Raw genomic sequence first — 61,698 nt, 5'->3', positions numbered from 1 at the left:
AAGTCACTCTTCTGGCTGCTTCGTCATGGATTGTTAACGCATCGTTACTGAGTTTTTCCTCTTGTAATGACGTGTCACCCTCATCTGAACTCCTCAAGCTATGAACTGTAACGTCTTAGCCTTGGTTTCCCCACAAAGCAGAGCTAAGCTCTTGCATACAGGTAGTTTGTTTTATTAGAAATGGATCCCAAGGAGGAAGAGTGGGACCTAGGAGGAGTGAACTAGAAGGAAGGCCAACCCAACGTTACTGAGCTGATCAGCAGTGTGGGTAACAGCAGCTGTATTCCACTGGGATCCCGAGGAGCTGTGTAGAATGGGCCTCAGAATTCTCTGCCCACAGGACAGAAATAGGAGCATTTATCCACTGGCTCCGTCCCTCACTGGTCAAGGTTTGCCCCATGGGGTGTTAGCTCCCTCCCTCTTCCAAGTGTGTGCATGTGTCAGAATCATTGAGCAGATTTCTGCAACCTTAGGGCAGAAAGCGAGAGACTCTCCACGCTGTCCAGGCAAGGTGCTGCCAGGTCGCACCTGGGCACCAGCATGGCCGGTTGCTGTAACGATGGCTGGAATACAAAATGGGGCACCAGGGGAGGTGAGGCAGCCTGGTAGAGGCGTCCAGTACGTATACTGTATATTTTCCTTTGCCCAGTGCAGTAAGTTGTATATGCTGAGAAGCAGTGGTTAAGAGGGCAGCTGTTGGTACCAGACTGCCCAGGTTTTGATCCCGGTTCTACTCCTCACTGATTGCGTAATCTCAGGCAACCTATTTAGGCCTCTGTTCTTCATTCTCTCCTCTCTGGAGTGGGGATAATACTACTTACCGCAAAGGCTGCTGTGAGGTACAAAGTGCTTAGAAAAGGGCCCATGTTACATGCTCAGCCAGTGTTTGCTACTGATAGGTACTTAGTAAATACTAAAGGATTTTTAACAGTGGGCTTTTTTAAGTCAATGCTTCTGTCTTTGTTTATTTTTTAATGTCTTAATAAACATATTTAATAAAGTACTCCTTTCCAAAGGAGTATTGAAATACCGAAATACCTTAACAAATAAAAAGCATTAAATAAATCTTTTTCATTAGAAATAGAAAAATAAGAAAATAGAAAATAAGAAAGAAAAAGACACAAAACATCAAATTCTACGATTGAGTATAACATTAACCTCTGAGCTTCCTGGCACCCAAGAAAACAAGGGGAACAAGATGAGCTGCATAGTTCTCATTATCTGATAAAAGAAGACATATTATTTCTTCCAGAAAAACAAACTTTTTTCTCTCAAATTAAATTCTAAAGGGGATTTAAAGGAATTTACTAAGGAGCCTTGAGCAACAAAACCAGAAGGATGTAAATAGCCTGGAAAGAGAGACTTCATCTGTTGTGAGTCTGACTAGTGCTTGCTATATGTGGGTACTCAATGAATGAATGAAAAATGGGAATGAAAAATGGGCATATTTTCCTCAGAGCTGGCATCCTGCCTCTGATGACAGGTGTAAAAGCGTGACTCTAATGGTAAGGTTCGGAGCCAGCGTGGAGGACAGAGGTGAGTGGGTCGGCCCTTGGGGGTGTGTTTGGGGGACTGGGGAGCAGGCGGTAGGTCTATCAGCTGCCTGCTTGCTCAGAATGCTGGCCTGACCCTGCCGGCCTCTACTGCTTCCTCTTTCCAGATCTCCTTCCTTGGTCCCCTATCTCAGGCTTACTGAGCAGACTCTTTCTGCATCTTCCCCAAGGGTCAGGTGAAGACCGCCTTGCTGTGGTCCTCCCAGCACGAGGTTTGCCCTGCTGGGGTGGCCCTGGGCTGTCCCAGTCAGGCAGGCACCTCAGGGGACTCTGCCTTTATTTCTCCTGCTGAGTTGCATCTCCGAGACCCCATACAGGCCACTCGCCCTCTTGAGTACATTTGCGTCTCAGGGTCTCTGTTAACATACAGTTTCTCCGACAGTCTGAAGGCCTCAGTTAAAATATTATGATCTACCTCCCTGAGCGCATGGAAATCTCATTATAAATAAAGTAATCTCATTTGCGGTTATGTTCTATAACGCACAGGCTTGGAAATGTACGGATTCAGTATGCCTGGGAAGTCGGGCTGTCAGATAATACATTGTGTGAAAATTGGGGCCGGAGGTCACCAGTCTCCTGATACACAAATCTCCCTCTGAAAATCTCATTTCATTCAGACTATCAGTTAGATTAGAAATACCCTAATTATCTCACCGAAGCTAAATTACTTTATGTTAGGGTGATATAATGAACAACCATAAAGAGGATATATACAACCAATCATCTTGTTAGTCACAGCAAGACCAGATCATACACTAAACGGACCTTGCTGACTACTGTAGCTAGTCCCTGTCTCACAAAAAAAGGGCGAGGGAAAGAGGAAAATGAGAGAGGTTACCGGTTGTTCTTGTGGTGTGGGTTCCTGCTGCATTCCTCCACTGAGTTGCTAGAAGTTTCTCTGCAGAGGCACTGCCTCTGGTCATTAGGGGTGAGAGAGCTATGAAGGATCCACTGTGCTCTTGACTTATTAACCCCCATGACACTGTGAGGCCTCATGACTTACAAGATAGGACCAGGCGTCCACTGCCCTTCATTTTATTCCAGAAATCTTCCCAGCACCTGCCAAGTGATATGGCTCTGTTGCTAGGGTACACTTGTCCTCCTAGAAGACTGACCTCTACCAGTTGCACTTGTTAAAGTAAATAACGCTAGCTGCTGTAATGAATTGCCTCCAAATCTCAGTGACTTAACACAACAAAAGTTTATTTCTTGTTTAAATCACTGTCAAATGGAGGTCAGTGTGTGTGTGTGTGTGTGTGTGTGTGTGTGTGTGTGTGTGTGTGTGTGTGTGATGTTCTGTTCATGCAGTTACTCAAGAACCTACCTTGTGGCTTCGAGCCCCTGTAGATCAGATTTCTCAATAGCGGGACTATTGACATTTTGGGGCTGGGTAATTCTTTGTTCTGGAGGACTGTCCTGTGCGTTGTAGGCTGTTTAGCTGCATCTCTGGCTAAACAGTTAGATGCCAGTTGGACATCCTCCCAGGGTGACAACCAAAAATGCCTCTACACGTTGCCAAATGTCCTCAGGGGAGGGGGACAAAATTGCCCCGCTTGAGAATCACTAAATAGACAGTGAGTGAAGGTTAAGTTTTTAAATTATTACCATTTTAAAGAGCATACACTTGAACTTCTCTCTTAGGCAGAGGATATATACATAGAGTTGGGAAGAGATCACCATGTGTGTGCCGATAACCCATCATTGGACTTGGTACCTTAGTGCTGGTTATGGTCAGTGTTGCTGTCCGTGTCAATGGGTAGTTTCGCAGAGAGGTGAAGGAATGTGCTGTCTGCCCAGGTGACAACATCACACCTTAAAATTGTGCTACTAGGTGATTCTGTAGTGGGAAGAGTTTTGGGGTTGCACACTGTGGTCCTGAATTTCTGAGTTGGCTGTGCCGTTGCCCTTGTGCTTGTGGGGGACTCAAGTCACTGCCAGGATAGGTGAGACTCTGAGCACCTACTTTCCTTGATGGGAAACTCCACCCACCCCCCATCGCTTCTAATATGGCCACCATGCTGCAGCCAGAGAGACGTTTTCTAATGGCCCTCATCCCCATTACAACTTTTCCATGGCATCCAATTTGCATTTCAAATAAAGACAAAACTCCTCTGCATGTCCTGAAAAGCCCTGCAGGGTCTCCCCTTTTTCAGGCTCCTTTGGTGCCTTGTTCCCCTCGCTCACCAAGCTTAATATATACTGGCCTTTTTTTCCAGTTCTCATCAAGCTCCTGACCTTATTGGGCTTTGCCTCTGCTGTGCCCTCTGCCTTGAGGGTTTCCCTTCTCTCTTCTCTTGGCTCTTTCTGACCTTTCAGTTCTCAGCTGAAAGGTCACTTTCTCAGGGGTGTCTTCCGGATGACCTGACCAGGTCTAATTCCCCTCTCCTGGGCTCTCTCTCAGGACCGCCCACAGTATCACATTGTCAGTGTTGCAGTTTTACATTCGTTGGAACAACTGTTTGAACGTGTCCTGTCTCTGTCATTTGTAATCACCACGAGAGCCATGACTTATCATAGTTGTATCCCAGGGCCTGGCATAGTGCCTAGCACATAGTAGGTGCTAATACCTTTTTCTTGCGTGAATGAATCAGAGATTTGGGCTGTCTGGAAATATTGATCAATCAGGCTTGACACTGAAATGCAACCTGTTTGATTCACTGTAGAGCTGCTGACAATTAGGAAATATGATTCCTACATTAACCTCAAGGGGTATCCCCAAGAAAGCTAAGGTGGTTGGTGAAAATGGTGTGGCATTTGGTATAGCTTTGTCAGCCTGACTTAATCATTTCTACCGGAAATCTCATTAGAGCTCAGAAACCCCACAGACTTCCACAGCCTTTTACTTAAAATGTGTGTACCTGGGCAATGCATAGCCAGCTAGCAACCCCTAGGAGCCTGACGGTGGTAGAAAGCACAGTTTGCGGGTAAATAGCCTGGTTAGGGGGAGGGAAAGACTACTAATCATGTAGCAGTGACTCCAGCGCTCTCGGTTCACTAATTCCCTTTCCAGGTTAAGGGATGGGGAGAGTAGTCTGTGTCTAGATGTCGAAGTCAGTCGGAGGAAGGTTCGGCAGCCCCACCAGAGCCTGAGTCTCTTACGATTCACAGCATGCGGCCACCTCTCAGCTCTGAACAGAGTGAGGTATGAAGTCATTTGCAAAGCAGTGTCTATGAAATTCCGTTACACGGTGCTTTTCGATTTAAGGGGAAAGACCTTTGCGGAAACTAATTTGCAGTTGCTTTAATCATGAAGCTCAGAGATGGCGCCCTTTCCCCATCACTGCAGCTAAAAAGGCTCACACTGGTTTGCAGATTTGGTGTCCCTTTCCCCACCCCACCTCAGCTCCTGGATTCCATCTGTGGTTGTTGTACATCCCCTAATTTTTGCAATGTTTTAGACAAAAAGGAAGCCATTGTACTTAGTCTTCCTGGTGAATGTAAATATTTTGGAATCAGAACCCATTTGAAAACACTCAGAGTCAAATCAAAGCAAATGGGATGTGCGCTAGGAAGGGGATCATCCCGGGGTTGTTTCCTCTCCCCTGCCAACCTCTCCTGCCTCCCAGAGGACTGCCTCTTGGGTTTCTTTGGTCCCTTATTCACTCACAGCCCTGGGGTTGTTCAAGACCTGGAGAAGGGCAGCCAGGAGTTATAGAAAGTGAAAAGCACCTGATAGGAGTCAGGAACTCTGGGTCCAGTCTCAGCTTTGCTGTTTAACAGATTTAGTGCCTTGGGAAATTCATTTAACCTTTCTGGGTATCTCATTTATCAAATGAAGATAATTATACTTACCCTGAAGATCATATGAGGTCTGGGGGGAAGATCGGGTAACATCAAACATAAGCATGTGGGTCTGCTCACGGGGAGTTGGTGATACTGATTTATTCCAGGTTACTTACTGAGGAGTGGTTGCCTCAGTCAGAAGACCTCCTTGCTGACCAGAGCCTCTCCAAGGTAAATTTAACAGCTGCTTTAAATCCCTTTGGGCTGAACCTTTATGGCCCCTGGAATCTCGTAGGGAAAATAGGAAGATTCCGGAAAGAATCAGGCACTAACTAACCCATTTTCAGTCATCAGCACTTAGCACAGATTTGTTTATCAGATAGGCATTGGCTTCTTGGGGAGAAGAATAAAGAGACTGGGATGTGGAGACAGGTGGGTGTTACAGGTGGGAAGTTTTATGGGGTTTTGGGGTCACGTGGGGTGGTTGTGAATGTCTTTACAACACAGCGTTCTGATACTGTGCTCAACCCAGACTTGGATAAGATAGGGTATAAGAGTCACAGGGAACACATCAGGTACTGGTTTATTTCATTTGTTAGTGAATATTAGTCATTCTTTTTGGCTGTTAGCAACTGAACACATTTCCTATAACTGCAGAAAACTCCCCTCTCCCAACACACACATTTAGAAGCTGAAAATGCCAGTTACGTATTCTCCCAGCCTCCTTTGCACCTAAGATGCTGGCATAGGACCCAGGCTTTGTCAATGCACCTGCCTCAGGCTGTGGACCAGCAGCTACCGATGCGTTGATGTAGAGACTGCAGAATTCATTCTGGCCAAGATGGGGGACCGATAACAGCTACATCCCGCTTGAGATGGGAGCCATGACAGTGACCCTGTGTCAGCGTCCAGAGTGTGTCTGGGGATAGTGGCCGTGGCAGAGTTTTCTTCGGGGACTCGTTCTGGGATGTGATTTCAGGTGTTGTTCCTGGCAACATAAGCTTTAGATCCATTCTCCAGTCCTTCTGGAGCTCTGTGGGCTCTCCAAAATCCTTTCAATAAATCCCTTTTCTTCCTAAATTCACCAGACTTCATTTCTATAGGTTGCAATGAAAAATCCGGATTAACATACATATATAATATACTTCAATCCTCACAACCACCCTATGAGGTAATCTACCTATTGCTTGCATTTTATGAAAACGAGACTCAAGTGCAAGGGTGGGGGTCAGGCAAGCCTGAGTTGCAGAGTAGATATTTCAAAGTAGGAGCATTGAACTTCAGCATCCAGGCTCTTTTCCCAGGGCAAGGTTAAGTGTGAGGATGCTGAGAAGACCTCACTGCTTTACCTGCTGGGGGGACTGGAGCGTGGCCTGACTGAACTGGTCAGGAGAAAGGAGCACTAGGAGACGCGCCCCTGTGTCACCTCTGCTGATATACGAAGTTCACTGTAAACTACATGGGGGCTATCGAAATGTATGGTACCACAAGAGCAGTAACTACAGCCATGATGATGACGATGGTGTCTGGCTAGGGGCAGTGAAGGCCTGGGTGATTCCATGGCACATTCCACGAGTGCTGTGAAGCAGCCAGTCATTTCTGAGTCCTCTCCAGCTATATTTTGCAAGAGAACTCAATTCAGTCCCTACTACTGCAGTGGAAATGTCTGCCCCTTTCGTCTTCAGCCCAACAGCAAGAGGTAAGAAGCACCGGCTCCCTGGTTTGCTGAGGTGCCCAGTGGGGAAAAACAACTTTGATTCAAGGCACAGGATGGGTTTGTGTTACTCTAGAAGACTTGAAGAACTGCCTCTGTAGCTTGGCTTACCAAAACAGTTTTCTTATTTTTGAAGATTTTGGAGGTGATTGTAGCTAATGCTGCAAGGTCTCCCTCTCTCCCTCCAGATCTTCCCAAATCCCCCCAAAACTTTGGAATTAAACACACACTTGTTAAACTTTATGACCGTGTGATAAAAGATTACAAAGCAGAGTTATAAGAAAGTAAACAGGGGACTGCCAACCTCACCTGCAGCCTCACCAGTCTGCAACCACAGCAGGGAGGAACTCTACGCATGAACTTGGTAGGGTAGGAATGGTTCATTCTATTTGCTCATGAGCTTCGGAAGTAAAATATTTTTCTTGAACTTTTTCAGTAAACGGATTCGGGGAAGGTATTTGTCTTGGAGTGTGTGTCCTTTTAAAATAATTCACAGTCAGAAAACATGCTTCTCCCTCACTTTCCATTAGGAATTGAATTTCATTCCACCATTAGCTCATAGGGTTTATTTCAAAAGAAGTGTCCACTCAGTGGCTTAATGTAAAAGCCTGGTTGACATCAGTGTAATACACGTGCCAAGCCCTCAGCTGGGCATTTAGGCTGATGGGAGGGTTCACAGCCTGCTGGCCAGTCAGGTGGTATGGACCCTTGGTCACACTTCCTCCCCCTGTGCCTGTGACCGTGCTCCTTAATTGCTTAGAAGGATAAGAGATACAAGAATAAAATAGTTAAGGGGCCACCTTGGGAAGAACGGCTCCTATGGCAAAAGAAAATTACTAAAAGAAATATACTGGTTATCTCCTGCTTCTGTAGCTCTTTTTCTTAGTCCTGCTGTTACTGGCAAAGGAAGCCCAATGGATTAAAAGTGGTGAAGGTTTGCTGCATGTCTAACATGCTTTGGAAGTTTTGTAATTGTGAGGAAGGAGTCCTGTAAGGATGAGAAACCCTGGGAAATGGGAAGATCCTTATTCTTGTTCGTATGTCGGGGGATGATTTACAAGTGCAAGTTCTGGAGCAGGAGGCTGGGGTGGAACTGTGGCATTTTGTAAAAAGGCCTTAGCCTCCCCTTTCCTCACCTGAAAATGAGGGTAATAATGGTACCAACCTTAGGGGATTCCTATGCACAGCACTGAGAAGAATCCCTAGTGCATACATAGTCAGCGATAAAAAAGTGGTAGCTGTTGTTGTTACTATTAACATCATCACTGTTGTGCTCTGCAAATAGTGCCAGCTGCCTGCTGGTGCCCTTTGAATGGCTCCAAACCTCTCCCCTTCCCAGTCACACAGTCCTCTCCTCCTCTCGCTGGTTTTAGAGCTTCTCCAATGAAATCCCATCTCTGTGTGAGAGGGGCCCCTTTCCCAGCTGTTCCTAGCTGACTCCTCAAGGGGATGGAGAAGCACCTGGGTTTGGGGAAAGGGAGCAGCTGGTCAGAGAAGGAGTGGCTGATGCCACCACCTGACCTAAGCCAATTTGCTCTGAGGATCAGAGTTTGGGATCCTCTCCTCCCTCCAGGTGTCTCCATCAAGGTGTCTCCATCAAGGTGGGAGCAGGAATTAATCTCTTTAGCGTTACTGAAGATTCCCTAAGTTTATCTTTCCTGTTGCTTCTCTTTGCATTTGAGTGGTGTGTTCCATTTGTCAAAGATCCTTCACTTTATGATATCAGTTGAGCCTCACGAAGGCCCTGTAGGGTGAGAAGGCAGATATTATCATTCCCTTTGAGGTAATTGAGGCCCAGAGAGGTTAAGTGGTGTCCAGGGTCACAGATAATTAACTGTAGAACCTAAACCAGAATTCAAGTCTCTTTCCACTCTGCCACTTGGGTTTCCAAAGGATGGGGCCCACTGCCCTGTATTGAAGTGACCCTCCAGTGTGGTCACATGTTCCTCTGAGTTCTGACTATGTTGATTGTGAACAAGCTCAGCCTGTGAATGGGCAAAACGCCCCTGCTAAAGAGTTTGCCGCTTACTTACATGCTAACCTTCACTTTGTAGGGAAAGAAATAATCAAGTATTTTCATAATCAGCAGGCTTCAAGCTCTTTGAGTCTAAAAAATAATGTCACATGGAGGTTCAGAACACTGATTCTGGTGTCAGGGGTCTGGGTTCCTATCCTAGATTGGCCAATCAGCTGTGTCACTTTGGGAAATTTATTTACCATCTCTAGGTTTCCATTTCTTTATCTCTAGAATAGGGATAGGAATAGTCCTACATCATAGGTTCATTCTGAGAATTAGATGAGATAGGGATTATAAGAGAGATGGGAACAAAATCAGGAGGGAGTGGTGTCACAAGGACAGTTTCAAGGAGGGAATGAGAACAGGGTGAACACTGCTGCGAAGCCAAGAAGGATGAGGATTGGATTTCTCGACATAAGGTCATTGGAGACATTAATTAGGACTCTTAGTGCAGTGCTGGGACATTAACTCCTATCGGGTGGCAGGGGGTGCGGTTTGCAGAGGAAATGCCAACTGAAGAGATAGAGACAGAACGCACAAACAACTCTTTTAAAAAATGTTACTGTGAAGTGGTTAAGGCTTTGAGAGTTAGGGGTGGTGTGTGGTCAAGAGAAGGCTTAGTATTTTTTTTGTATTATTAAGATGAGAAAATCATGAACATGTTTACTGCTGTGGGCACAGTTGAGAGGGGGAGGTTGAATTATAAAAAAGAGAAGGGAAGACAAAATGAGAGTTCCCTGAGGAACAGGAGGGGATGGGACTCAAAGCCCTGATAAAAATCCTGGCCAGGATGGGAGGAGGGACCTTCCCATGGAGTCACAGGCTGGGTACAGATGTCACCTAAAGTGGTTAGGTAGTGAAAGCTGAGAGAGTGCTCGTGTGCTGGCTTCCTTTCTTTCTGAAATAGAAGATCAAGTCGTCTGCTGAGAGTGTGGGGTTGAGTGGGCAGGGCAGGTCAGAGATTTGAGGAGAGTGAAGGAAGTTTAAACGTCAAGGTCAGAGACCACGAGTATGAGTTAATATTGGCTAGGCTGCTATAACAGGAGACCCTCCCCCGCCAAATGCTGGGCTGAAACAAGAGAGGGGTTTATTTCTCTCTTACCAGCAGTCCAGGTTGGGGGTCTGACGGGGAGCTCAGCAGTGTTGAGGGGAGAGCCAGCCAGATCATGCAGGGCTTTGTTGGCCAAGGGAAAAACTTTGGATTTTATTCTAAGTGTGATTAAAGATACTGGGAGGGATGCAGAAGGCAGTGGGTGGATATTGGGGAGGGCACCAGGGAACCCATGTCTTACTAATGCCTAGAAAGCTGAGAAAGTCTGGCAAAGTGGAAAAAGGCAGGGGGTCTGTCCACCTCTGCCCTATGAGCATAGAGGAGCTGTGGGCTCCACCTGCATACCCCCAAATGTGTGGACCTGTTAGTGGAGAGAGGATAAGGTTTGACTTCACTCTGTCCTGAAGTCCTTCTTGCTTCTTGGACGTTCAGTTGCCCAGGGTGCTTTGCATTTATGTTCGATCATCTCACATACACACACACACACACACACACACACAAACACACTCAGATACACATACACTCATGCACTCCCACACCCGTATACATTGATTGGGCACAGGCTCTGGAATCAGGTAGATTTGGATTTAAACCCCAGCAATTGCACTTGCTAGCTGGGTGTCCTTTGAGCAGTGAATTAACCTTTTGGAGACGCCATTTCCTCCTCTATAAGATGGTGATATGACTAGAATACTCTTCATACACTTGTTGTGAAGAGCATATTAGAGAAAGCATGTTAAGCATAGTTCCTGGCATATGCTAAGTGCTCAATAAATTACAGCTACCATTATTAAGCTTAATAAGTAGTAGCTGTCATCATCATTTACTTTTTTCTAAGAAATTTCCTTTATCTATTAAAACAAAATGCCAAAATAACTCCAAAGGTACATTTCCACTTCAAAAGATCTCTGTATCTTGAGCCAGCATTTCTCTTGCTCTCTGGGCCCGACCAGGCAGCCTGGAGTCTGGAGAGGAAGTTATGGGTGATGCTTTTCGATGGGAAACCACCTGTCCACCCTTTTCCGTTCTCCTCAGAGAAATCTGTTGTCCCAGGAAATCTTTTCTTTGGATGGCAATTTGGCTGCTAAAATGAAGTCGGGCTTTTTTGTGTCTGCGCGCAGACTGGTTCCAGGGCTCTGCTGGGGATGGAACAGCTTGTCATTAGCAGGTGATGGTGGAGCGTCCTGCTGGCGGCCCCTCCTCCTCACAGAGCCACGTGAAACCCTGCTGTCTGCTGGTGAGCACTTCCGTGTGCGCGTGCGCATGCCCGCGTGTGGTGTTCCTATAGACTCTCCCAAGGATCTGATCTTCGTCTCGTCTGCCACCTTGAGAGGCTGTGTGTCTGTGTGTCACGGATACAGCACTACCTGTTGTCTGAACCGCCCTCCAAGAGGTCAGGACATTCCTCTTCTCCCTGAGGAGGATGTGAGTAGCTCCAGGTGAGCCATTCCAGAGACTCAGTGACTCAGCCCTGCAAGGCGTGGGGACCCTGGCCTGGGAGGCTGTTTTAGTGTGGAGAATAAATGTTTGAGTTTCTGAATCACACACTGTCAGGCCTGAAGCCCAGCTCTAACCCTTAGTAGTTGTGTAATTTTGGACAACTCATCTCCCTGAGCCCCAGCTTCTTGCTCTGTGAAATAAATTCCTGGCACATAGTAAGTGCTCAACAAGCAGTAAGTCATTGATAAGATCTGGGTCCCAGTCTTGGCCAGTAACTAGCTCAGTAGCCTGGCCTGTCGTTTCACCTTGATGTTCTGACGGGTAGACGTGTGGGGAACTCAGAAGTCTCTTCAGGCTCTGAGGTTCTGTGATGCTACCAGTGGCTCCTAGTCTACAGGTCTTGGTTCCTTTGGCCATTGCCTGTGCCTCCTGAATTACCCCTCTCTCCCGCTCCAGAGGATCATTCTTGCCAGTGTAGACACATGGTCCACTATCTCCCATCTTTAATACCTTTTTCCATCACCCTTAATCAATTATGTATCTTACCCAATAAACATCCTTAATGCTTTATTTCCTCAATTTCATAGGGGCGGGGATTCTGGGGAAACCAAAAAAGTGATGTGAAGGATAAAAGCTGCACAGCAGTCTTACTTCCTCCAGGTCCTGGCTCAGGAGATGCTCTGAGAAGACACCAGCTTTGTCAGTCCTCCTTGCTTGCTAATGATTGTTAATTTTATGTGTGATCATGGCTGGGCCACAGTGCCCAGATATCTGGTCAAACATTATTCTGAATGTTTCTGTGAGGGTGTTTTGGATGAGATTTACATTTAAATTGGTGGACTTTGAGTAAAGCAGATTGCCCTCCATAATGTGGGTGGGCATCATCCAATCAGGTGAAAGTTTGAATAGATGAAAAGACTGACCTCCCCTGAGAAAGAGGGGATTCTGCTGCAGATGGCCTTCAAACTTGAACTATGACATCAGCTCTTCCTGAATCTACAGCCTGACTTCCTTTGGATTTGAACTGCAGCTCTTTCCTGAGTCTCCAACCAGATTTTGGACTCACCAAGCCTCTACAATTGATTGTTGATTGAGCCATTATCTTAAAATAAATTATCTATCTATCTATCTATCTACATCTATATCTGTATCCTGTTGGTTCTGTTTCTCTGGAAAACTCTGACCAATATACTATTCAACCTCAGCCTGGTAGTGTATGTCCTTCTCCCTGGTTCTGGGTTTCTTCTCTTCTCATAGAACTTTTATCCTGACAGCTGCATAATTCAGGAGAAAAGTGACCCAGTAAACTCTGTCATACCAAGGCATTAGAGACAGATGTGTCCCCTCCCATGCGGGGCTCAACTGTAGAAGAGGAAGAGGGCAATGCTCAATACAAACATCACCAAGAATGGGCACTCAGGCATCAGTGGGGATGTCACCTCACATGTCCAGAAAACTAGGTCTGGTAACAGTGTAGCACTAAAGAAGAGCCACCTGCAATGAGAAAAAGATGAAAACCTTACCCACCTGGTCCAGCTGAGTGATGAAAAGGAAAAGGGGTTGGGGTCTTAAACCTTTGGCTTAAATCTTGGCCTTAAATCTTTCTTGTGTGTCTTTGGGCAAATTCCTTAACGTCTCCAAGCCTTAATTTCCTCATCTGTAAATTGATGCCTTAATAGGGCATAGGATAGCTATGAAAATCAAGTGAATAAACACATGTAACCTGCCTCGCACATGGCAGGAGCTAAACCAATGCTAGCTTCTTTATCCTCTTTAGAGAGAGATTTATTTGGGGGTAGGCAGGGACAGTGAGAGTTAAACCTACATGAGAAGTCGCAGCAACTGTGGGATAGAGTGCATCTTTCCGTGGTGACTTCCCTGTGTTCTGGGTTTGCAGATGTGCATTTAACTGCAGGAGCAGCAGACCTGTGACAAGCCATTCACCTTTGCAAAGTGGCCTGGGAGAGCTTCCCCTTGCACTCTCCTTCTGCGGTTGTTTCAGGGCACGGATAGGAGCAGGATTGCCATGCCTCGTAGCCTTTGAGGGAGACTCTTTCTTCTTTTGTCCCACCATGCGTCTCTGAGCCCACCTGGGTCATACCTGCATTGATCAGAGTAAGGCCGAATCCAAGGTGCTCTTCCTCCTGTGGTCCCCTGGGGGAAATGGCATAGACATCATGAGAATGAAGATGCAACAAAAGCCTCAAGAACAAAGAAAAAAGGTGACACACCTTGCCCTTCTGCTCGACTGGAAGACATTCAGTTTATATCTGTTGTCCTAATGAGTAGCTTTTGAGAAATTTCATTTTGCTCTGGGCTAATCTTTCTAATTCAAAACTATCAGTCCATATTTTCAAAAGGAAATGCCCTTTTTGCAAATATCTGGGAAAACCTAAAAATTTCCAACCATGTATTCTTCCTGGTTTGTCATTCTTCATAAAGCCTACCTTGATTTGGGAATGGAGAAACTAGCCTTATCTCAGATCTGCTTTTTTCAGCACAGGGGGCTAATAGAAAATGACATTGCCTGGTGTAGGTTCCCTGTACTGACTTGCATCTCACATGGGATTCACAAAGTGATTGATGTACATTTAGTGAGGGGCTGCTGTGTTCCCTGATGGTGCTGGGTACTGTGGGGACACATGGAAGGAAAGAAGAGTAAGTCATGGCAACCAGCTCTCAAGGAGTGGCGAGGGGAGCTTATAATTTTGAGGAAGCTTGCTAATCTCACTATATCTACCTTTCACCCCATGGCACCCTATGATCAGGTGGCCATATAAGTTATCATCTGTTATGGGATACTTTCAAAGTGAAAGTAGATGCTATTAATAAGTGTATCAGGGCAACAGATGTAACACACTCTACTTAATATTAAGAGCTATCTAGGTGCTTATTAAGTCTGAATAGGGTAAGTGAATGAAGACCTGATTTTTTTTTTTTTTTACTGAAGTATAGTTGATTTACAATGTTGTGTTAATTTCTGCTGTACAGCAAAGTGATTCAGTTATAAATATGTATACATTCTTTTTTCATATTCTTTTCCATTATGGTTTATCACAGGATATTGAATATAGTTCCCTGTACTATATAGTAGGACCTTGTTCTTAAGACCTGATTTCTTTCTCTCTCTTTCTCTTAAGTATTTAGAGTTTGCTCTAATTTCACCAGTTAGAGAAGTGGGGGTCGAGTGGGGTGGCCAGGACTTGATCTTAACGTTGGGTGAACTAGAGTCACAGATGGACAGACTCCAGACAATACCTATCATAACATGATGCATTTTGGGCTGAGTCAGCCAGATAGCAGCACAACTGGAATAAATGCCCTCCCCCTCAACCTCACAATGCTCTGGCCTTAGAACAGTGGGCTTAGAAGGAGGACGACTGGAAAGAGAAGTGAACTTTTGTTGAGCTAAATAAGAAACTTTTTGTGCCCGTAAGTTCTAGAAGCATTGGCCCTTAGGACCCCACTCCAAAGTCAACCAGCCAAAAAGCTCCAAGAAGTCTGATGATGCTGTAAGCGCAAGGCAAGTGTGACGAGTGGCTGAGCATTTCTCTCCCGGTTCTGGGTAACGGTTTTTGCAAGTGACATTTTGTTTCGAAGTCTTGTCCATCCATCAATCCTCGTCCATCCTTCTGTTGCCTTCCCAAGTCAGCAGTGCCTCTTCCCAGCCCACCTGGCACCAGATGTTCTGTCAGCCACCACCGTGTGTCCCGTGTCCTCCGAGTGGCAGAATGCGAAATCTCAGGTGACATTCACCTGGAAGCGCTTAGCCCTCAACAGCTGCAGCCCCTTGATTACCTTGCCCGCCTCGGCAGCTCGGTGCCGCCACCGTATCAATTGCTTGTCAATTCGGTTTAGCCATGACTTTGACTGACTGGATTGAGGGGAGTGAAAGTGGGGTGTAGGCGAATGGTTAAAATTAATTGCTACATAAGAAAAAATTGAAAGATAATTATTCCTGCTTTCCTGTCAGTGCTCGAGGGTAGATGACCTCATTAACTTGCAGCTTGTACACAATTCAATTACTAGGAGATGGAAAATACATTTTTAATTACCTCGGTGGCCTGCGTACCATTTATCTCCATTTGCATGGCCTTTTTTTTAGACTGTTGTGCTCTGAAGAGGTAACACCATCTTAGGAAGGTTGTCATGAAAGCTGCTTCCTGGCTCCTATAATTCCTGTTTAAGGTGGGGTATTAAATGTGTGAGATTAACCCCTAGATGCCAGGTGAGTTGCAAGGCAACCCTTGCAGTAGTAATGTGTTTTTAATTAGCTTCTTGTGTCAGAAAATTCCCAACTTCTAGTGAGAGAGAATTAAGGAGGATAAAATTCTGTATTTGGTTTCCAGTCATTGAAAGGAAAAATTAAAAGCCGTGGAAAGCATGGAATTCAGGTTGGTGGGCCAGTACCAATATCCATCTGGATCTCAAAGGAGAATTCCGGTCCTATTTTGGTGTCTGTTATTCCATTGATTGAATTAAGTAATGACTTAATTACCTTAAGTGTATGGCTTGGTATTCTTCTTTTTTTTTTTTAAATTCTATGCACAACTTAGAAAACTAAGCCGTGGCTGGTTTTGCAGCAGTCCCTGTGTGGGTATTGCCTGCTATTGCTCTCAGGATCAATTGTGTTCTGGAGAAAAGCAGTCACCTCTCTGCATCCCAGTCTCCTGTCCCCAAAGTGCCCTGGGCATGGGTTCCTACATACTCTGAAACAGGCAGACGTGATACCCCCTGGATAAAGTTGTACATGTGGGACCTGCTCCCATCGCACATAGTCACACAAGGGGTTGTTCTTGCCCCTACTCTACAAATACAAAACTTGAAGAGGCAAGTCTACATTGTACTTGTAAAGTGTCTTTACTCCATATGTTTGGAAATTTGGGGGTTATATTTGCAAAGGCATCTTATTTGTTTGTATGAACTCCAAGGATATTGTTCATTAATTGTGGTCATGTATCCTATATAGTAGGAACAACAAGTATATGTGTAGTATATTTTGAAAAATTTGGATGACTTCTGAATTGAATTTGGATGACCTATTGCATCTATTTGGATGTAGCATCACAATCAAAACATTGCTCTTGAACCATGCAGGAAATACCTAAATAACACAGTGAGACACATGTTAATTCTGCCAACACCAGATTTGTAAAGGAGATCCTTCCTCCCTCTCTTTAGGCCTTCATGCATGAGCTCAAGAACATTGACTGAACTCTAGCTGAGCATGGGATGAATGAGAGACACTCCTGTTTTCATGGAGGTCATGGTCTAGCAGGGGAGATTGACATGTAGATCAGTAACTATGTCACCTGGTAAGTGTGACAATGAAGTATTCACATGTAACTAAGAGGCTGTGATTGAGTTTTTCCAAGGTTCCAACCCAGTTTATTTTGTTTCCAGCTCATGGTCCAGGGGAGACTTTCTAATTCTATTAAGAGATCTGTGGTTAGCTCTTTGAGAGATGGGCCTAGAGATTAAGTGACCTTAAGAAGTTGGGAGTTGGGACACGTGTTTTTGAGAAGGGACCAGGTCTGAAATGTCACTCCCCTAGGGATTCCTTGGGATCCCCAAAGACTTTGTCTGTACAACTATGAGAATTTGTTGCTGGAGGAACTATGTAGGTTGTCCATGGTTCTGTCCAAGGATATGCTTTAAATGTTTAACATAAAAGTTATAACATACTGACATGAAAGATATATAGCCCACAACTTACAAATAATGATATAACACATTGTATTGTAAATCTCATAGTCAGCTGATTATCACAGAATGCTTTTGTTGATTTTTGCTGAACTCCTGTATCTGTAACCAACCTATAGTAGCAATCCAAGCATAGTTTGACAAAGCTAGACTGCAAATAAATGTCTGATTACAATCTGATTCGGCAAAGAAGTTGCTCACATCATTGATGAATGAGTACAGTTCCAATATGAATGACCCAACAAAGACGTATATCAGTACTTTATTCATTTGTCAATGACATGAGATACTTCTGTAGTGAGGCAGCTGTTAGATACTGGAAGAATATTTTTTCATCTCTTTTGTACTACTCACAGTATAACAGCCAAAGATAGCACAGTTTAAGTTTAATTTATATTATTAACATTTTCTTCATCACCTTCTTAAGTCTAGACAGTAAACAAAACAAAAAATCAAGCCTTGATTCATAGCATTTGCTAATTTCCATGGTGTAAATACTCCCACCGTAACCAGTTTCAAGCTACCAACAAGATGTCATGGAATGCAGAATTGAGAGGAGATGCAGCAGCATACCATTTTATAGTATTTCCACCACATGTGTAAGACCATAGTTGGTAGGAAAATGTAGTAAATTAATGAGGAGGTGATGAGTTTTGAATAGTACATTTAATATCTTTTTTTAATATAATTTATTGTCACAGCTGCCACCTATTACCTCACATTTGACAACTTCCTGGATGGAGGTTTTCATTCCAGTCCCAGGACATTTGGAAGACCTCTTTCAACACATATGCATTCTCTGTAAAGATTAATAAATTGGTTCCTTACAAGGACAGAATCATATAATTGTAAAGACTGAAGAAGGTTTTGGAGTCAGACAGACCAGAGTTTGAAACCTGGCTCTGTCACTTACTGGTCATTAGGGATTAGACTAGTGACATATCTTTGGGCCTCTGTTTCCTCGGCTGTAAAATGGAAATAATGATACCTAACTTTCACAGTTGTTGAAGGGTTAAATGAGGTAATTTGAAGGTGTTTAGCACAGAGCCCTGCATGGAAATAATGCATAATAAATGACAGCTCTTACTATTAAATAATAGCCTATACACACTAGGTATGAATTGACTCAAATACTTTTTTCCCATTAAATGAAATAGCAGTGATGGAATGGAGAGGTTGAGAAGCATATGCTCCAGGGGACAGGGGCCGTGTGAGGATTCAGTCTCTACTTTCTGATATCCAACCTTGAATTCTGTGCCTAGGAACAAGCCAGGTCACAGAAATAAGAGCCAGGAATCACAGCCAGCCACATACTTGTTCTAGGTCTTTATACTGGGTAGAAAGAACATTTAAAATTGACTTCTTGGTTTTTTTCTTATTTCAAAAATAATAAATGTTTATTGTAGAAACTTTAGAAAATATAGATAAGCCAAAATCACCAGTAAGTCCACACTCATCAATAATCATATAACTTCTATGAATACTTTGGTGTTTTTCTCCATACATTATTTTTTTTTGGTAAGAATTGAATAATATTCTAGCACTATTTCATAATTTAATTTCTTTTACTTAACAAATATCATGGACATCTTTCAGTGTTAGTAGGTATTCTTCCCCAACATTAATTTTAATAGCTGTATAGTGTGTGATTATAGGAAGGTGTCTTAACATATGTACCAAGCACACTACTATTGGACATTTATGTTATTACAATATTTTCTGTAATCAGATCTCTTCTTCAGAAGGAGAATTTTCCAGGTCAAAAGGAATGCACATTTTACATTTTATATTTAAAACAAACAAACAAACAATCTCTGCTCATTTTAAGGCTCTTCTGGCCTCATCTTCTGGAGGGAAGATGTTGTTCACACCTGGCTCCTGAGAAGGAATTTCAGACTCAGCAAGGTTGTCAGGTACAGACCTTGCTCTAGCTTTCACTCATCTTCCTCGGCATAACAAGGGAAGCAAAGGCTACTAGAGCTTTGACTGCTAGTCTGGGGGTTTCTCATCCCTGAAATGCCCCCTGTGTGTCCAAGTGTTCCTTACTGTGCCCATGACATAAGGACGACTTTTCATCCCCCGAACATACCTCACGCTACACTCTCCTGCCTTTGCTTCCTTCTGCCCTCCTGGTTAAAAATAAATCCTATGACCCTCTCTGACATGCATCTTCAGCAAAACCTCCCCTTATTTCATGCAGTTGGTTACATTTGCCTGCTTCTGCACTCGCATTTACCATACTTTTCTTGCACTGTTGCTGTCAGGTGCAGTACTTCTCTCCTCTACTGGAATGTAGAAATTGTGAGATCAGGGCAGTGTCTTGATGTCTGGTTTGTTTTCATAATGCCACTGCCAGCACAGGAAGCCTTGCACACAGTAAGTGATTAGTATGTGCCTATGTAGTGGGATTGATTGATGGTTAAAGGGAGGTGTGAACCAGATGTGGCATGGTACTGTGGGTTTTTAGCAATGGAACCCTTTCATTCCAATAAACCCTTGCCTGGAGCTGCCCTTCCTTTACAAAGCAGATTAAAATGGAGCGCTGGTTGATGTGATGTCAGAAGCCCAAACCTTGTCCCGTGAGTCTGCTCTTCACCCCACCCAGGCACATCTGTAGAACCCAAGGGCATCCTTCCTAGTCTTGAATCAGAAACCTGGCTTTGAATCCTTGCTCTGCTGCTGTGTGATCTTGCACAAGCATCATCTGCAAATTGGATATGTTAATTCCTACCTCACATGATAGTTGGGAGGACTATGTAATACAACTTACCAAAAACACATAGCACAGTGTCTGCTGTTTAGTAAACACTCAGAAAATGTCGCCTTATTTATTTATTTTTTTTTTTAAATTTATTTATTTATGGCTGTGTTGGGTCTTCGTTTCTGTGCGAGGGCGTTCTCTAGTTGCGGCAAGCGGGGGCCACTCTTCATCACGGTGCGCGGGCCTGTCACTATCGCGGGCTCTCTTGTTGCGGAGCACAGGCTCCAGACGCGCAGGCTCAGTAGTTGTGGCTCACGGGCCCGGTTGCTCCGTGGCATGTGGGATCTTCCCAGACCAGGGCTCGAACCCGTGTCCCCTGCATTGGCAGGCAGACTCTCAATCAGTGCGCCACGAGGGAAGCCCCTCGCCTTATTTATTTCCCTCTCTCCTTCACTCTTTTTTTTTTTTAAAACATCTTTATTGAAGTATAATTGCTTCACAATGGTGTGTTAGTTTCTGCTTTATAACAAAGTGAATCAGCTACACATATACACACATTCCCATATCTCCTCCCTAACGCATCTCCCTCCCTCCCACCCTCCCTATCCCACCCCTCTAGGTGGTCACAAAGCACCGAGCTGATCTCCCTGTGCTATGCGGCTGCTTCCCACTAGCTATCTATTTTACATTTGGTAGTGTATATATGTCCATGACACTCTCTCACCCTGTCACATCTCACCCCTCCCCCTCCCCATATCCTCAAGTCCATTCTTTAGTAGGTCTGTGTCTTTATTCCCATCTTGCCACTAGGTTCTTCATGACCTTTTTTTTTTTTTTTCCATAGATTCACTCTTATTCTCCCTGACTTTGCTCTCTCCTGCTCTCTTTGCTTGGCTAACAAAGCTTCTTAGTTTATGTTTCTAAATGGAATGGGCCCGTCCGGTGCAGGTGGTGGTGCTGCCCGACCTCTCCTGCCTCTGTATGGGGGGAATCCACTCCCCTCTGTGACCCTGTACAGCCCTGGACTGTCTGTAGTTCAGGGATCCTTCTGTGTCTGATGGAGGGGTCGAAGAGCTGGGTGGAAGCATGGGGGTTTCCAGTGCCCCGATACATCTCTAACTCGTACTGTTTTTAGTTTAAAGGCTTAAATGTCCCTTCTGACTTAAGAGACAAGGCCCTGAGGGGCCTGTGAGCCAGCTACTATTTCTGTTGGGGGACGTTGTGTCCCTAACAGGGACTTCTGTCACTAGCAATCCGGTGTAGTGGTTAAGGACGGAGGCTCTGGAATCAGAAAACCTGGGTTCAGGGCTTCCCTGGTGGCGCAGTGGTTGAGAGTCTGCCTGCCAATGCAGGGGACACGGGTTCGAGCCCTGGTCTGGGAGGATCCCACATGCCGCGGAGCAGGTGGGCCCGTGAGCCACAACTGCTGAGCCTGCACGTCTGGAGCCTGTGCTCCGCAACAAGAGAGGCCGCGGTAGTGAGAGGCCCGTGCACCGCGATGAAGAGTGGCCCCCACTTGCCACAACTAGAGAAAGCCCTCGCACAGAAACGAAGACCCAACACAACCAAAAATAAAAATAAATAAATAAATAAAGGAGTTCCTTTAAAAAAAAAACCTGGGTTCGAATTCTGACTGTGTGTCTTAGACCTGTGGCCTTGTGCAAGTCACCTAAGGCCCCCATGCATCAGTTCCTTCATCTGCAAAGTGAGAATTATAATAGTAATGGTGCCAGCCTTGCAAGGTTGTTGGGAGAATAAAATGAGGAAAAGTATGTAAAATGTTTAACAAATATAACCATTCTTTCAAAAAGTAATCGTATTTCAAACATACTAATACAGACCCCTGTTCAAACGAAATGACAGCCTTCACCTAATCAACAATAAAGGCACCTAGATGGCCCAGAGGAGGTGGGACCATGTGGAGGTGTGCTTGGAACAGGCCTTGCACATAACCAGTGTTAGCTATTGTTATCCTGCAAATATTTATTAAGAACCTAATAATGATACACTATAATGAACACAATGGGTAATTACACTGTACAATAAACAATTGTACTGGATTCAAATATATTTAATACAATATAAATAACTGTATTGTGCAATAAACAACTGTATAATTGAATTAACCAAAAAGATGCTCAAACACAAGAGTCATAAAAATGGGGATTAAAACAGTGAAATGTTACCTTTTATGTTCTTTCATTTTGGCCAGGATTAAAAACAACAGTAGTTGTAATTTGGTGGGGACCCCGGGAAACAGGCATTCTTTTGCGCTGTTGCTGGGAGTAGCTGAAACTGACATTAACTATACCCTTTTGAACTAGCATACTACTTTTCAGAATTTATCCTAAGAAAATGATCATTTCTCTAAGCTGTAATTTCAAGGCTTTGCATTGTAGCATTTTTCGTGATTATAAAAGAATGTGAAACAAAGTCCGTCAGTAGGGGAAAGACTAAGTCAATTCTGATATTCTAATACTATGCTGCCATTAACAATTATAATACAAATTTGTATTTCTTTACATAGGAAGAGTGCATAATTTATTAAGTGGTAAGAGCAAGTTAAAAAACAACCTGTTATGGCATGATTCCTCATCTGTTTTAAAATGTGTCTCAATGTATATGTATGTGTATGCACGTGTAAGAGTATGTATGTGCTGTGTGCACATAGCAAAAATTCTGGAAGTACATACGCGAAAAATTGAACAGTGGGGGAGTTTTTTTTTTTTTTAATTTATTTATTTTTATTTTTGGCTGTGTTGGGTCTTCGTTGCTGCACGCAGGCTTTCTCTAGTTGCAGTGAGCGGGGGCTACTCTTCGTTGCGGTGCGCGGGCTCATTGCGGTGGCTTCTCTTGTTGCGGAGCATGGGCTCTAGGCGTGCAGGCTTCAGTAGTTGCATCACTTGGGCTCAGTAGTTGTGACTCGCAAGCTCTAGAGCGCAGGCTCAGTAGTTGTGGCTCACGGGCTTAGTTGCTCCGTGGCATGTGGGATCCTCCCAGACCAGGGCTCGAACCCGTGTCCCCTGCATTGACAGGCGGATTCTTAACCACTGCGCCACAAGGGACGCCCAAGTGGGGGAGTTTTAGAATGGACTTTATTCTTGAAACATCTCTATGAAATTTGAAATTTTTACAATAAATATGTAATAACTTTATAGCCAGAGGAAAAGACTAAAGTTATTTTCTGTCTTTCATTAAAGAAAAAGGAACCTATTGTTTGCAAAGCAAGGTGCTGCCTGAGGGTGACTAACACAGAGACCCTGGTTCCACGCTAAAGGAAACTCTGGGAGATGGATGGTTGTGTGCGGTGGGAGCTAAGTGATGACAGAGTCAATCCAACTACATGGGGGAGGGGCTTGATAGAGGAAGGGACATTTGAACTTGGCCCTGAAGGGTGAGAATCAGTGGGACATAAGAAAAAGCTTTGGGATTGATAAGGTCAGCTGTGCATAAGCTGCTTACAGTTTGAACTAAAGTGTTGGGTTTTCCCCCCCGGAATTGCCCCTCAGAAAAGAAGTTACTTATGTTCAAGTCTTTCAAGTTGTCTCATGTTATGGGATTCTCTTTCAATTGTTTTACTTTGAAAAATCACAGTAGCCTGAATTGACCTAAATCAACCTTAGTTTTCAATGCTTAGAGAGGTTCCCAACACTGATTTAGGAATTACTCTTTTGGGTATGATTTCACAATGGCAACAGTTAGAATTTGTCATAAATGCACCTTTTAGAAATCACTTTACAAAGCAATGTGATCATGCTGTGAAGGTAATGAATAGATATATAAGTACAAGTAAATTAAAAAACCCACAACAGTTACAGTGGTATGGGAAAATAGTACTGTGGTGTAGGATAAAATTTTTGTGTTAGCATCCTACACAGACTCAAAAGTGCTGCATCTCAAGTAACTTAGATGGAAACAAAGATGAAGTTCTCTGAAAACAGACTCAAATAAGTCCTAGGTGATGAAGAGTGATGTTAGAATAAAATTATTTCATGAAATATGGAAATGGGAAAAGCATTATTTATAAATCAATGTATGATTTTTTATATATGCGATTTTGCGTGTGTATGTGTCACTCAGTTACACTACGTATTATAAGTAGGTGTTTGGCTATTTTGTCTATATCCCTATAAGTTTTTTCCCTGGTTTTCTCATTGGAAACAAATGGGAAATTTGCATTTAGGGAGTTGACTTATATTCAGACAATAGGATATTTCCCATGTTCAGCATACAGGTGTGTCTGATATCTATGTTATTTCAACTTGTGATATTCTTTTTTAAAAAAATATTTATTTATTTATTTGGCTGTGCAGGGTCTTAGTTGTAGCATGTGGGATCTTTGTTGCCGCGTGCAGGATCTATTAGTTGCTGCATGCAGGATCTTTTAGTTGCGGCATGTGGGATCTAGTTCCCTGACCAGGGATTGAACCCAGGTCCCCTGCTGAACCCAGGTCCCCTGCACTGGGAGCACGGAGTCTTAGCCACTGGACCACCAGGGAAGGCCCTCAACTTGTGATATTCTAAGTAGTAATAACAACAACTACCAGCTTTGTCACCTAGCTGTGGAATGTGTTTTTTATGACTTTATCTTGACTCCTCATGATAAGCCTACAAGGCAGATGTGTTAGTTTGCTGCCATGACAAGATACTACAAACAGTGGCGTAAACAACAGAAATTTATTATCTCAGTTCTGGAGGACAGAAGTCTGACGTCAAGGTGTCTGCAGGCTTGGCTCCTTCTGAGGGCTGTGAGGGAGAATCTGTCCACGCCTCTCCCCTAGTTTCTGGTAGTTTGCTGGCGATCTTTGGTGTTCCTTCGCCTGTAGAACCATCACCCCGATCTGTTGCTTCATCTTCACCTGGCATTTTTCCTGTGTTCCTATCGGTCTCCAAAGTTCCCCTTGTGCCTGTCTGTCTCCACAGTTCCCCTTTTTGTAAGGACACCAGTCGTATTGGAGTAGGGCCCACCCTGATGACCTCATTTAAACTGGATTACCTCTGTAAAGAGCCTATCTCTAAATAAGGTTACATTCTGAGGTACTGGGAGTTAGGATGTCAACCTATGAATTTGGGATGGGGGCACAATTCAGCCCAAAGCAGCAGGTGTACTATTGCCCTTCTACAGATGAGAAAATTGAGACTTGAAGTTGCACAATTAGAAACTGGTGGAACCAAGAATTGAACCCAGTCGGGTCTGGAGCCAGCCCTTTCACCTGCTCTGCTCTGCCATGCTGCCTTCCCAGTCTGTGTACTGACAGACGCTGCCTTATGGAAATTCTCTCAGCAGCCATGGGGTCTGCAAGGTTTTATCTGAAGCGTTGACGCTACAATTAAACTCTTTCATCTTGATAGCTTTATGTTCAATTGTGAACCAGAGTACAAATAGATAAGCTTTGATGTTTGTATAACTAGTCTTCACCCTTAGGGAATCAGGTAGCTAAAACCTGAGGATACGGTCCTTTCCTTTGTTCATTTACTATTTATTAGGCACCTGCTGTAGGTAGGTAATGCTGAGAAAATATAAAAAGACAGGACCCTGGCCCTCGTCCATTCCGGTTGCTAGTCTGAAATGTGCATAATCAAATTAAAATTTAAAGTGGGAACCCCATATGTGAGAATAAATTTGGCTTAGAAATCATGGCAGAACTTTTGATTTTTAATTAGTTTCAGAAAAATAAACCCACCCCAGTGCTTTAGAGCTTCCTCTGGCTTGACAGTGCTTCTTTGAAGAACAGAGGATTCAGGGAGGAAATCGTGATACCTTTCAGGATTCTGAAAGAGCCAGCAGATGGTTACTAGTTTTTAGATGGAGGGATAGAAGCCTTCACTGAACTGTGTCCAGCCCTGTACTGGGAGCTTGATCTGTTGATACGTGATCTCACTTCATTGCATTCTTGCAACAACTGCTGCCCTAGGTGCTATTTTCTCCATTGTATAGATGAAGAAAGTGAGTCTGAATGAGGTAAGAGTGAATGAGTGCAATCATTCCTTCCACAGATGTGTCCTGGGTGCCATCACTTTTCAGGGGTTGAATATGCAGCGGTCGTGACACAGCCCCGTCCCTGCCCTTCTGGGGTGCACAGACCACTGGAAGAACAGAGAGTGCAGTCTGGCTCTGCCCATCTCCAAAGCCCATGCGCTTAACCTGACATGAAAGGAGAAATGCTGTTCAGGTTAAAAAGAAGGTAAATAGGACCAATCCCAGTGAAGCCCCATAGGTTGGATAAAAAATCACTCGACTGGCCACAATGGCATTAGCTTGCTCATAATCTCTGCTAACACCATGGAACTACAATCTAACCCTACCATAATGCCATCAGTGGGGTCCAGAATTCCACCCCATAAAATGTAGTGTCGCATTATTGCTTATTGAGAGGTGAATGGAAAGGCTAGGGTGAGTTTGCTGCCAATTGTTGATTACCATATCTCCAAATTAGCATTATCATGTGGTTTGGGACCACAGGGATTCACTGCAATTTTTCTAAAATTATGAGCAGTACTCAGAGAAATAGAATCTAGCTGAACCTTCCATTTCTAACCATGTGTTATTGTTGTAAATGTATTCCCCAAATCTTGTTTCTTTTTATTTTTCTTATGGCTCTAACCCAGAGTCTCTCAACATCAGCTCTGTTGACATCTTAGGCATGATAATTCTTTATTGTGGAGAGATGGTTGTTTTGTGCGTTGTAGGACATTTAGCACATCCTTGGCCTATACCCTCTAGATGCCAGTAACGCACCCCTCCAGTTGTGACAAGCAGAAATGTCTCTAGACATTGCCAAATGTCCCCTGTGGGCAAAATAGCCCCTGGGACTGAGGGGTGAGAACTACTTCTCTAGCCCTACGGTACTTCGCATTATCAGAAAACTAGTAAACCAGCAAACATTTATTGGGTTTTACTTTGCTGTGAGCAAGGCACTGTATTAGAAGGTGCTAGGCCCACAATATGGTTGGAGTCTTGCAGGGGAGACAGGACTGTGTGTAAAGGCAGAGAAGGAAACAGCAGATTAGAGAGGTCACAGGTGGTGACCAGCACCTGCTGAGGGAGGCCTCAGGCAGAAGGTTAAGTCACAGAGTGGAGACACTTACGAATAATCCAGGAGGCCTGGCTATAGAGGCTAAGCTCTTAGTGACTATACTGTGTTCCTTTTGAATACATGATTAATTTATATACATACTCCATAAAAAGACTAAACCCTTAATGGATGGTAACGACTTAAAAAAAATCAACAAAACCTTCTCATTAGAAGTTAGTTCCTAAAAAATATGGCAAGGAAAGAATAGTACCTCAATGCCAGGTATTACACAAATGCTTGTTAGCTGGACAATCTCTTTGTCCCTCTCTGGAAATTTGGTATATTTAAAAATAATAGTCAAGGTTGACATAGGGTTTACTATGTTCTAAGAACTTTATATGTGTTAACTCAATTAGTTCTCTCAAAGATCCAATGAAGTAAGTATTTATTATGCCCTCCATTTACAGGAGGAAAAAAATGAGGCACAGAAAGGTTAAGTCGTTGCCCAACATCATGCAGCTAGTAAGCGGTGGAGCTGGAATTTGAATTCAGGTGGTCTGGCTCTTAATCACTAGGCTATAATGCGCCAGAAAAGTCCCCTGTTTGGACTGATCACGATGACATAATCTAACAGTTACATGCAACAATATTAAGGCTTTTCAGAGAGTCTTTGTTTCCCCAAACAAAGTCAATAGTATTTTAAATCTCAGATGTGATTTCGTCATGGCGTGGAAATACCTCTACAGGCTTTATAAATTGTGTGCAATCTCTGCTTCATTTTGCATGCATGCTTGAAGAACATTGTTTTTCTTTACATTACTTTGTGGCTTTTAGTGTCTGGACATTCACCTATATTATCTGAAATATACTATGAGCTCCTTGAGAGCCATTTTCTCTTCCAGAGCTGCTTCATACCATGATCCTGACCACAGGTAGGAAGCTATTTAAACACAACTGGTAACTTCTTTGATTCATTTGTTTCATTTGCAGTTAATGGAAATACACTGAGCATCTGTTGTGCTCAAAGCAACTGTGGAGGATCACAGAGGTGGGTGAGTTGAGATTCTTGCCCCTGAGAGCTTGCAGTCTAGCAGGGCTGGTCTGCAATGTAAGCAACAAAATAAAATAACAGGCAGAATGAAGGAGTGCTCAGCTAAGATAGAAACTGTGTGTTGTGCAAATGCTGGGAATGGAGGGATTGATTTTGCCCAGAGAGAAGGGGATATTTTATCGGGATTGAGAGGAACAGTGATAATTCTGCTGGGAAGGAGGGCAAGCTCCTTGTAGGCCGGTGCTCAGAGGTGAGGCAGCAAAAGCAAGTCAGGACTAAATCATTAGAGAATCTTAAATGGCAGGTGAAGGCTTTATTCTGTAGGCAGTGGGGAGCCATTGAAGGATTTTGAGCGGGAGAGTGACATCATCTCCTTGTATTTTAGGAAGATAACCATCTCCGATGTGAAGGGTGGACTCGGAGAAAGGGACTGGATGCTGGGAGATCAGCTCATAGGAGGTCACTTCAATGGCCCAGGTGAAGGATGACGAGGTCCTCCTTAGGGGCAGTGGAAGTGGACCTGGGAAGGGGAGATGAATATGTGTGCCTGTGGAAGGGAGACCGACATAACCCAGTTGCTGATCAACCGTCAGAGGCAATGGGGATGGAGGAACTGAAGATAACGAGTTTAGTTTCATCAAGATGAGTTTGTAGTGACAGAGGACACCCGAGAGGGCCAGATTCTATTCTCCTGTCCCCTAACCCAGGAGCGCTTCACAGTAACAGCCGGATGCCATACAACCTACAATGAGACATTCGTCTTGTCCTTTGAAGAATACCTGGTAGAGGAAGATGCCCAGGTCTTTTCTCCCGGAAGCTGAGTTAATCAGAGGCAGGGTGCAGACCAAGGTCAATTCTACCAGCACCAAACCCACAGCCAGGAAGCAACTGGGGACAGGGGTCATGTGAGCAGTCAGGTGAAGAAAATGTTTGAAGAAGCAAGTTCAGAAAGGGGAAAGGTGTGACACGGGAATGTGGTTCATCTGACCAGGGAAAGTGGGAAGGCTCCAAAGTTCAAGCTCACCGATGAGGGCTGGGTAATCCCACAAAGACCTGTCTCTGGCAGGGGGCACATGCTGAGGAGCGCGAGGGTCTTTCTGGGTATCTCAGGCGAGTTTTCCGCTTTCACCAGAGCCTGGCTCCTAGGTTGGTATCTGTGCACAAAGTCTGCTCTTCCCTTTCACTGTCATTCATTCCTCAAAACTGTTGGTCCCTACATAGGAGAGGTGCAGTATCGGTGCTGGAGATGCACAGATGAATTCACACCAGGCTGTAGACTCAAAGAGCTGACAGTCCCACGGGGGAGGCAAAAAGGGTATGAAGGAGTTACAGAATGCAAAGGAGGGAGTAATTCATTCAGCCTGGAGTGGGCAGTGTGTAGTTTGGCGGTCTCCATCCCAGAGGGGGTGATGTGAACTGGATTTTGAAGAATGAGGAGCACGGCAAACCAGAGAGTGGGAACAGACTTTAGGGGCAACACCACAAACAGGTGAGCACGTGTCCTTAGGGTAGAAAGCAGGAGTACAGCGGGGATGGGAATTGTCAAAGATGAGGAGGAGGATAGAAAAGTGCATCTGGGCCAGATGGTGGTGTTGAGGAGGTGGCAATGGGGGAGACTTGATCACACTGTGCTTTAGGTCTGCAGCGTGGAGGAGAGATGAGAGGGAGGAGAGACGGGAGCCTTTAGGACAGCCCAGGCAAAAGATGTCGGAGGCTGGCGTTTCTGGTGCTGTGCATAGAGAAGAGGCTATAAAATAGCCATTGGAGACATGGAATTTACGGAGATTGGTGACTGTGGATGCCCAGGAAAGAGGAATACCTGGGAGACGTCGGGTCTCTGTGTCCCCAGCCTGCCCCGTTCCTCTTCAGGATGCTGAGGTCTCACAGCGGTCACTGATAAGACCAATGATGACCCAGCCCCGTGTCCGTTGCAGAGCTGAGTAGCTGCCCATAAGCATACAACCTTAACCAAAGCGGCCTTGTTAGACTGCCAGAGGAAAAGGGATTTCATTTTCACTTCACAAGTCAAACTCGCAGTTTCAAGAACGCTAGATTTTAGCCTATGGTTGGCTAAGGAGTCAGAGGTAGCTTCCATAGTAAACTGAGGACAGCCGTTCAGGACCGGCCCCATCCGGCCCCTCGCAGGGCTGCAAGGGGTGGCTTTCCAGAGGATGCTTTTAGGAAAAAAAATAAAGTGGGGGTGGGGTGGGGGAGATGCCGAAAATCAGAAAGAAAAAAATCTCAGGCGCAACTCCAGACCCAGCCGTGGTTGCCAGGCGGCCAGATGCTGCTGCCGCTGGAAGCGGTGCTTCCACTTGGCAGGTCCCCGTCGTGGCGCCCGTTTCCTGTGCCCGCCCCGCAGGGCCCAGGCTCGCTCCCCCTGGAGGGCACTACAGCCACAAGCGTGGAGGGGCTCACCAAGGTGGCCGAGAGAGAGAGGGAGAGAGGCCTCTGAAGGCCCCGTGGAGAAGATCTCTCTGAGGGCTCCCAGGAGGGGTGGCAACAGACCTGATCTCTCCTCTTCTCCGGATGCTTCACCTCGTGGTTTCTCGGAGTCTCCTGAGGAGAAACAAAGGTCTTCTCCTGCCCAATTCTGCGCAGCCTCCCAGGGCAGGAACACGTGGTTGGTGTGTAATGGGGGCTCAATAGGTGGCAGCTTTGGCCCTGAACGGGAGTTCAGTCAGTGCTCAGTGTCATGGGAAGACCAGGAGCAGCCTCGCTGTAGGACCAGGGGAAAGCCTTGCTGGCTGGGCCCTGTCTGGCCCCGGCCTCAGCCGAATGTCCGCCGGGAGGCTCTGGAGCCCCTTCAAGGACACCCTCGAAATCCTGCTCTGAGTTTGGGGCCATTGTCTTCTGGAATCCGAGCAGAGGGCTGGGACTGCCCCCCAGGGTGCCGTTCCTCATGTTTTTTTTTTTTTTAATTAATTTATTTTTTATTTTTGACGGCGTTGGGTCTTTGTTGCTGTGCACGGGCTTTCTCTAGTTGCGGCGAGTGGGAGCTACTCTTCGTGAGGTGCATGGGCTTCTCATTGCGGTGGCTTCTCTTGTTGTGGAGTGCGGGCTCTAGGCACACAGGCTTCAGTAGTTGTGACTCGTGGGCTCAGTAGTTGTGGCTCGCGGGCTCTGGAGCTCAGGCTCAGTAGTTGTGGCGCACGGGCTTAGTTGATCCGCGGCATGTGGGATCTTCCCGGACCAGGGCTCGAACCCGTGTCCCCTGCATTGGCAGGCAGATTTTTAACCACTGTGCCACCAGGGAGGTCCCTCCTCATGTGTTTTTAAGCTGCCGTTGGTTCTGTCTTCTTTGCGTGAAGAATCATAAGGAAGAAGTGTGGACTCTTCCCAACCACGCATCCCTCGGCAGTACAAGGGCGTGTCTTGAAATGAGCTTCCATCCTCAACGGTGGGTCACACTGCCCATAAACAGACTCCCGTTGAACCCCATCTCTGGGGCTGCTGCTTCCAGGCACGGAGACTAATTCTCAATTTTATCTGGTGATTTTTAACCCAAGTCTGTGTGGTTGGATAGGAATGAACTGACGCTGTAGCAGTCAGTTATTCTGCCGACGTTTAGTGAGTGCCTCCTGGACGCTGAGCCCCGCAGGGATGGGAAGTACACAGTGTAATAAGAGGCTGCCTCTGGTTTACAAGAAGGTCTGACTTGGCCTCTAGGGCCAGATGAGTTTGTTGAATCATTACTCTGTAATCTTGGGATCATAACTGCAAGGCCTTGGGTGGGTTGTTAGCTTCTCTAAGCCTCGTATCCTCATTTATAAAATGTGCACGCACCTACCTCACAGGGCTGTTGTGAGGGTTAAATGAGATAGTCCACGTAGAGCACGAGTTAGCACAGCACCTGGTGCCTAATAAGGACCAATAGGTGGCGGCTGTTATGAGCGGTGAGCGGTAGGTATTATGGGAACACCAGGGAGCTTTGCCTGGAGGAGGGGACACCGGACAAGAATCTTAAAAAACAAGGAACAAGTCAGGCAAGAGGGAGGTACCTGAAAGCTTCAGTCTGGGGAAGGCTGTGGTTAAAAAGTCGCCTTGGGACTTCCCTGGTGACGCAGTGGTTAAGCATCCGCCTGCCAATGCAGGGGACATGGGTTCAAGCCTTGGTCCGGGAAGATCCCACATGCCGCGGAGCAACTAAGCCCGTGCACCACAACTACCGGGCCTGCTCTCTAGAGCCCGCAAGCCACAACTACTGAGCCCTGGCGCCACAATTACTGAAGCCCGCATGCCTAGAGCCCGTACTCTGCAACAAGAGAAGCCACCGCAATGAGAAGCCTGCGCACTGCAACGAGGAGTAGCCCTCGCTCACCGCAACTAGAGAAAGCTCGCGTGCAGCAACGAAGACCCAACGCAGCCAAAATTAAAAAAAAAAAAAAAGTCGCATTGGAAGCTTTGCCCAACATTCTGTGATGGGCACGATTACGCATTCTCCACAGCGTCTTGGGAGTTCAGCTTTGCCTTTGGGGGGTTGTGGCGTTTGTAATATAATGGAAGGACTGAAGCGCCACAAAAGCAATAAGACTTTGTGGTGGTTTTCTGGCTTGTAATTTGCATTAGACATAATTACATTTCCTAAACATAAAAGGAAATATTTGTGGTCTGCAAAGAGGAGGCCCTAACACACAAAGGCAGGTCTCTCTTGGTTCCTTGACCCATTAACTGACAATTCTGGTACCTGTGTTAAACATCTTCTAAGTGAAATTACTTGCCAGAGCTCTGTGCTGTTACTGCTTGAAATAATGGCATTTTCTCCCTCAGTTGCATAAATGTCAGCATTTATGATTTTAAATAATAGCACATAAAAGCCCAGCTCTGAAATATTTGCTGGCTTCCTTTGCCACCCCAATCTAGAATTTCAAGTCCTTTTACTGCCTTTATTTTTCCTCTGAGTAACTGTTGACCCCACTGTAACAGTGAGGAGTAGGGATGACTGCATATAGCAGAAAATCCAAATAACGGGGACATAAACAAGAATGTAATTTTTTTATGTAGAAGAAGTCCAGAGATGTGCGGACATGGCGGGGATGACAGGGACCCAGGCGTCGTCTCCCTTTCCGCTCCACCGTTCTATCACAAGGCCTCCAACCCAAAGTCACCCATGATTTAGGAAAGCTGTTGGAGCTTCAACCATCAGGGCAACAAGAAGGAAGGAAGGGGGAAGGACAGATGGACAAAACTTCCAGTGGAGTCAGTTTTCTTGAAGAGTTTTCCTGGAAGCCCCACATAACACTTCTGCAAATGTCTCCTCGGGCGGCACTTAGGCTCAGGGTCACACCACCTGCACGGGAGGCTGGAAAATGTAGTCATTTAGCTGAGTGATTTTCACCCAGCAAAACATTGGGGTTTCATTACCAAAGAAGCGGGGAATGGGTGCTGGGTGGCAGAGTCTTAGCCAAGCAAGATAACAGTTTCCTAAAATCTGGGGATCATATTTCAATAAGAGTAGGAATAGCTCATAGCTTCATGTTTAGGTTTCTAAAAAATAATTTAAAATAACTCTTGTCTTTTTTCTTTTACAAAAGCAACACAATTTTATTGTTAGAAAATTAAAAATTGCAGATTCGCAGAAAGATTACCATGAAAAAATACCAGGACTCCATGACATAGTGATAACTACTGAGAACGTCATAACTATCCTTCCAGAACTTCCTCTGTACATTCACATACATACATATACTTTTAAATAAAATGGGATTACACTGTAGAAACTGATTTATTCTGTGCCTTTTGATTTAATAAGGTAGGATGAACATGTTTTTCTCTGCCGATAAATATTAAGATAAATATTAATCTACTTTAGACTGCTGGTATTCCATTGACTGGACACCATAGTTTCATTAAGGAATCTATCTATTGTCGAGCATCTTTCCAGCTTTCCCTAAATAATACTGTAGTGAATGTCCATACAGCTAAATCTCTGAACACATCCACAATTATTTATTTGGCATAAATTCCTAAATAAATTGAGGGTCCTAAGGATGCGCACATTTTTAAGACTTTAGGTGAGTGTGTGAAACCTCCCCCAGAAAGTTCCTCACCAGCGATGTGGAGGGTTCCCTTTGGGGTGGTCAGTTCAGATACCCAGGGAGCCATCCTGCCTTTGTGCTTCAGATGAAGAGCTGAATCTCAGGTAGCTTTGTAACTGCTATAGCCCCAAAACACTCATTCCATCCAATGGCGATGAAGTGTGCATACATTTATTCTGTAACGAAATAGTGCAGTATGGGGAGGGGGGAGTGAGGGAGGGGTCAGAGTGTGAACCCCAAAGCACGTGACAAGATAGGATTGGCCTCCTCTGTTGGATGGTTCAGGGAAGCAATGTGCCCAGCAGAAGAAGCCCAACAGAGAGACTGAAGCCAGAGATTTGGTGTGTGCCTCTGAGCAGCTTTCGCTCCACTGCCCTCAGCCAGTAGTAGAAAAACTTCCCTGTGAACATATTTGGTTGAAAATGTTTGCATCTTCTGACACTTGTGGAGAAACAGAGTGGACACCAAGTAGTTAACGGAGAAAAGAGTTAGGAGGAGGGGAAGCAAGCCAAGGTCACCGGGACATTAAGACGCCCTCTCCTCTTTGACGGGAACCGGCTGCCAACCTAATCCAGCCTGTGAGCCCACCGTGAGGTTTCTCCCGCCCTTCTGTCTGCCGCAGTGATCCTGACACACGCTACGTTCCCAGACCCGAGCTCTCCTGCTCAGGAGTCCCAGGCCTGTCTCCTGGGCTAGAGCCAACCCAGCCCCTGTCTCCATCACTCTGACCCCGGCCTTTTAAAGTGACCTGGCTGCTGGTCTGCTCACTTTGCTGAAGGACTGGGCTTTAGTGTCTTTTGACCTTGGGCCTCTCCCAGCTCCAGGAGACAAAGCCGTCTGGGTCCAAGTTATCTCTGAGGAAAAAGGCTGTGTTCTTTGGGTCCTTTCAACCATTATCTTTTTCTCTATCTGGTTTCTTGTACCCGTCCTCTTTGCCAGGCTTCCTTGGTGAAGAAAAGCCTATGAGAGAAGGGAGAGAAGGAGGCAGGCAGACAGACAGACAGACAGACAATGAAAGGTCTTCCTACCACAGCAAGCAGAGACTGTGACCACTTTCCCCCAACGTGAGGACCAGCACGAGGGACACAGAGAAGCAAATCCATGAGACCCTGTCACCCAGGAGATGTGAGTGAGGATCATTGAGTGATTTAGTTCGACTAGCATATTCTGAGCCCTATTAAGTGCCAGGCATCGTTGGACACAGGAAAGAAGGAAGGAAGGGAGGAAGGGAGGGAGGGAGGAAGGAAGGAAGGACAGAGGGAGGGGAAGTGAAGGGAAGGAAAGGAAAGAAAGGGCACTAAAAACACACCCCTTGTCATCAGGGAGCTCCCAGTGTGGCAGGAAAGATGCAAGCGGACCTAAATATTCGCAGCCAGCTGTGCTGGGTTCTAGAATAGGTGAAGGCAGGCACTTTGGGAGCAGAGGGCAGAAGAGACTAACTGTGCCTGAAGGGTCAGAACAGTTTCACAGAAGAGGTATCGGATGAGCTGGGTCTGGAAGGAGGAGTGTGCCAGGTTGAAAGAGGAGAGACAGCAAGGCAGAAGGATGGTATGGGCAAAGGGGCAGAGATTTGAACATTGGTGGTAAGTTTGGGGAAAAGCAGGCGTTCCGTAGCCTGAAGCTTGGGACACGCAGAAGGTAATGGCAGAAGCAGGGTTGGGGTCAGATAGTGAAAGGCCGTGATTATTGTGCAGAAAATTAACTTTTGAGGAGAGTGGGGAAAGGTTTGGTGGAGAAAGAAGGATTTGAAGAAGTGGAAAGGCAGAGGAAAGGCAGCCCAGGGCGGGATGGGGGGACGGCGGGTACCGTCCCCCCAACCTGGAGGCCTGGTTGGGCATTGGCTGGAGTATGTGTGTGGGGCAGTGTTGAGATATGAGGCTGAAAACAGACCTGTGTGGGGAGGAAGGAGGCACTGAGGGTTTTGAGCCAAGATGGGTATCTTAAAGTAAATGTTTTAGGAAACTTCATTTCTTGGCCATGTAGAGACGCTTTGGAGAGGGGAAGAGACTGAAGGCTACCGGGTCAGTTATGAGGTTCTTATAAAACCCTGTAAATTCTGTGTGAGAAAAAGTGCTTTTTCCTTCCTGCTTGTCTGGGTCCTAAATCTACTGTTGTCACAGGAACTCAAGAAAGATCATCAGAAAGCATATACCTAGACTGTATTATTTTAGTTCCCTACAGAAATGGGTTTGCCAGTTTCAGTTTAAAGCTTTGTGCTCGCCTTTTACGGAGTGATAACACAAGGAGCACTTTCTGAAGAACATCTCCATATCTTTTGCTAAGCTGTAATTAAACACATTGATGATCTTCTTATACAGTGAGCTTTCTGTACGTAACCACACAATTAATTTCCCTCAAATTCAGCATGAAGAGGGAAACATGTCTCTCCAGACAAACTTATATGTTACCGTAAAGGGCATCAGATAATGATAACTCTATATCCCAGTGCACTTAGCACTTTTCCCTTGGCTGCCAGGAAGCTCAGAACTAAATTTGCTTTGCAAATGGGATAACTACCTTTTCTATTACTCCCTGCTCTCTTTCTCATGGACTCCTTATCTTTTTTTTTTTACAAAATTATATGCGTTTTATTTATTCTTTTTATACGTGTTTGAATAATGTAAATGCCTCAGATACTTCTGGGAAATAGGCTGGGTGTGTAGTATGAGTAAATCTTAAATGGAATAGTTTCCTTCTCCCTGGGAAGGTAGCTCCTACTGTGCTTCTCCACGCAGCCAGAAGACCTCTCCCCACTCCTCCTGTTGGCCCCAGCTCCTGTCTGGTTGTGGCACCCAGCCCGCCTCTGGATCAGCTCATCCTGGCCAAGCTCTCCTTAGTAAGATACGCTCACTCTGAGCCCAAACGCCTCTGTTCCCTGGCCCTTTTGGCTTGAGATGTTTTCTATCTTTTCTATATTTCAAAGCTTTGTGGTAAATAATCAATTCAAACCAGCACTGAGTCTCTCTTTCTGTAATTCTAAAAACCCATTAAATTATATTGTTGGGAGAAAACAATAGCTGTGCTAATCATGCCCTGTGCATGCGCATCTTAATTTCCCCAGAGGCCTGAATATGAATTTTTACTAACATGTTAATTTTGTGTGTTAATCAGTAGCTGTAGGCCGAATGAATGGATTGACTATGTAAAACTGTTTGATATTGAAACAACTCCTTTTGACCCCCTCAAATTGGCTTCATTCCCCTAAAGACGGTTAAAGTTAATTAAGCACTCAATAGGTTTATGGTGTTTAAATTAAAATATATTACTCCTCATTGTGTAGTCATCAAGTGAGAAAGACATCCTCCTCCTGGCTGCCTGGCTGGCTAATGGGCTTATCAAAATTCATGATGTAATAAGAAGGCCGACAAGTGCATGAGACTGTGGCTGTCACTCAAGGGAAAACACTGACCACCTCTGCCCACTAGAGGGCACAAGAAAGCCATGAATGCCCTTGGCTTGGTGGGTTGGACTGGGAATGGAAGTAGGAAAGGCCCCTTGTAGGCCTGATTCTCTCATTTGTAAGGAAAGCAATTTATGATTCCTTTTTCCTCTAAAGCTGAGCTCTCTCAATTTCTCTGATTCCCCTCTTTTTTTCCCTTCTCTGTTCATATTTTACACCCCTCTTCTGCCTTCTTGGATTTATTTGTGACTCTGTGTTTATAGCAGCAGCATGCGGCAGAAAGCAGCCCACATGCCTCTGAGGGGAAAAAAAAATGTTGCCTTCCTTAGTCTGGATAACTTTTCCATGAAATTTTCATTGTCGGGGGGAAAAGCCCGAGGCTTGTGCTTCCGGAGAAAATCACTGACATGGTGCAGAGAAAATATATAAGATAACACTTAAGCCTTCTCTCCAGAAAGACACATGAAAGCTATAATTGTGCCTGCTGACTTTCCCTCTGGGCTTCTCTGGGGCTGCGGGCAGGGAATGCGGCTTTGCAGCCTGCCACGACAGTTAACATTTAGATCTGGGAGAACTGCGTAATGAAATCGGCAGAGTGCAAAAAGGGGAAGGTAATGGTGAATCCTGCAGGAATACTTTGAATTAAAACCGGGCCTAGGCGAAGCTGATCGGAGGAGCTCTGCTAACAAATGTGCCAGCCCCTCCTCTGTCCAGCAAACTCCTTTCTTGACTACAGGGACACCAGTCAGCCACGGACAATTACTCGTGGTCACTTACGGAAACGTGGCTGATGGTAGGGGTCATTGCGGGGTTCCAAAGGGCTCTTATTAATGAATCTGTAGCTTATTTTTCTTAGACTGGTTTTAAGAAACTTAAACTTTTATCTAGCTATTAAGAGTTTGTGTGTGTGCGTGCGTGTGTGTGTGCACAAGTGAGTCACAAAATGGACAGAAATTACCTCCTTTAAAGGATAAACAGCCATGAGTATAAGACATAGAGGGAGCAGGGTCACACACTGACGTGGTGGTGAATGGAACAGGAGTAACCATGAGGAAGCTTAAACGACACCAGGTTATTGTCATAAGTTTATACTTAAATAGGTGGGAGTCAGCCCCATCTTGGACCGATAACTGTCAAGGTGAATAAGCATTTGAGGGCATTGTTTGGCCATTTTCCATTCAGGTTATTGGTAACAGCATGGAATTTTATTTTCAAAATACTTTTGATTAGTAATTTAGTGGCTGTGACTTGAGGGCAGTGGTTTTCAAACTATGAAGCAGGGAATAAAACCTGGAGGATGTGGCCAAGGAGATGGGGGCTCTGTCCCTGTCCTACCAGAAGCATGTGCCTTTCCTCTGTTTTACGTTAGGATGTCATTTGGAGAAGAGGCTGCCACTGCTAAAAGAGAAAAAAAGAGAGAGAGGGAGAAGATTTTTTAAATTTCTAGTTTATTGCTTTCTCGTTTATAAAGTTTTCCATTATTTCAAATGAAAAAAAAGAGCCTCATAACAGACTTTTTTTCCTCTGTGATCTGTTTTTGGAAAAGGAAGCAAAGTTCAGAGAGGTCAAGAAATGGATTTATTGTCACACAGTAGACGGCAGAGCTAGGACTCCAGCCTGGGTCTTCAGATTCCAAACTTAGGGCTCCTACCTTACAGCAGGGTAGGGCAAGGGCCTAAGATCGGACTTGCAGAGGGTCATGGGTGACTCTAAGAGAAGTCTTGAAGGGGAGGGAGGTGGTGTTGAACCAGAGGGAGGGAGAAACCTGAGATATAATAGGCAGGACAGCAGGAGGCACCGGTGCCCCAGGAAGGGAAGGAGGAACTGGGAGCCTCGGGGGCCTGACTGCTGGCCAGCTCTCCTCCCAGACCCACCTCTGTCCTGCCTCTGGGCATCTCCCTTCATCATCATTCCAGTCCTTCAGCAGGTGGGGAAACTGAGTCACAGACGGCTGAGCCAGTCAGGAATCAGCTCTGCAAACCTCAGGGCCCAGCCAGCAGAGCTTCCCATGTCTTTCTGGGGGAAATGATTGACTCTGGGGGTGTGAATGGAAACAGTTGTTTCCTAACAGCTCCCTGTGTTCAGAGACTGCCCCTCCTGGTGGCCTCCTTTCCAGAATTAACTCCTACCGACCCTTTGACAAACCTGTCAACGGGGCCATTTCGTTCACCGTATTAGGATGCCGCCCTTTCCCCCAGCGTGTCCGGCTCTTCCGTACAGTTAACCAGTACCTGGTCTTTTGTTGTCCCATTTCCGTGTGAGGAGCCCTTCCAACAGTCCTCACCGAGGGAGCACTTGTGAGTTTTGTTTCCTTTCTCATTCGGGTCTGCAGAAAACCGTTCACGTGCCTTGGTGTCACTCCTCTCTCTTCTCAGCACCCCTGACGCTGCTCCCAGCCGCTCCCTTAATTCCCATCTCTGGCAATAAAACGGACCGGAGAGTCGGCGCTCCTCCAACAAGACGTAATCTTTCTTAGGAGACTCTGGGGAAGGAGGAGCAGGCAGAGAGCAGAGATAATTACATTTAAAGTTTGCTCTTCATTTGTGTACTTTTCTTCCTTTGTGTGGAGTTTTTCCCTCGGAAGAGGGGCCTGATAAACAGCAGAAAGCCTACAGAACCAATTAGCTGGAAAAGAAATGACAATAAAAGTCACCCAGAATAAAGTCTTCCGTCAGCACCCATTTAAGTAAAACAGGTTTACGAGCTGCAGCAGAGAATTAACTGTTTGATTTGCCATAAGCCAAGAGGATTTTCAACGCTTAGAATGAGAAAAAATTTTATTTTACTTTTCGTTCATATCTTAAACCGCCCTCCCCCACCCCAAACCAAGACCTAATTGCAATATTTTCCCCATCTGGGTCAAAGGTATTCCTTGGAAGGTCCGAAGAAGAGGCTCTCGAGCTCTCTGGAAGGGCCTGTAGTTTGCAGCCTGGGAGTATGCTCTGTTGTACAAACCTCTCCGTGTCATCTCTCCTAATTTGTGCACTTAATTGACAGCTTGTTAACAGTTCATTAGGAACACTGAAAACCATGTGGCAAAAACAGATCTATCTAGCGGAGAGGATGTGGTCCCTTCTTCTGAACCACTGTTTATTAAATTTCACCAGAAACAAAATAGCATGGCAAAAACAACCCACAGCCTCCTTTCAAAGCAAGGACTGTCCGTCCCTCCCTGCTAACCTCCTCAGGACACTGTGTCATCTGCTGGCTGGGGCTTTGTTCTGGCAGACTGGGAACCCATTGGCCTGTGATGGGGACATGACACAAAAGTCCCTGGGACAGAAGAGGGAGGACTCATCCATCTGTGAAGACCAATTGGCCACTTTTAAAGGCTCCAGGGATTACAGGGCACCTCTGATCTTCCCACCTCCTACTCACCATTCCTCTGGGTCTCTGGAGACTTTTAAGTATTGTCTTCGTGGAAGCTTCTGGTAGGGCTGGTTGCAATCGAAAATTCTTTCCTGTAATCCTCCTTGATCTTTCTAGGGAAAATTAATTGTCCTTTCATCTTTGTGCCCCATCACTTTACACTTCCCTCTGTTATATATTATCACATTGTGCTATCACTACTTCGGTGTCCCCTCTTGCCCTGAACATCTGTGGACTTGTGTTCTCTCCGTCTCTGGATCCCCAGCACTGGGCAACCCAGGGTTGACTTGTTGCAATGATTGCTTTTAGGTCATATTTAAGCACTCTGTTCTCAGCTCCTCCCTCACTGCCACCACCACCACTGCCCGCTCCACCTCAATCCAGCCACCTAGAGGAATTCCATTAGAACACATGGAATAGTCTTCAGACTGAGTCTGTGTGTTAAAATAGGCTGGTTCTACAAAATAAATTCAATCTGATTTCACTGCATCAAATATTTACTGAGTGCCTACTGTGTTCCAGGACTTGGGTACCCGGTGGTGAACAGAACAGACGCAGTTCCTGTGCATATGGATGTCACTGATTATTAATTACAGTAATTGCTATAGATTATAAATGTAGGAGGAGCATTCCATCTTTCAAATGAATGTGATATTTTAAAGACCTCTGGAGCAGGGTATACCGAGGGATGCTCTAGTGTCAAGAATTATTCTTTTTCAAAGTGCATCCCTTGCTTCCTTATCCCTGTAGATTCTCCCCACCCCCCAGCCCCACCCCTTACATGCATGGTGCCCTCTTGTCACCAGAAGGAGGTGGCACAGCAAACTATGAGTTTAAGAGAAAAATTTGAAGAGCTCTTCACAGAAATTTGACATCACAAGCTTCCTTAAATTTTTTTACTAGATGTTGAAAGATGTGCCAATCTCATGCTTGACCAGGCTTTATTTGTGTAATCTTAGGGTAGTAACTGATAACACTTGAGCTTTGTCCATAAAATCTTTTTGTACTTTTTAACTCTTATGAAGCATCTATGTCTTAATATCCCTGGATTGTATTCAGGATTTCAATAGAGCAGTCTGGGGGAAATCCCATCCAGGATGGGGGGGGGGCTTGTTTTCTTAAAAACATTGTGCTGGGGAGATTTTTCTCCAGCCAAAGGAGTCCACTGGTTATGACAGTTCTCTGGAAGGACTGAAATTAATTTTGTGTGACATGGTTGAAGCTACCAGAGAATTCAGCAATTCCCCAGTTGAATCCCCACACATCAGGCAAGATAAGGTAACAACCTTGGACACATCATGTTGATTGTGGTGGAAGTTTGTTGGGGCCTCTCCATATTTACCCCCAGCTTCTCACACTGAGGGACTTTGATTTTTTCCTCTGAGGACTGTACCATTCTCCATTCTCTGCCATACAGTTTGGGTGGAATAAACCCTCCTCCAGCTCCTGGGATGGGCCCTGATTGGTCTAAGCCAGTTAGGGAAGCCAGCAATCGCTTGCACAAGTGATTGGTTCAGAAATGGACATGTGGCCTAGTTCTGGCCAATGGCAGAGGATGATCCTAGGATTTGTGGGAGCTAGGGAAGAGGCTCGTTCTCTTCCACTGGATGTGAGGTGATCTGCTGTTGAAGCCACTCTGAGATGTCAAGGTGGGTTCCTGGAGCTGCTGGAGACCACCGTATGAAGCTTGAAGCTTATGTCCACGTGGAAGAATACAGAATGGAGAGAATGTGAAGTCAGGTCCTTGGTGAAACTGATGAAGCCTTGCCTGAAGCTTATCTCCTTTGGGCCTTCTAGTTAGGCGGGCTGATAAAGCACTCATGCCCTTTGCCTGTTGTTTACCTGAGTTAATTTGAGTTGGTTATTGTCACGTGCTGCTGAAGAGTTCCTAACTGATAACTTTACTAGTATCCAGAGTGTCATACCTTAAAATCTACTGGTCAGAGATCAATAGTGGAATGGAATTTAGTCAAAGACAGCAGTTGTGAAAGCCTTTGGGTAGGGTAGCTCAGCTACCTACCTATCAACAGGCTCTTTTTACACCTTGTAAAAAGTAGCTATAGGAGGAATCCCAAGGAAGGCGTGCTGTCGGAGGTCGGGCAGTCTGGGCGCTAGCCGAGCACAGGCTGTGATCCACTCTTGCATCTGTTCCATTGCCTGGCATAGAGCACTTAGTCCATGTGTGTTAAAGGGTGGCCTAAGGACATCACCCAGAAAAGCCCCGGGCCACTATCCCTAGGGTAAGGGAGGGGACAGATTCTGAGTCTTAACATCGCTTTACAGGGAGAGGTGGTTAGAATGGGAGAGTCTTCCAGCTCCACTGAAATGTCAGCCTCTGGAGCTACACTGTCTAGTACAGGGGCCAGGAGCCACCAGTGGCTATCAAGGAATGTGGCCAGTCTGAATTGAGATGTGCTGTAAGTGGCAAGTACATGTGGGATTTTGAAGAGGTAGTACAAAAAAAAAAAGTATTTCCTAATTGTTGATATTAATTACATGTTGAAATTATAATATTTTGATATATTGAGTTATGTAAATATACTATTCACTTTAACTCCACCTGTAATTTCTTTGTACTTGTATTAATGTGGCTACTAATGTGGAAGATTTAACCTTACCCCATGACTCACGGTATATTTCTATTAGTGCCTCTCTCGAGGAGAAACGGCATTCCATTTGCTTTGTGTGTCAGTGTCTGACCCAGGGAGCATCCTTCATGCTGTTTATAAGTGGATGACTCATGACTGAACCCTGCCGTTGAGAGCCTCGTCAGCCAATACCCACAGTCTGTGTTCCACTGTGTCTGTGACCTTTGTGTGTACGTTGTATCCTGACCCGGTGGGGTCCTGAGTAAGGCCCACGCTGAGAGGCTGAAGGCTAAGTCCCCCCTGTGAAGAAGATGACCATCCTAGAGTGAAAGTCCAGGAGAGAGGGGGCCGCAGACCGGGATGGGGCTTTGGAAGCTGGAGAAGGGAGTCCTGTCTGTCCCTGACCTCACGTCTTTGGATCTAGACAAAGAGGGTTCTAGACATGCCTGAGGGCACTCATGGAGTGGGAATAGAGAATGTGGCTTCTGCGACACAGAGGTGGGAGGACACAGATGGGGAAGGGGTCTTCAGGGACCAAGTGTGCGATGAGAGAGAGCTCAGCTTCACAATCCAGATTATCTGTGTGTGTTCCTCTGTGAACGTCCTTAAGCAAAGCCGGATCATGTTGCTGTCTGGCCTTTGTTGAGTGGGGTCCGCTGGTCTGGGCTGAGCTGAGCCCTAGTCATAGCAGCAGAGCTGAGTGAGACGTCCCTAGGAGAAGGAGAAGCCTGAGACCTGCTGCCCCTCTGCGTGGAGATCGACAACCTGGTCGAGATTGAAATGGCAATCGAACACAGGCAGGCGCTTCACTTTTGGGTCATCTGCATCTGCCTACCTTTTAAATCTTGGTGTAGACAAATGAGTGACCCAAGTCACTGCATGATCCTGGGAGCTGTGAAGCCAAGGAGTTCCCCATATCAGACTCCCCAAAGAGGGTTCAGAGTTTAATCCCTTCCCTAGCTTCTCCATAACCCCAAAGGAGCTGAAGTGGACTGAAGACACAGGATTTATCCTTTAGAGAAAAATGGTTTGGACAATCTCCTTGATGTTTATCAAGGTTTTATAACTTTTCAGATTGCCAGCATGGCCATTCTCACCATTTTCCACGGTGCAGGGCTGGGGAGTGATAGGCTTTAGTTGTTTGGGGAGCTCTAGGGAAATCAGTACCAGCTATTTATTTTTAAAGTAGTTCCCAAGATTAGGTGTTTTCTGAAAATGATTCATGAAGTAAACAATTCAGTGTAGCTTGTTAGGAAAATCAGTATGATGGTGGCACTGAATGGTGCCAGAAACTCTGGAAATTCTGGGTGAGAGCCTGGTGTTTACTCTTCAAGGAGAGCTGTTGAAACTCGCAGCTTTCAGGTTCACTGGCGCATTCACTGAGTCAAGATCTTAAAGGGTGACGCTAAGAAAGATTGACAGTTTAATAAGGAATTGGCATTGATTCTCAAGATCAAATCAAGCACTGCTGTCATTTTTTATCCATGCCAAAAGACCTAAAATCAACCCTGTGCCCCAAATTCATTTTGGAGGTGCACTCTTCTCTTGCCAAAGACTGTCCATCTTCCTTGATTTGGTGTTTTAGCCTTTGTCCATTTACATTCAACCTGTCAGTTTCTAGCTTTAAAACTGGGTGGACACTCTTCCATTTCCACTGAATCCCATTGAGACATCTCAATGACATCACTTTCTGGAATAAATGACCTTGTTTCCTGATCTTTGACTTACAGCCTCAGCTTACTTCTAAACTGATATTGTCTTGATCCATCCTGACACTCTCCTCTCTTCTCCTTGGAGTATATGGTCTGATGCTAAGCCTAGCACCTCTAAAAAGAATTTCCCCTACTTTCTGGTCTTGGTTGCTATTAGTGCCTGTTTCTTTCTTAAATGTGAAGCATCAAGCGTACTTTCCAGGATGCAGGAATTGGTAACCTTGATCAGTTTTTAGCTGCAGCCCAAGAACTTCAGCACTCTTTTAAAAAAAAAATATTGCATTATCTTCTATCTACAACTCTTCACAGTTTCTGCTTGTCACCACTAATAGCATGTGGCTAGAACTGGAAAATGTTTACTCTGTAGAGAGTCATTTTTCACTCATCTTCCTCCCTGATGTTGTTCCCATCTCCCCTAAACCTCACTTTCTTTGTTTTTGGAGTTATCAAACTACATGTATTAATTTTTGAGAACTACAGTTGGGAATGAATTCTGGGCTTTTCTTAGTGATTCTTTGCATGTATACTCTAAGTGAGAATGGTCATGGGTAGATTCAAATATTTAGCTGTCTAGTGTGATGGAATTGACCAGACTCCACATTTACTCAGTTATTAATTAGTTACGTGACTGAACTTAAGCTGGTTACTTTGCCTCTCTGAGCCTGTTTCCTCAGCTATTAAATAAGGATAATGGTATTTACCTCATAGAGTTATTCTGAGGTTCATATTAGCTTTGTACTAATACCTGGGAAAAGTCAGGTGATCAATAAAATTAGATCTTTTTACCCAGTTTCTTAATGCTGTATTCATAAGAAACTCTAAGATGAAATGTAGTTATACAATGATTAAAAAAAGACTCCAGACAGTCTTTAGAGAAATAATTTGTGAAATCTGCAACTTTTGATTACTGAGTTGAGAAAACGTGAAAAAGAGGCAGAAATTTTAGATATTTTTAAGGAGTTTGCAGAACATTTGTGATTGAGCTGTACATAAATTAAAATTTTAAATCAGAGTAAAATTAGAAATGGAATTTTTAGGAAAATTTCAAATGTTTAAGGAGAAGCCAAACTATCTACCATTTGGCAAGTTTGAAAATTTTAAAAGACCTATGCTTACTCAAAACTGGTCAGAATCATTGCTTTGGAATGCCAAGGTTCATTTCAGAGGTATCTGCAAATTTTCATTGCATATCAAAAACAAAGGCTAACAAAGTGTTGATAACATGCTTATTTTAACAAGAGAAAAATCAGATCAAACCATCTTTTACTATAGTATCTGTCTGTATCGTACAAGGAGCGTCACACACCGACCCTGTTACTCGTGGTACCAGCTGCTCTCCACGTGGTGTCTGTCTGTGGTATGATAAAGTCAAGGCAGCCAAGCCCCGATTGTGAAGAGATTAGGAAGGGTTGGCATTTTGTGATCCCTGGCGTGGCTCAGATGCTTAAAGAAGGTTCATCCATTCTACCCAGGGGCAATTTTTGTGGGGCTTGAAATTTATGCATTTGAGAGAACTTATTTATAAGAAAAAAGAGCACAAAATTAGGTCCATGGTCTTGAAAGAGGCCCCGGTGAGTGAAGGGCCCTGAAGCTCAGGCTTCAATAACCCCACGTCAATTCGCCCCTTCTCCAGATCAGCATGAAACGTGCAAGGAGCTGAAATCCTAGAGACTGATGGGAAGTTAAGTTTAAAGCTGGTAGCGGTTGATTGTCCCTCATCTCCAGTCGCTGAGCAGTTGTCAGAAAACTAGGGATTGCAAAAGATGAATTCGAGAATGAACACCAAAGATGTTTTCTAATTATAATTTGTGTTTCATTACACTGAGCAAAATGTCAGTGCTAAAATCATTTTTAAGCTAATAGAAGTGCCAAGAATTACCACGTAATTTGGTTTCTATGTTCAATTTATCATACTTCTATAGATGCATTTCAGTGTCATATGTTGTCTTTTAAAATAATTTGCAAACTATGTGTAACATAATAGTGTATTTCACTAGAGATTGTGATTTCAGGGCTCATTGTGATTTCTAAACTACTGGAAATGCTTTCGTAAAGGGTGGAGCAAAATTGCTCCTGTGAGTTCTAATGAATATCAGAAGGATGATTTTTAAAATTTCTATTCAAACTCAGGGTTGGGAATTTATTATTTGACCATTTTAAACCTCATGCTTAAATTAGTGTGTCAACTATCATCGAAGTCTTTGGGCTGTTTTAACAACTTAAATGGTATATTTCCCTTTACAAACATTTCTTGAATATAATCAGACATGAATTCTGGAGTCTGAAGATTCAGGTTTATTTTGAACAGCCACATGAGATTTTAGAAATAACATTCATTTTTCTCTTTTTTGCATTTTCTTGGTGGAACCCTTGCTAAATGCCCCGAAACAGTTAATTTGGCCCTCAGGGCAACACAGGGCCATGGTTTCTGAGAACTGCAAACTAGGTTGCTCCCTTTTCTCTGTTCCTTTGGCATCTCTCCCTTTGGCCCTTCCCTTGTCTGGATTCCGTGGAACAGTAGCTCGCTCCAAAACCCCCTCTCCTGTTTTGCTCACAGGCTGCCTGCTTACAACCATTGTAATGTACAATTAGCACTGAAGCACATGCAGATAATAAGAGAATCATCATAAAAGCGCTAAACAGAGCAAATAACATTTCAGGCTGGATTTAATCCCAAATACCTGGCACTCTGAATCAGGGAGGTACAGAAACCCAGAAGCCAAGTAAGATGACACTCCAGTTAGCTGTGGAGGACTGGAATTGTACGTAAAAAATATATATATATACGCACAACCGCCATGGTCGAATTCAGACATTAATCAGGGCTGCATGCAGAGTGAGTAAATATTGTAAATTTGAAGCTAAAAGGGCTGAGAAGAAAAGGTAAGACTTTTCGGTTTAATGTAGCATTAAAATGGTTCTTCTGGCCTCAGGATGCAAGAGAGACATTGAGATTAGCTGGGAAGAACGAAGCCTTCATGAGGTTGGGACCCTGGGGTCTGGGCCAGGACTTTAAACCAGGGAGCTGAGCTACCATCTTAACCTTTGTCTGGCCATTTACATCTCTGAGCATCAGTTTCCTCTGTAAGAAATGCAAATAAAAATACTGGCTTGTATTGCTGAGCAACTTCTACCAAGCGTCCTGGGATGATCTTTCCTGAAGAATCAGAACCCACTAGGATGTGTTTCCTAGGGGTGAGAGGCTCTTGCTGCCATGCTAACTAATAAGTTTGTTTTCATCCTCATCATAGCTAATAGCTAAGTGCTTACTCTGAAGTGGGACAGAGGTTCAGAAAGGGTAGCTCACTTTCCCAGGTTCACAGGGCAACGCAAAGCCTGGGTCTGAACCTATTCAAGTCTGATTCTGATTTGAGGATGTTCTGTTCCCCTTGGGGAAGGAATGTGCCTTTGGTCACAGGAGGGCTTTGATCAGGCCCTGGAGCCCCCTTGAGGAGTACTGTTCTTCAGCCTCTCCCTCCCTCATTCAAGCTACGAGGTTGAGATGAGTGATAAGCCTGGGCTTGGGGATCCGGTGGTTGGAAAGAGCAGGGACAATTCTTTGTGCTCCAAAGGAGAGAGCTGAGTTTCTCCAGATAAATCCAAGCACCTTGTTTTCCTAGAGATCCAGGGATACTTACGAAAGTGCAAGGTAGCACTAGGGGCCGATACATAATAAATAGATCTTAGTCTGTCTCTCTTTTTTTTTTTTTTTGGTGCACTTTATAAGGCAGTGTGCAGAGCTGAGAGCTGATGATTTATTAATTACATTTTCCAGATGGAATGGCAGCCTAAGGGATGATTTTCTACCTAAAATAGACACTGAAAATGCAGAAATGCTGAAGATCTAGTAACCAACCTTAATTTTTCCATCTTTTCAGCTAAACTGGAAAAGCCTGCTCCTTTTCCAAAAGACTGGTTTTATACTATGGAGAAAATAGTTCTTTATGAACAATCTCCAGCCTCAGAACTTTAATTTTTACAAAATTCAATCACAAAGCTGGATTATATTAACAACTTACTACTGCATTTATATCAAAGTTAATTTTTAACAGAGCTCACCAAGAGTGCTGAGAACGGAGTCCTCATTTTGGTAGAGAAATTATTTGAAATTGTGCATGATATTGATACCTTAAATGCACAGAGAGGCATTTTTGCCCGAACAGTTTTTAACCTATAAGCTGGACTTGACTTCAGCACACTGTGTTTTCACACCCAAAGTAAATGGAGCTGTTTTGCAAAGCTGAAGTGTGTATGTGTGTGTCTGTGTGTCTGTATTTTGCATCCTTTCTAATCTCCTAATAAAGCTTCTGAACTTCAGAAAACAAATCACTGGCTTCCAAAGGTTGCTGGAAGTTATTATTTTTGTTTCCTCGACATGAAGATTGCTAATCCTCCAACACATCACATTGTGTGTGTTTTTCTTCTCAAGACATTAGGGTACTAGTCTTCAGTACATTATATACTTATTACCTCTTTTTTTCAGTTTTCGTGGTGTGTATTTTAATAGCAGAAGGGGATTTGCTGATGATTAAGAAGGAAAATAGAGGGAGAAAAGTTCTTATTACATAAAACGTTGCTTTGCTTGCATAAAGAGGATTCTCTGGGGCTTAATTGGGGAAAAAACAAACAGGAGGTAAATGTCCTAGATGTTTATAGGTTAAACATTCCATAAGTGTCTCGGAGATCAGCCCTTCCTGGCAGCCTCGAGGTGACTAATTGCTGGAGCATCGAAACCGTTTGAGCGACTTCATTTTCCCTGGGGATTGACACTCACAACAGGATAATGCTTACCCTGATAGAAGTGTCACAGTGGGGACTCGGCGTAATTTACTGATATGATATCAAAAATAGCATTAAGGTAATTACATTTTGCACTTGTAATGTTTCGCAGGCAATAATACAGTGGAAAATTGCACTTTTTTTTTTTTTTTCGGTAACCTGGTCATTTAAAACTTTTTGTTTTAATGGAGCTGCAATGAAGCTGACGTATTTGACGGGTTGTTGTTTTTTAAATGTGTGCTCAATTTATAAATGCATAAATGCAGTCATTAGTCCAACCATTTGACCAGGGTTAAAAGACCGAGAGTAGTAAACGGGAACCGTTTCAATGGGTATCGTAAAAGGTGTCTTTTTAATTGTAGTAGCAGAGAAATGAGAAAGGATAAGAACCTCCTTTGCCAAGGGCAGCTGGTTATAGTAGAAACACTGCCTTAAGAGGCCGAAGACATGGGGTCCAGTCTCCCTTCCCCTACCCTTGCTGTGTGACCTCATGCTAGTTATTGAACCTCTCTGAGCTATTGCTTCAAACAGTGCTGGATGGACTGATCTTTTGCAGACCATCCAAGTTTTAATATCTATGATTACAGAAAGAATTTTAAATTGTTAGCATTCATCTATTTATTTAGGAAAACATTTTCACGGTCATTTTTAAAAATCCTGGGTTTTATTTCACCACAGGGATAAATTTTCTTTTTGCCCAGGGAGCATCATAGCCCTTTGAATATGAGGATTCACACTGTTTTCTTTGGACTATTGAAATTTTGGCAGTGACTTCTGGTGAAAAACGTTACTGATTTAACTTCACTGAAGAAACCCTCATCTTTCTTTTGTTCCAGGTGGGCTTGATGAGGAGTCTCAAAGGCTGCCACTTTCTCAAACCGTGCATGTCACAACTTTCTCATCCAAGCATTCATTTGGCAAATCTTCACTGAGCAACTCTTATGTGCTGACACTGTGCTAGGCTCTGAGCATACAATAGTGAACAAGATCCAGCCCCTGCCCTCCTGCAGCTTAATCACAACAGGATATTTTTAATTACAAGAAACAGAAAGCCACTCAACAAAGCCAATGAAGGGAATTTATTAGAAGGAAACTAGGGTATCTCCTACAAGCCTAGGGCAGGGAGCAGAGCTGAGTGTTACAGGGACTGGAACAAGGTGTTTGATAGCTTTCAGGACCCAGGCAACTTCTCTCTCCATCTCTCGCTTTCTTCCTCCCTGGGGCTGATGTCTCTCATCACTGCGGCCTATTCCTCCATTCTTGTCTTTGCCGACCACCTTCTCTACACGCTCATCTATTTACACACAGGACTAACTGCTAGCCTACGTGACAACTGTGCCCTTCCAGGGCACACAACATGGCAAACTGGGTTTCAGTGCTCACTTGCCTCTCAGTTGGGTGCCTGTGTACATGATGGCCCTGCTTGCATATAGCCTTGTCTTGGCAAACCCTAAACGGTGTTTTCAGCTCCCAATTCCATGTGACCTTATAGCTAGGCTCCCCACAGGTAAATGATCATGTCTCTGCGACCCAAATCCAATTTCCTCAGAAAAAAAGTTAGTTGGACCAGGTGTCCATTCTTCATTCACTCGAATGTGTCTTGGGTGGGTGAGAAACAGACCCAGGATGAATAGGGCTGTGGGAGGAGACGCTGTAGATCTCTAAGAGACCCGTCTGTGCCTGGGCTGAGGCATTCCGTAGAGGGGAGACACTGTAGCAGATGCTTGGCATCTGAATCAGATGGAACTGTGTGGGATGCTGTGTGTAACTGAGTCCTGGTCTTACGTCTAAATTGCTCAGACCCGGTAGGTTTGGAAGAACAAGATGTTCTTGTTCTTGTTCTGATGACGACAGCTGTGCTCCATCCAGTGTCAGAAAACTTCAGGGTATGTTGTGGAAAGAGACAAAGAAGGTCATTATATAATGATAAAGGGATCGATCCTTTCCGTATTCCACTCCTATAATCTCATTTGAGACTGAGACTCATGCCTTGGGCATTTTGTAGCTGTCTTCTTGCTGTATATTGTAGATCTCACTGGGTCACCAAGCCACAAGGAAGCAGGAACATAAGTCACAGGGGAAGGAACTTCTGTTTGTTGAAATGTAACTCTCAGCTGATTCTTTCCTCTTTATTGTGTTCTAAAATTTTTGTACTAGAAGTACATATATATATATATATATATTTTTTTTTTCCTAGTGATAGTTCTATAAGTTTATCAGTAGGGTCTTTATCATTTTTACCATTATGTAAAGAACTTATGATCTGTTTGATAATCATACATGTTGACTGAGATCTTATTGATCTTCATATAAGAGGTTTATATGTGAAATCATAGATATCTACTTGATAATTCATATCACATATGTTAATTTTAAACTCTGCATTTATCTCATAATTTCTTAATAAACAATGAATTAAAAAAAAAAGAAATGTAACTCTCAGAAGTCTCAAACCAGGGACTTCCCTGGTGGCGTAGTGGTTAAGACTCCGTGCTCCCAACACAGGGGCCCGGGTTTGATGCGACAGGGAACCGGATCCCACATGCATGCTGCAACTAAGGAGCCTGCAAACCACAACTAAGGAGTCTGCCTGCCGCAACTAAGACCCAGTGCAACCAAATAAATAAATACATACATACATAAATACATAAATATTTTTTAAAAATTACAAAAAAAAAAGGAAATCTCAAACCAGAACCCCCAGTGTCCTGTAAATGTAGGAAAAGCTCCTGTGAAAAGTGCAGGCATTCATCAAGGTATGGTGATCTTTTTAAAGGCCTATTTTAGCTGATGAAAAGTAACTGAGAAGGTTCTCCCTAGGAAGTATTATCTCATTATACTTCAGGCTGTATCAGAACATATTGCAAGATATCTGACATTTTTATAGAAAAAAGAAATTTTGAAAAAGGACCAAGAAATGGTTGATTCATGTAGACTTGCTCCACTAGAAAGTTGGCCTGGGTTAAGATAGCTCAGTGGGTTCATGCTTTGGGCCAGTATCTCTGCTTCAGATGTGTAGTAATGAGATATAAAATATTAAAGTAGAAAACCAGAAAGGTATAAAAGGCCTGGCTCAGATATGAGCTTAATTCTATGGGCAAGAAATGCAAAATGAATGGGGCTGAATCCTGGGGCCTGTTGACTCTGGGTCTGGAAGTCAACAAGGATGAGTAGAAGGTCCACTTCTGAGGGTAAAAAAAATTACCAGCACTCACTGGGCCACACTCCCTGCTGCTTAAAGCTGGGGGCTGCTACGTGGCTCCCTTGTGAAAGGGGCTGGCAAGTGCCGATCACTGCCTGGGAGCTGTGGCAGAATTTCTCACCCTCGGGACTGTTAACACTTTGGGCCAGATAATTCTTTGCACTGGGGTTGTTCTGTGCATTGTAGGATGTTTAGCAACATCCTTTACCCACTAGATGTCAGTAATAGCAACCACCTCCTTCCAATTGTGACAGCCAAATGTGTCTCCAGACATTCCCAAATGTCTCCTAGGGGAAAAAGTAAGCCCTGGTTGAGAAGCATGGGCCTATAAGAATGGTGGAAGTTGGAGAACACAGACCCTCCAGAGTAGGAATTTAACCAAGTTGCTCACTTTTTCATGACTGGATCTCCGTTTTCCCAGTAATACATGGAAACAGGTGCCCTGAAATGCCATTAAAAGATCTGACTGGGCGTAACCTGCATAGAGGTAATTGCAAAGCTCTCAGACAAGGGAAGCTGAACAAGCAATGAGAGGCAAAACAAACCCATAAATGAAACAAGAACTAATTAGAAATCTTGGAAATAAAAAATATACTCAGTTTTTTCACTGAACTGAAAAAAGTATAAGATAAACTCTAGATTATGCACAGTTGAATAAAGAATTAGTGAATTGTAAGATAGCACTGAGGAAGCAGAATGTGGTACTAACAAGAAGGATATTTTAATAAAACAAAACAAAATTTTAAAAAAGGCAAGAGACATGGAGGATAGATCAAGGACTACAACACTGAAAATGGAAGAGAAACAGTATCTGACAAGAAATTGAAGAAAGACCTGACTTCTTTTTTTTTTCACATCTTTATTGGAGTATAAATGCTTTACAGTGTTGTGTTAGTTTCTGCTGTACAACAAAGTGAATCAGCTATATGTATACATATATCCCAAAGACATGACTTTCTTAAGTTCAAAGTGCGTGCCAAATTCAAAGCAGTAAATACAAAGAAAAAATCATAGCTAGACACATTAAAGTAAAATTGTAATACATAAAGTACGATTTCTTATTAGCAGTAGTTAAGGCCCGCAGACACTGAAGTAATATATTCAAAGTGTTGAGGAGCAATAACTGTCAACATAAATTTTTCTACCCCACAAAACTATTATTCTAGAGCAGGGGTCTGCAAACTTTTTCTGAAAGGGCCAGATAGTAAATATTTTAGGCTTTGGGACCTTAAGGTCATTTTTGCATGCTAGTATCTGTGTCACACTTGGGAGGAAGATAGAAATACTGAGTAATTTGAGACTTTATTGTACAAATATACAGTTAAGTGGATAGGTTAAAATATTAAAGAATAACCATTAGAAGAATAGAAATACGATCTATAGCTTTTAAACCAACAGAATAAACAAGAGGAATTACATATATATATAAAAAAAACTTCGTCAATCTAAAAGAAATCAGAAAAAGCGAGGAAATAAGCTGAGAAGAATGGATTAGCCAACAGAAACAACTCAGAAATAAGAAGGCAGAAACAATTCAGAAATGTAACTAACCCATTAAATAAGAGACTATCAGATTGGATCAAAATGAAATAAAACACCTCAAAATCCAGCTAGATTCTGGCTCCAAATTTTAAAGAACTATCATAAATTGCATTGGGAGGGAAGGACTTTCAGATTATTCCTCTGCTCTAGCTAACGTCCAGTTCCTACAAAAGATTATATCTTGTGGTTAGATAAATTCATCTATTCCCTTCCCTGAACCGATAGCTCAAAGGTGAGAGAATTGAATTAGTAGACACCTAAGCTTTTTTCAGCTCTTAAGTTCCGAGATTTAATGCTTTCCCAGATGTGACATCTGTGTGGGCAGAGCTTTGTGCTGGCATTCTGGAGAATCAAGCAAACAGTGGATACTACTGTCCACTTCATGGAGCCTGGCCTTGTCACTCGGCCATTTAACATTTCTATTGCAGTCTCAGTTTTCACGTTGTCACTGCCCTATGTTAAGGAGCCTTTTGCAGATGGACAGATGCTTGTTATTGCCATACACTTATAGGCAGCATGGAGATTGACCTGTGAGAAGCAGGAGAGGGCTTTTTACTCCTAATATGTTATGAAAGTATGATCAGAGTGGGAATTTTCTGTCATGGGTGGTTAGTATCAGTTCAGATTAATATTCACTTTCCCTAATTCAGTGTGAAAAGTGCCAAGATAAGAACACATTGCTAGGAGATGGAGAGAGAATGCAGAATGATGGCACTCACAAGGTCTAGGGTCCCCTTTTTGAAAGATGAGAGGTTTCCCCCACCCCTGTTTATTCTTTTCCAGAAAAGCTTAGCCTCCTTTTTTAAAAAAAAAAAAAATTATTTATTTATTTATTTTTGGCTGTGTTGGGTCTTTGTTGCTGTGCACGGGCTTTTCTCTAGTTGCTGCGAGCGAGGGCTACTCTTTGTTGAGGTGCACTGGCCTCTCATTGAGGCGGCTTCTGTTGTTGCAGAGCATGGGCTCTAGGCATGTGGGCTTCAGTAGTGGTGACACGGGGGCTTCAGTAGTTGTGGCACATGGGCTTAGTTGCTCCACGGCATGTGGAATCTTCCCGGACCAGGGCTCGAACCTATGTCTCCTGCATTGGCAGGCAGATTCTCAACCACTGCGCCACCAGGGAAGTCCCTAGCCTCCTTTTTTTTATCACTAGATTTTTTCCCCCAGCTTTGTTGAGATATAATTGGCATATAGCATTGTGTAATTTTAAGGTGTACAACACAATTATTTGATATATGTATATATAGCTAAATGGTTACCACAGTAAGGTTAGTTAACACTTCCATCATCTCACATAGTTACAATTATTTTTGTGCTGAGAACTTTTAAGATCTATGCTCTTAGGAACTTTCAAATATATAGTATTGTAAACTATAGTCACCATGCTGTACATTACATCCCAAAACTTATTCATCTTATAACTGGAGGTTTGTACCCTTTGACCACCCTCACCAATTCCTCTTCCCTGCCCTCTCCTGGCAACCATCAGTCTACTCTCAGTTTATATGAGTTCAATTTTTTCAATTTTTTTAGAGCACGGGCTCTAGGCACGCGGGCTTCAGTAGTTGTGGCGCACGGGCTTAGTTGCTCCGCAGCATGTGGGATCGTCCCGGCCAAGGGCTCGAACCCGTGTCCCCTGCATTGGCAGGTGGATTCTTAACCACTGCACCACCAGGGAAGTCCCAACCCTTGTTATATCTTGCCTTTTTGATAATAGCCATTCTACCAAGTATGAGGTGATATCTCATTGTGGTTTAGATTTTCATTTCGCTGATGATTAAGTGATGTTGAGCCCCTTTTCATGTTGGTCATCTGTATGTCTTCTCTGGAAAAATGTCTATTCATATTCTCTGCCTATTTTTTAATTGTTTGGGTTTTTTTTTTTTTGCTATTGAGTTGTTTAATTTTTGATATTAACTCCATATTAGATATATGGTTTGCAAATATTTTCTCCCATTCCTTAAGTTGCCTTTTCATTTTGTCAATGGTTTTCTTTGCTGTTGCAGAAGCTTTTTAGTTTGATGTAGTCCCACATGTTTATTTTGATTTTGTTGCTTTTTGATGTCATATCCATGAAATCATTGCCAAGATCAATGTCAAGGAGTTTTTTCCTATGTTTTCTTCTGAGTTTTATTGTTTCAGGTCTTACATGTAAGTATTTAATCCATTTTGTATTAATTTTTGTGAGTAGTGTAAGAGAAGAGTCCAGTTTCATTCTCTTGCATGTAAACATCCAGTTTTCCCAGCACTGTTTATTGAAGAGAATGTCTTTTCTCCATTGAGTATTCTTGGCTGCCTTGTCAAATATTAGTTGATTGTATATGCATGGGTTTATTTTTGTCCTCTCTGTTCTGTTCCATTGGTCTGTATGTCTGTTTTTGTGCCAGTATTGTACTGTTTTGATTACTATAACTTTGTAATATAGTTTGAAATTAAGAATCAAGATGCCTCCAGATCTGTTCTTTCTCCAGATTGCTTTGGCTGTTCGGGGTCTTTTGTGGTTCCATGCAAATTTTAGGATTGTTTGCATTATTACTGTGAAAATGCCGTTAGAATTTTGATAAGGATTGCATTGAATCTATATATGGCTTTGGGTAGTATGGATGTTGTAACAATATTAACTCTTTCAGTCCATGAACACAGGATATTTTTGCATTTATTTGTGTCTTCTTCAATTTCTTTCATCAGTGTTTTATAGTTTTCAGTGTATAGATCTTTAACCTCCTTGGTTAGATTTATCCATAAGTATTTTACTGTTGTTGATTCTATAGTAAATGAGCTCACTTTCCTTATTTCTTTTTCTTGTAGTTCATTGTTAGTGTATAGAAACACAACTGATTTTTGTACAGTGATTTTTGTATCTTGCAACTTTACTGGATTCCTTTATTAGTTCTGATTTATGTTGTTAATCTTTCCTTTTTTCCCCTCTTTTGTATTTTATTTATTTCTGCTCTCATCTTTATTATTTCCTTCCTTCTGCTAACATTGGGCTTAGTTTGTTCTTCTTCTTCTAGTTCCTGGAGATGTAAAGTTAGGTTGTTTATTTGAGATCTCTCTTTTTATTCAAACTTTCCTCTTAGAACTGCTTTTGCTGCATCCCATAAGTTTTGGTATATTGTGTTTGTATTTCATTGGTCTTAAGATATTTAAAATTTTGATTTCTTTTTTGATCCATTGGTTGTTTGGGAGTATGTTTTTAATTTCCATGTATTTGTGAACTTTCTTGCTTTCTTCCTGTTATTGATTTCTAGTTTCATACAATTGTGGTCAGAAAAGATACTCGATATAGCTTCTATCTTCTTGAATTTGTTGAGACTTGTTTTGTGGCCTATCATATGACCTAGCCTAGAAAATGTTCATTTATGCTTGAAAAAAAAGGTGTATTCTGCTGCTTTTGGATGGAATGTTCTTTATATGTTTGTTAGGTCCATTTGGTCTATAGTATTGTTCAAATATAAATTGTTTGTATGGAACAGCTACCCTGCTTTCTTCAGGTTACCATTTCCTTGAACTATCTTTTTCCATCCATTCACTCTCAGTCCATCTGTGTGCTTAAATCTAAAGTGAGTCTTTTGTAGGAAGCATGTCATTGGATCTTTTTTTTTTTTTTTAACTCATTCAGCCATTCTGTGTCTTTTGTTTGGATAATTTAATACATTTACCTTCAAAGTAATTATTGATAGGCACGAATGTCCTGTTGCCATTTTGTTCATTGTTTTCTGTTTTGTAGATCACTTGTTCCTTGCTTTCTCTTTTGCTGTCTTCCTTTGTGATCTGAGGATTTTTTGTTGTTGTTGTTGTTGGTATGCGTTAACCCTTTTATCATAATCTTTTGTGTATCTACTAAAGGTTTTTCCTTTGCGGTCACCATGAGGCTTACATAAATTATCTTATATTTATAATATCCTATTTTAAGCTGATAACTTTGATAGCATACAGAAACTTTATACTTTTACGTCTGCCTCCATATTTTAGGTTACTCATGTTACATTTACATCTTTTTTATGTGTGAATCCAATAACAAATTATTGTAGTTATGGTTGTTTTTTAATATGTTTAATATGGTTTTAAAAATATGTTTGTTTTTAAACTTTTAAACAATAGTTGTAAGTGAATTACACACCACCATTACAATATTAGAGAATTTGACTTTGACTATATATTTACTGTTACCAATGAGTTTTACACATTCATACGTATTATGATATTAATTAGCATCCTTTTATTTCAGCTTGAAGAATGTCTTTTAGCATTTCTTGTAAGGCTGGTCTAGTGGTGATGAAATCCCTCAGCTTTTATTTGTCTGGGGAAGTCTTTATCTCTCCTTCATTTTTTAAGGATAGCTTAGCCAGGTATAGTACTCTTGGTTGACAATATTCTTTTTTTAGTATTTTGAATATGTCATACCTTTTTCTCCTGGCCTGCACAGTTTCTGTTGAGAAATCTGTTGATAGTATTATTGGGGCACGTTGTGGTGGGACTCCCTTATATGTGACTAATTGCTTTTTATTTGTTGTTTTCAAAATTCTCTCTTTGTCTTTGCCTTTTGACAATTTAATTATAATGTGTCTCAGTGTAACCCTTTTTGAGTTCAACCTATTTAGTGTGCTTTAGGCCTCATGAATCTGGGTGTCCCTTTATCTCCCCCAATTTTAGGAAGTTTTTAGCCATTATTGCTTTAAATAGACCTGTCTCTTTTTCTCTTTCTCTTCTTCTGGAATTCCCATATTGTTTCTCTTGATGATTGTCCCCTAAGTCCCATAGGTTTTCTTCATTCTTTTTCATTCTTTTTTTCTTTTTGCTCCTCTGACTGGATAATTTCAAATGACCTATCTTCTAGTTTACTTATTCTTCCTTGTGCTTGGTCAAGTTTGATGCTTAAGCTCTCTATCAAATTGTTTAGTTTAGTCCCTGTTTTCTTCAGCTCTAGAATTTCTGTTTGTTTGGGGGTTTTTTCTTTTTTTTATGATGTCTATTTCTTTGCTGAACTTCTCATTTTGTTCATGAATTGTTTTCCTAATTTTGTTTATTTGTCTGTATGTTCTTGTAGTTCACTGAACTTCTTCAAGAGATTGTTCTGAATTCTTTGTCAGCCTGTTCATACATCTCAACTTCTTTAGAGTCAGTTATTGGAGCTTTGTCAGTTTCCTTTAGTGGTGTTATATTTACCTGATTCTTTGTGATTTTTGATTTTTTGCATTGGTATCTGCACATTTAGTAAGAGATCTCCTCTTCCAGTCTTTAAAAGTTCTCTTTGTCAGGGAAAGACCTTTACCAGTCAGCTCAGCTTGGTGTACTAGACAGGTCAGCTGGTAGCATATATGAGCAAGCAGGATTTGCTACCTGGGTCTTTAGTTGGGCGAGGCCACTGCCTGTGCTCTGAAGTCAGGGAGGCGTCACTGGCTGGGTTCCACAGTTAGGTGACCCTGCTGGCTGGGCTCCACATTCATGTCCACATTAGGTGGACTCCCTGATTGGGTGAGGCTGTTGGCTGTGCTCCACAGTCAGGTAGGACCACTAGTTAGGCTCTGTAATCACCTCTGGTTGGTCAAGTTTGCAGGCTGTGTTCCCTGCCAGGGTGGTACCACTGGTTGGACTCTGAGATTTGACAGGGATATGGGCTGAGCTCTGAAATCTCTCCTGCTCAGATGGGGTCTCAGGATGTACTCCCTAACTGGATGGTGCTGCTGGCTGGATTTTGTGTTCAGGTGGGGCCACAGGCAGGGCTTCATGATTGAATGCATCCTCAGGCTATGTTCTGTGATCCAGTGAGGCTGCAGGCTGTGCCCCAAAGTTGGATGGAGCTGCAGGCTGGACTTCACAATCAGCTAGGCCACTGGCTGTGTTGCACTGTTGGGCAAGGTTGCTGGCCATGTTCTCTAGTCAGGTGGGGTCTCCAGCTGTATCCTGTGGTTCAGTCGGGCAAGAAACTGCTCTTCAGTTGGATGGGGGTCACTGGCAGGGCTTCCTGCTTGAATGTGGCTGCAGTCTATGTTCAGCAATTGGGCAAGACTGTAGGCAAGGCTCTGCTGTGGACCAGGGCTGTAGGCTGGGCTCCAAGGCTGTCCAGGGTCACAGTTTAGGCCCCCTGGTTATGCAGGGCCGAGGCTATACTTAACGTTTGGGCAGGGCTGCTGGCTTGATTCTCTGCCAAGTGGGGTTGTAGGATTGCTCTGTAGCTGCCCAGATTCTCTGGCCAGGCTTCCTGACTGAGCAGGACTGGAGGCTATACTCAGCAGTTTGGGCAGGCTAAGAATTGCTTCCCTGCTGGGAAGGGCTATAGAATGGACTCCACAGTCAGTATGGCTGGTTGGCAAGGGTCCCAAATCAGGCAGAACTGCTAACTGAGCTCCCTAGCCAGATTCGGCCACTGGTTTGGCTTGGCAGATGGGCAGAGCCTCTGTCTGGAATCTCTGCTCAGGCACCACTGCAAGCTGGAAAGCAGTCTGCCAGGATCTGAGCACTGGTCGTTGTAGGCTCCACCCTCCTTCTCCATCTCTATCTGATCCCCATTGGTCAAGCCCTGCAGACTCCCCCAGTGACCCCTGTGAGGTGAGACCTGTATGGGCTTCTTGGGAAGCATCTCTCAATGCTGGGGGGAGCTGGATGTTTACCTTGGGTTCTCATTTTCCTACTGGAGAAACTGTAGGCTCACAGAAGCCCTCTCACTGTGGTGCTACACCTTTTAATGAGATCTCTGTGGTCCGGGGGTGGGGGGTGCTTCAACCTCATGTCCAAGTTCTGGGATTTTCACAGTGATGTCTTGTCAATGGATAGTTGCTAGTTGGTCTTCTTGTGAGGAGGACTGAAGCTGGGAATGACCTGTGTCACCATCTTGCTGACATCACTACCTTCTAGATTTTTTTCTACCACTGTAAAATCTCCTGAATTAGTTGAGCTATCTACCCCAAATCACAGAGGCATAGAGTAATTCCTCCACATTTTCATTCAAAATAAATGATAATAATATTGATACATAATGACCCTATATTGAGTACTCACTATGTGCCAGACACTGGGCCAAGTGATTAACAGTTATTAATTCATTGAATTCCTTCCATCATCCCTATTATCCCATCACAGGTATGAGGAAACAGAGGCT

The 61,698-nt window shown here is 43.7% G+C and overlaps 1 long non-coding RNA gene across 1 annotated transcript; it reads right to left on the bottom strand.

Annotated features, from left to right (window-relative positions):
• Positions 1-3,711: 3,711 nt before the first annotated feature.
• On the bottom strand, positions 3,712-20,363 carry LOC309668275. Its single transcript, XR_014268179.1, has 2 exons — positions 20,331-20,363; positions 3,712-20,024 (listed from the first exon to the last, which is right to left on the bottom strand). It is a non-coding gene; the product is annotated as an uncharacterized lncRNA (long non-coding RNA).
• Between the last annotated feature and the right edge of the window lie 41,335 nt (positions 20,364-61,698).

The sequence above is a fragment of the Balaenoptera physalus genome (genome assembly GCF_965194825.1).
Source record: "Balaenoptera physalus genome assembly, chromosome: 10".
Lineage (NCBI taxonomy): Eukaryota > Metazoa > Chordata > Mammalia > Artiodactyla > Balaenopteridae > Balaenoptera > Balaenoptera physalus.
This window is presented reverse-complemented; position numbering and strand designations above follow the sequence as displayed.